The 72,089-nt window shown below is 35.7% G+C and overlaps 2 protein-coding genes and 2 long non-coding RNA genes across 6 annotated transcripts; 3 read left to right on the forward strand and 1 right to left on the reverse strand.

Moving 5' to 3' along the window:
• The first annotated feature begins 23,914 nt into the window (after positions 1–23,914).
• Positions 23,915–27,308, forward strand: LOC113338089 (MKI67 FHA domain-interacting nucleolar phosphoprotein-like). Of its 3 annotated transcripts, none has more exons than XR_003354589.1 (9): positions 23,915–24,095; positions 24,191–24,308; positions 24,408–24,463; positions 24,549–24,596; positions 24,688–24,785; positions 25,544–25,613; positions 25,739–25,849; positions 26,431–26,587; positions 27,010–27,308. XR_003354589.1 is itself a non-coding variant. In XM_026583610.1 (8 exons), exons 1-8 carry the CDS (start codon positions 23,964–23,966, stop codon positions 26,479–26,481), a joined length of 684 nt encoding a protein of 227 aa, XP_026439395.1. In that variant the 5' UTR covers positions 23,915–23,963; the 3' UTR covers positions 26,482–26,805. The 3 variants fall into 3 exon arrangements, 1 of the variants encoding a protein (XP_026439395.1); XR_003354590.1 differs by having other exon boundaries at positions 26,431–26,546; positions 27,010–27,278; XM_026583610.1 differs by lacking the exon at positions 27,010–27,308 and having other exon boundaries at positions 26,431–26,805.
• A 4,387-nt stretch (positions 27,309–31,695) lies between these two features.
• Positions 31,696–33,364, forward strand: LOC113337890. The gene is made up of 5 exons (XR_003354486.1): positions 31,696–31,862; positions 31,983–32,019; positions 32,344–32,484; positions 32,626–32,737; positions 33,278–33,364. It is a non-coding gene; the product is annotated as an uncharacterized LOC113337890 (long non-coding RNA).
• A 4,500-nt stretch (positions 33,365–37,864) lies between these two features.
• Positions 37,865–39,560, reverse strand: LOC113337874. Its single transcript, XR_003354469.1, has 3 exons — positions 39,332–39,560; positions 38,510–38,694; positions 37,865–38,285 (listed from the first exon to the last, which is right to left on the reverse strand). It is a non-coding gene; the product is annotated as an uncharacterized LOC113337874 (long non-coding RNA).
• An 839-nt stretch (positions 39,561–40,399) lies between these two features.
• Positions 40,400–44,111, forward strand: LOC113337885 (F-box protein At3g07870-like). Its single transcript, XM_026583439.1, has 2 exons — positions 40,400–41,838; positions 43,467–44,111. The coding sequence occupies exon 1, from the start codon at positions 40,618–40,620 to the stop codon at positions 41,779–41,781; it is 1,164 nt and encodes a 387-aa protein (XP_026439224.1). The 5' UTR covers positions 40,400–40,617; the 3' UTR covers positions 41,782–41,838; positions 43,467–44,111.
• The last annotated feature ends 27,978 nt before the right edge of the window (positions 44,112–72,089 follow it).

Genomic DNA, 72,089 nt, shown 5'->3' on the forward strand with positions numbered 1-72,089 from the left:
TGGGGACCAAACTATTTGGTAAGTCCTTGTGATTCTCCACATCATCCTTTTCAGATTGATTTGAGAATGGTATAGAATCAGGGGAAATTTGCTGATAATGCTTAACGGAGTCAATCGAAGGAGTCCGATGTTCGTATTAGTATCACAAATATGAGTGATAATAATTTCATGTCTTAAGTTAAACAGTTAACATTCCAGATCTTCAATCTTTCCAATCAAGTTTTTCCCTTTCATTTGAAACACTTCTGGAGCGGTAAGATTGTGCTTCATGGAATAATCCGGACTGTTAGGTGGATAGATGTGGTTATCAGCAAAGAGGTTAAGGGAACTATCACATATATCGTCTTCAGGACAATAGTCGAGATTAGCCATCTATGCTTTAGTTAACTCACTTAACTTCTCATCAGAACCTTTGGAAGTATCATGAATACTTCTGTAACACTTAGAACAAGATTCATGATCATAGTTTTTTCTGAACTTTTCTATCCTTTTTCTTGACTAACAGGGCTTTCTTTTGAGACTTTCTTTTATTCTGTCTAAGAGTTTTCTTAAGCTGTTGTATAAACCGTGATAGAGTTGAATTAAAGCAATTCTCATCCTTTATATCAATCAATTTAGGATGTCGAGACTTTTCATCAGCTGTAGCAACATGATTGCTTAACAAGTGACGTTTTTCTCTTTGACAAAGTTCAAGATCGAAAATCTTAAGCTTTCCAACAAGAGTGTTTCTGGAAAGAGTATTAAGGTTATTTCCCTCAATGATGGCATGCTTCTTATAATCGTATCTAGATGACAACGATCTGAGAATTTTCATCACAATGTCCTTTTCAGGAATAGTCTTACCCAATGCAAAAGATGCATTAACAATTTTAGACACTTTGTGATTAAACTCATAAACTGAATCTTCATCTGCCATACAAAGGTTTTCCCAATCGGAATTAAGGTATTGAAGCCTAGCTTCCTTTTCACTGGTATAACCTTCGAATACGGTTTCTAAGATATCCCAAGCATCTTTAGACCTAGTGCACGTAGTCACATGGTGCTGAAGATCTGGGGTAATGACATGTATGATGGCATTCAAACCGTCGGAGTTTTGCTTTGCAGCAAGTATCTCGGCAACACTGTATTCACCAATGTTCTTTGGAACGTTTACATTCCCTACTGCCACAACGGGAGCATCATAGCCATTAACTACATAAACCCATGATTGAAAATCACGCGCTTGAACAAAGGCACGCATATCAATTTTCCACCATAAGTAATTAGAGCCATTGAAGACTGGTGGTACGTTTATAGAGATATCACCTTTGTCCATATCATATCGCTACAAACACATACTTATGAGGTCTTTAATGTGTTTGCCTCTCTGATACCAATTGAAAATGCGGGGGTCTAACAACCACACCTAACAATTCGTTTGGAAATCTGAGAGGACTTACTCCAATAAACTTTCTAGAGAATCAACTAGACAGTCAGACTCAATCTAGATTAAAGTATATCAAAGAGTTTAATATCTCTAACTCTTAATTCAATCTGCAATCAACAAATAGAAATCTGTGAGCCCGATTGAATAAGAGGAGTAACTTGAACGGTACCAAATGCCAATGTTCAAGTGTCAATCAATGTAAATCAACAACCAAAGGTTGGATATTCTAATTGATTGATCTTAACGCACAACCTGTGATATTTCAATTATATAACAAAACATAATGCGGAAAAGAAATAACACAGACACCAGAATTTTGTTAACGAGGAAACCGCAAATGCATAAAAACCTCGGGACCTAGTCCAGATTGAACACCACACTGTATTAAGCCGCTACAGACACTAGCCTACTACCAATTAACTTCAGACTGGACTGTAGTTGAACCCTAATCAATCTTACACTGATTCAAGGTACAGTTGCGCTCCTTACGTCTCTGATCCGAGCAGTATACTACTCACTTGATTCCCTTAATTAGTTGATCTCACCCACAACTAATAGTTCTTACGACCCAAAGTCGAAGTCTTGATAGACAAATCCGTCTCACACAGAAAAGTCTATAGGATTGAATAGATCTGTCCCCACAGAAATACCCAAGAGTTTTTGTTCCGTCTTTTGATAAATCAAGGTGAACAGGAACCAATTGATAAACCAGACTTATATTCCCGAAGAACAACTAGTATTATCAATCACCTCACAATAAACTTAATCGAATAGCGAAACTAGTTATTGTGGAATCACAAACGATGAGACGAAGTTTGTTTGTGATTACTTTTCTATCTTGCCTATCGGAGATATAAAATCTCGAGCCAATTATTTCAATTGCACTCAACACGATAGAAACAGCAAGATCAGATCACGCAACTACAAAGAGAATAGTTGGGTCTGGCTTCACAATCCCAATGAAGTCTTCAAGTCGTTAACCTACAGGGTCTCGAGAAGAAACCTAAGGTTAAAGGAGAATCGACTCTAGTTATGCAACTAGTAACACACAGGAGGTGTGGGGATTAGTTTTCCCAGTTGCTAGAGTTCTCCTTTTTATAGTTTTCAAATCAGGGTTTGCAAGTTACCTTGGTAACAAAGCATTCAATAATCATCGTTAGATGAAAAACCTGATTCAACCAAGCTAATATCTTTCAACCGTTAGATCGAACTTAGATTGTTACACACAAATGAAATGTACCCTCATTTAGGTTTATGTAACCGTACCTAAACGTGTACACCAGGTTGGTTCACAATTAGTTAACCGAGGTTACCCGTATGATTACTCTCATATCAACATTGTTCATCTTAACCATAACTAGTTCAAATGACTCAAATGAAACTAGTTAAGAGTTTTTCAATTGTTTAGAAAACACAATTGGAATCAAATCGGTTTGATTCACTTGAATCAATCATAAACATTATAGCCACGGTTTGCAAAGATTGCATTAATGTTTAAGTCCATGAACTAACCGACTTGACAAAGTGACCAGCTTAATTATGCGTACGGGTATGCGTACTTAAGCAACCGGTTTTTAAGTTTGTTAAGTTTCCAAACTCAGCAGAAATTTTCGGTTCAAAAACTTCCGCCAGTATACGTGCGGGTACGCATACTTTAGGTATCTAGTTCAGAGTTTTTCCAAAACCAAACTCATCAGAAATTCTCGGTTCGAGAACTTCCGCCAGTATGCGTTTGGGTACGCATACTTAACCTGTCTCCTTCACCAATTTTGTATACACACATATGCATACTCTTGGCTCCCGGTTTATGGACTTATACACTAATGTGCGAACACACTATATATGCTTATATCCAAAGATGGTTACATCATCAACTCTTTATTTCAATCATTGAAACATTCTTTTATAATGACAATAGCCGTTTTCACACACTATTAACATCAAAGCAATTTTCAAGATATTGAAATAATCATTGTCGAAACATTCCAAGCCTACATCAAATGATTGTATCACACAAACCATGTAAGATGTTACTCGGTAATTTTCTCATGATATAAGATGAACATGGTCGACGAAAGCTTACCAACACATATTTCGAGAAATATGTAAGCGAGATATACTCAGATCGAATATCAAATGTGTATAGAGAAAACTATATCGTAACACGACTTATGTCTCAATATAGGAGATAGTAGAAATAGACTTTCCAAGTGATATATAAGTTCAAGTCTCCACATACCTTTTGTCGAAGAAGTTCCACAAGCTCCCCTTATTAGTTCTTCGTCTTCAAGAGATGAACGTCGAGAGATTTAATCTCAACTACACTATCTATGTCCTAGTCTGAGATGTCTACAAATAGGCTAGAAATCAAGACTTATAGTTTTGATCACTAACATTGACAAACATGCTTGAGATAGCAACGTATGCGAGTTTGACCGAGAAATGCTCTAACAGTATTGGTTGTTTCGCACTTTTCCAGGAAATAACACCATTAGCGAACATGCAAACATAACCTAAAGTAGATTTCAAAATGTATGATCTCATAAAGTCAGAATCTGAAAAACATTAAATTTCTAACTCTCTCGATCTTCTGTAAACAAGCTTAAAATGCTTTGTTCGCTGTAAGTATCGAAACATTTTCTTCACTGCCTTCCAATAGGATTCACCTGCCTTCCAACAACAAAACTTATATCCGGATGAGTACATATCATGGCATATATTAACATACTTACTGCTGATGCATACCTTTTCGAGTCAATTCGGCTCCTTTCTAGTTCTGATTTTGGAAACTGTAGTTTATTAATAGTGTCACCTTTAACGATAGGTGCTTCCCCCGCTGCGCTATTATGCATTTCAAACCTTTTCAGAATCTTCTTTATATAAGCTTCTTGAGATAGACCCACCAAACCCATGTTTCTGTCACGATGAATCTTAATACCTAAGACATAAGAAGCTTCTCCCATGTCTTTCATCTCAAAATTAGTTGAGAGAAAATTCCGAGTTTCATATAACATATGATGATTATTAGTAGCCAACATGATATCATCAACATATATGATCAGAAAAATGAACTTGCTCCCACTAGTTTTCAGATAAATGCACCTGTCAATCACATTTTCAACAAAAAAAAAAAGGTAATCACTTGATCAAACTTCAGATACCATTGTCTAGAGGCATGTTTCAAACCATACCGAGATTTCTTCAAACAACAGACCTTTCCTTCTTGATCCTTATATGTTAAGCCTTTCGGTTGAACCATATAGATCTTCTTATCTAGTTCACCATTCAAGAATGTTGTTTTCACATCCATTTGAAACAGTTCCAGATCAAAATGATCTACAAGAGCCATGATAATTCTAAAAGAATCCTTCTTAGAGACTGTAGAAAAGGTTTCTTCGTAGTCGACACCTTCTTCTTGAGTATAACCCTTCGCTACAAGTTTGGCCTTGTATCTTTCTATACTCCCATCAACATTCCTTGTAATTTTAAAAATCCATTTACAACCAACAGTAGTTGCACCTTCAGGAAGATCAACGATATCCCAAACTTCATTCAAATCCATTGATTTCAGCTCTTCATGAATGGCAGGAATCCAACAGTGAGCATTCTTCCCATTCACTGCTTGTGAATATGTCATGGTTCATCTTCATCATCAACTGTACAATCTGATTTGATCATCAACGTACTAAAACCTGGTTTGATAACAGTCTTTCTTGATCTAGATGATCTTCGCGGAACTGATTCACCTTCTTCAGCACCTTTAGAAAATTCTGGAATACCGACTTTATATTGTTCTAGAGCTGGATTCTCAATATGTATTGAAGGAGTATCTTCTTCTTCTTCAAACACAATCTATTTTGGATCTGAACTCCCACTGGTTTCATCATATTTTAAAAACTTAGCATTGTTAGTTTCAACAATTTCGAAAGGCTTAGATGGACAATAAAACCTATACCCCTTTGATATATATGGATAACTAACAAAGAAACAACTTGCAGTGTGATAGACACATTTTTGTGTCTAATTTGATCTCAATACTATATATTGTTGGCACTCGATTTTGTACTAATTTCGTTATTTTATGTCTTTGTAGGAATTTTTAGAGAAATAATCCCTTGCGGCGAAATGGGCTCGAAAAGTAGCGTTTTACACCCCGGAGAAAATTACTAAGGGCACACCAGAAATGCACCGGAAGCGTCCCAGAAATGTCCCGGAGGAACCCAGAAAATTACTATTTCTACCCCAATTGCTATTCGCACCCAAGATCTGGTTAAGGGGCATCCGTCTTCTCTTTAAATTCAAAAGCAGCTTTTTGGCGGGAAAAATATATTCAAAACTGGCAGATTTGTGATCGAGAAAATGAAGGTGTTCTAGTGCGATTCAATCGCTGAAATTTGGTGGGAAGTTGTGATATGACATAAGTAAGCTAGTGTGAGTGTTCGTTTATCCCAGAATTGGATACAATTTTCTATACAATTCACGATCTCAAAACAGACACACACACACACATGGATAAGATAATCACGCATTATGGAGAGTTCTGGAAGTGTTCTGCTCATGTTTGATGGCTCGAGCAACACTTTGGGTCGTGATAAATCGATTTGGAGCGTGCTGAGAGGAAGTTTACGTGTGAAATTCCAAATCTGGTAAGAAAATATTCAAAAATAATGTTATTCACTGCCGAGTAAAGACGAATTATTTGGAGTTATGGCGAGGGATTTCAGCGTGTCTTTGAGTATAAATATGATCTTTGGGTCTACTAGAATGAGTGTCGAGAGTTGGGAGAAGAGAGGAGAGCCACAGAAGCAGAAATCAAGAGTTGATCAAACTCTGTTTCTGCTGCTGATGAAGATGAAGAACACGAAGAACAGACTAGCAAGAACCGTCGTTTATGAACAGTCGTAGTTACAACGGCTGTGGGTCTTAAAACGCGACTACAACACTTCAGTTTTATCGTTCTTTGTAACGGTGTTTGCAACAATTATAAACGCTGCAAACACCCGATTTTCATTATTTTCTCCATTTCATCATTTGTACACCTTTTTTGAGCCATAATTAAATACTTTGAGAGTATTTTTACTATGATGAGCTAAAACCCAACACTGGGACGACGAAGGAGGCCAAACTTCATACTTGGGGTAATTTCATTTAATTTTTTTTACGACTTTTGCATTAATTTAAAATTGAAATATGATTTGAATTAATTGGTTGTTATTTAATTTGATGATGTATGCTTGGCTTAGGTGTTTTGATACATCATGCTTAGGACTTACAATCAATGTTTTGAAAATCTACTTTGGCAAAATAAGAGTCCATATAATTTATGTTTTGAGCGATTATTGTTGAGAATAAATCATTGAGCCCTATGTTATGAAAATTAGCCGAATCATTAGTCCCAGTACCTCTCTCACCATTGTTAATATTTTTTGTGTATAATTATTTATTAAATCTAAAAAAAAAAAGTCTATCTTCACAAGTATGAAAAGAACCCATTTTATAACCACTATTTACAACAACTTTTGAGAAACATCAAATTTTTGGCGCCGCCGACGCGGACCTGTGCTTAGGTAGAATTTTTTTTTTTAGGTTTATTATTTTTTTTCCCTTTTTACGTTTCTTTTTGTTTTTGATTTGCAGGTTCGAAGTGGAGTACTAAGGACCTTGGAAGGAAAAGCTTAAAGCGGAAGGAGCGAAAGAAGAATTTTTTTTGTTTTATATATAGAAAAGAGAGAAAAAAATAAGAGAGAGATTTTTTATATATTTTTTTTTAGGTTATTTTTTTTCTTTTTCTTTTGCACTTTTCTTTTTGAACTTTAAATTGGACTTTTGGACTTTCTATTTTTTTTTAACCCTACGGAAGGGTATTATTAATAAAATAAAAAAAAAATATATCAAACTGTGTCTAGGGAAGGACGACAATTACAATATCGTCTCTGCCCCTCGGGTTCGCACACGGCATAGGAGTCGTGGCCCGAGTCGACGACAACGGTTCATCCCCCGTCTGGTACGGGAGGTAAGTCCAATCGAAACACCCGCGAATCTCCTGCAAGCGGGTTTACTGTCTGCCTTAAGGTAAAAATTGATTGAGGACTAAACCAGTTGTTTTTAAATTCCTAGTAAAGGGAAAGGCCTGGACAATACAAGATAAGGGTTTCATCACCGTTCTCTTCTTGCCCGCCTTAGGAAAACGAAACCGAACGCGAACCTAAGCTTTAAAATTTGGAATAGAACGAGACTGATAGGGTAACGAGCTTAATAGGAAACTCGTTCGAAGGATATTGGTCACCTTTTAAGTAACTTCAAAGTTCATGATGACTTCTGGGAGTTGAAACAAGCCGCCTAGTAACGCCGGTGAGGCCTTGGGTATCAAAGCTCCATTGAGCTTCCCTCGCCTCAGTTTCATCTCACATTAGTTCGGATTGATCCAGAGGGGTTGCTCAAACTGTAACGAATTCCCCTTCGAGAGATAGAAGCTGGTCTAGAAACAATCTAAGTGGATCCATCATGCTTTTTGTTTGCTAGAAATATTTAGGTTTGCTTTGGTCGAGTCAGCCTTGTTTGTGATTGTGTAGAATTCCCTTGCAATTAAGAATGTCGAACTGGTATAGTAGAAGCCAATACAATGAATATCGACCTGAATTTGAATATGGACATCATCAGTTTTATGACCATGGTGGGAATAGTAGTTGGGAACGCCAACCTTTTCAAGGTTATGGTTCATACCATGGTGAGCCCAATCACTATCCTCACAACCATCAGTCATACGAGAAAAATTCTGCAAATTCCTATTTACTTGAGTCGACACGTAAGTTAGCTGAGACATCACGTAAGTTCGCTGAAATGAATAACTTAGTTATGGATGAAAATAATACAATGAGTGAACTTTCTTTACCTGATTTCCTAGATTACGTCAGGAATTCATGTGAGTCGGCCCAAAATCTTTTGTTAGAGACCCAGAATAGAACTTCTCTAAAAGATCTAAATTTCCAAAATAGTGTTTTCAATTTTACCCTTGATGTAAATAGTGAATATTTACCTAATTTAGAGGACGAGGTTAGAATAAAAGACACTACTTATTCAGATAAGGTTCAATCATCTTTGTACTATTATGATGATGAGGATAGTAGTAATGAAGAATCTGAAATATGTAGGCATAGTGATCAGGAATCTAGTAATCCAATTGAGCTTTATAGTGATTATATTATTTCTAGTTCAAATCCAAATAATTTTAATGATTATTCACCTATTCAAAAGGACGAGGATTTGATTAGGGATACCACCGTTTTAGACGATGTAGATTTTCCTTTTGATTACGAAGCTGATAGTGGTTTAGAGGAATGGGTTTATTACGAAAATGCTATTTTAGAGTCTAGCGACTTAGAAACAATAGTCTTATACGAAGAAGATATACCCGTAGAGATGAGTAAAAATGCACTACCTGATAACAACTTAGAGGAATCTCTTGAATATTTTAAGGACTCTGAAGATACGGAAATTCAAGAAATAATTAGAGGTCTACTTAGAGACACTGAAAACTCTAAGTTTGGGGGTGATTATCACCTTCCTAGTACCTTACCTTTAACTCTCAGAAAGTCCCTTCACTTAGGACTTGATATCTCTGCCTCGACCATTTTACAAGATTACCTTCATACTCGTTTTCCAGAACCTCATGATGTCCAGGAAGAAGTTCAGTCGTTAGAAACCCATCCTCTGGTTGATGTGGTTTGCCCGGGATATGATACCCAGATTGACTTTGTTTTCCCACCAAATAGTTTTCTTCCAATTGTGGGAACGTATAGATTTCAAATGTGTCACTTATTAAGTTCTGAGACTAAGCCTAAGTACTTTAGGAAATTAGAATCTACACATTTGCTTAAGAATGGCCACTACTCTGACTGTGGTCAACTATGTAAGTCATACCTAATTGACTTAGAGGATCCTAAGTTATTTAGTTTATTTTGTGATTCCAGGTTCTTATCTGAGTTTTTCCAGAATCTAGGACCTAATAATTTGGATCCTACCTATGAGGAAATGCATCCGAGGAAAATAGTCTATTTAGACCCCTTCATAGAACCTGCACCTGAACCACAGTTAGCGATAGTTATCAGGAAACTAGGTAAGGGCACGCTAGTCTTGATCATTTTATTGGTTTACTGCAATTTCCTTTGGTCATCTCTATTTGGTTTTGAAGACCCACAGTTATTCCGACTACTGTTATACGGTTCGAGTTGACTAAACCTTTTCTATGTCTGGCTGAAGACTTTAAACTTAGCACTTCTTGGGAGGTAACCCAATCTCATACAACACGGTAATGTCCTTCCTTAACTCTTTTGCTTCAAATAGTAACCGTTCTCCTATTTTGTTCATGCGTTTAATTTCATCTTTAGAACATTGAGGACAATGTTAGATTTAAGTTTGGGGGTATGGGAGAAACTTTTTAGTTGCAATAAATAAACTCCAGAGCATAGAAATTTATACTTATTGAGGTAGGCACTAACCAATCTAAGTGGATGGGAACATCTTGGTTATAGGAGTTGAGGAACCAATCTGATTAGATGGAAACATCTAAAGATTCTATTCATAAAAGCACAGAGCTCAGGTGTTAGAATTAAAAAAAAACATGATAGTTTCGCCATATCCTCGTGATGGAAACATCGAAAGAATCCTGATCACTTCTTTTTGTTTTTCTTTTACCATTGCTAGGGTGAAATAGAGTGACTGAGATACCCAAAAAAAAAAAAGACCAGACCATTAGACCAAACGGAATAAAATTCAATAAAGTCGACCACTGGTACCCTTGTATATGCCAGTTGTGTTGACCTAGAGTTAGGATTATCGACCACTGGTTCCCTTGTATATGCCAGTGTGTTGATATTAGTCCGGACCAGTATCTCAGTCCATTAGGATAGGTTCACCTTAGTCAAACATCATCCACATTTTTCTCTGCGTCCATCTTCTTAATCTATCCATGTGATTGGTTGACTCCGGTTTATGATGTCCAGAAACTATCTGAGTAGAGCTCTGTCACTTTATATGAATTTTAGTATGCTTGAGTGCAAACTCGTGTACAACAATTGGAATTTCCCATCAGGGTACTTCCTCCTATAGTCAATGATTGTATGCCAACCAAGGAGATTCTTTAGTGCATTCCTAGGTTCTGCGTAAATAGCTAGGGTCTGGAGTAAAGGTTTTGTGGGTACACCCCTGGTAAACCCTCCGGAGACAACACTCCGCCACTAGGGCCACCTAGGGGTTCAAATGATTTTCCTCTCTAGAATAAATTTGCTCGAGGACTAGCAAATAATAAGTTTGGGGGTATTTGATAGACACATTTTTGTGTCTAATTTGATCTCAATACTATATATTGTTGGCACTCGATTTTGTACTAATTTCGTTATTTTATGTCTTTGTAGGAATTTTTAGAGAAATAATCCCTTGCGGCGAAATGGGCTCGAAAAGTAGCGTTTTACACCCCAGAGAAAATTACTAAGGGCACACCAGAAATGCACCGGAAGCGTCCCAGAAATGTCCCGGAGGAACCCAGAAAATTACTATTTCCACCCAAAAATTACTATTTCCACCCCAATTGCTATTCGCACCCAAGATCTGGTTAAGGGGCATCTGTCTTCTCTTTAAATTCAAAAGCAGCTTTTTGGCGGGAAAAATATATTCAAAACTGGCAGATTTGTGATCCAGAAAATGAAGGTGTTCTAGTGTGATTCAATCGCTGAAATTTGGTGGGAAGTTGTGATATGACATAAGTAAGCTAGTGTGAGTGTTTGTTTATCCCAGAATTGGCTACAATTTTCTAGACAATTCACGAGCTCAAAACAGACACACACACACACACACATGGATAAGATAATCACGCATTATTGAGAGTTCTGGAAGTGTTCTTCTCATGTTTGATGGCTCGAGCAACACTTTGGGTCGTGATAAATCGATTTGGAGCGTGCTGGGAGGAAGTTTACGTGTGAAATTCCAAATCTGGTAAGAAAATATTCAAAAATAATGTTATTCACTGCCGAGTAAAGACGAATTATTTGGAGTTATGGCGAGGGATTTCAGCGTGTCTTTGAGTATAAATATGATCTTTGGGTCTACTAGAATGAGTGTCGAGAGTTGGGAGAAGAGAGGAGAGCCACAGAAGCAGAAATCAAGAGTTGATCAAACTCTGTTTCTGCTGCTGATGAAGATGAAGAACACGAAGAACAGACTAGCAAGAACCGTCCTTTATGAACAGTCGTAGTTACAACGGCTGTGGGTCTTAAAACGCGACTACAACACTTCAGTTTTATCGTTATTTGTTACGGTGTTTGCAACAATTATAAACGTTGCAAACACCCGATTTTCATTATTTTCTCCATTTCATCATTTGTACACCTTTTTTGAGCCATAATTAAATACTTTGAGAGCATTTTTACTATGATGAGCTAAAACCCAACACTGGGACGACGGAGGAGGCCAAACTTCATACTTGGGGTAATTTCATTTAATTCTTTTTTACGACTTTTGCATTAATTTAAAATTGAAATATGATTTGAATTAATTGGTTGTTATTTAATTTGATGATGTATGCTTGGCTTAGGTGTTTTGATACATCATGCTTAGGACTTACAATCAATGTTTTGAAAATCTACTTTGGCAAAATAAGAGTCCATATAATTTATGTTTTGAGCGATTATTGTTGAGAATAAATCATTGAGCCCTATGTTATGAAAATTGGCCGAATCATTAGTCCCAGTACCTCTCTCACCATTGTTAATATTTTTTGTGTATAATTACTAAAAAAAAAGTCTATCTTCACAAGTATGAAAAGAACCCATTTTATAACCACTATTTACAACAACTTTTGAGAAACATCAAATTTTTGGCGCCGCCGACGCGGACCTGTGCTTAGGTAGAATTTTTTTTTTAGGTTTATTATTTTTTTTTTCCTTTTTACGTTTCTTTTTGTTTTTGATTTGCAGGTTCGAAGTGGAGAACTAAGGACCTTGGAAGGAAAAGCTTAAAGCGGAAGGAGCGAAAGAAGAATTGTTTTTGTTTTATATATAGAAAAGAGAGAGAAAATAAGAGAGAGATTTTTTATATATTTTTTTTAGGTTATTTTTTTTCTTTTTCTTTTGCACTTTTCTTTTTGAACTTTAAATTGGACTTTTGGACTTTCTATTTTTTAACCCTATGGAAGGGTATTATTAATAAAATAAAATAAATCAAACTGTGTGTATGGAAGGACGACAATTACAATATCGTCTCGGCCCCTCGGGTTCGCACACGGCATAGGTGTCGTGGCCCGAGTCGACGACAACGGTTCATGCCCCGTCTGGTACGGGAGGTAAGTCCAATCGAAACACCCGCGAATCTCCTGCAAGCGGGTTTACTGTCTGCCTTAAGGTGAAAATCGATTGAGGACTAAACCGGTTGTTTTTAAATTCCTAGTAAAGGGCAAGGCCTGGACAATACAAGATAAGGGTTTCATCACCGTTCTCTTCTTGCCCGCCTTAGGAAAACGAAACCGAACGCGAACCTAAGCTTTAAAATTTGGAATAGAACGAGACTGATAGGGTAACGAGCTTAATAGGAAACTCGTTCGAAGGATATTGGTCACCTTTTAAGTAACTTCAAAGTTCATGATGACTTCTGGGAGTTGAAACAAGCCGCCTAGTAACGCCGGTGAGGCCTTGGGTATCAAAGCTCCATTGAGCTTCCCTCGCCTCAGTTTCATCTCACATTAGCTCGGATTGATCCAGAGGGGTTGCTCAAACTGTAACGAATTCCCCTTCGAGAGATAGAAGCTGGTCTAGAAACAATCTAAGTGGATCCATCATGCTTTTTGTTTGCTAGAAATATTTAGGTTTGCTTTGGTCGAGTCAGCCTTGTTTGTGATTGTGTAGAATTCCCTTGCAATTAAGAATGTCGAACTGGTATAGTAGAAGCCAATACAATGAATATCGACCTCAATTTGAATATGGACATCATCAGTTTTATGACCATGGTGGGAATAATAGTTGGGAACGCCAACCTTTTCAAGGTTATGGTTCATACCATGGTGAGCCCAATCACTATCCTCACAACCATCAGTCATACGAGAAAAATTCTGCAAATTCCTCTTTACTTGAGTCGACACGTAAGTTAGCTGAGACAGCACGTAAGTTCGCTGAAATGAATAACTTAGTTATGGACGAAAATAATACAATGAGTGAACTTTCTTTACCTGATTTCCTAGATTACGTCTGGAATTCATGTGAGTCGGCCCAAAATCTTTTGTTAGAGACCCAGAATAGAACTTCTCTAAAAGATCTAAATTTCCAAAATAGTGTTTTCAATTTTACCCTTGATGTAAATAGTGAATATTTACCTAATTTAGAGGACGAGGTTGGAATAAAAGACACTACTTATTCAGATAAGGTTCAATCATCTTGTACATGATGATGAGGATAGTAGTAATGAAGAATCTGAAATATGTAGCATAGTGATCAGGAATCTAGTAATCCAATTGAGCTTTAGTGATATATTCTAGTTCAAATCCAAATAATTTTAATGATTATTCACCTATTCAAAAGGACGAGGATTTGATTAGGGATACCACCGTTTTAGACGATGTAGATTTTCCTTTTGATTACGAAGCTGATAGTGGTTTAGAGGAACGGGTTTATTCCGAAAATGCTATTTTAGAGTCTAGCGACTTAGAAACAATAGTCTTATACGAAGAAGATATACCCGTAGAGATGAGTAAAGATGCACTACCTGATAACAACTTAGAGGAATCTCTTGAATATTTTAAGGACTCTGAAGATACGGAAATTCAAGAAATAATTAGAGGTCTACTTAGAGACACTGAAAACTCTAAGTTTGGGGGTGATTATCACCTTCCTAGTGCCTTACCTTTAACTCTCAGAAAGTCCCTTCACTTAGGACTTGATATCTCTGCCTCGACCATTTTACAAGATTACCTTGATACTCGTTTTCCAGAACCTCATGATGTCCAGGAAGAAGTTCAGTCGTTAGAAACCCATCCTCTGGTTGATGTGGTTTGCCCGGGCTATGATACCCAGATTGACTTTGTTTTCCCACAAATAGTTTTCTTCCAATTGTGGGAACGTATAGATTTCAAATGTGTCACTTATTAAGTTCTGAGACTAAGCCTAAGTACTTTAGGAAATTAGAATCTACACATTTGCTTAAGAATGGTCACTACTCTGACTGTGGTCAACTATGTAAGTCATACCTAATTGACTTAGAGGATCCTAAGTTATTTAGATTATTTTGTGATTCCAGGTTCTTATCTGAGTTTTTCCAGAATCTAGGACCTAATAATTTGGATCCTACCTATGAGGAAATGCATCCGAGGAAAATAATCTATTTAGACCCCTTCATAGAACCTGAACCTGAACCACAGTTAGCGATAGTTATCAGGAAACTAGGTAAGGGCACGCTAGTCTTGATCATTTTATTGGTTTACTGCAATTTCCTTTGGTGAGCTCTATTTGGTTTTGAAGACCCACAGTTATTCCGACTACTGTTATACGGTTCGAGTTGACTAAACCTTTTCTAAGTCTGACTGAAGACTTTAAACTTAGCACTTCTTGGGAGGTAACCCAATCTCATACAACACGGTAATATCCTTCCTTAACTCTTTTGCTTCAAATAGTAACCGTTCTCCTTTGTTCATGCTTTTAATTTCATCTTTAGAACATTGAGGACAATGTTAGATTTAAGTTTGGGGGTATGGGAGAAACTTTTTAGTTGCAATAAATAAACTCCAGAGCCTAGAAATTTATACTTATTGAGGTAGGCACTACCAATCTAAGTGGATGGGAACATCTTGGTTATAGGAGTTGAGGAACCAATCTGATTAGATGGAAACATCTAAAGAGTCTATTCATAAAAGCACAGAGCTCAGGTGTTAGAATTAAAAAAAAACATGATAGTTTCGCCATATCCTCGTGATGGAAACATCGAAAGAATCCTGATCACTTCTTTTTGTTTTTCTTTTACCATTGCTAGGGTGAAATAGAGTGACTGAGATACCAAAAAAAAAAGACCAGACCAAGACCAACGGAATAAATTCAATAAAGTCGACCACTGGTACCCTTGTATATGCCAGTGTGTTGACCTAGAGTTAGGATTATCGACCACTGGTTCCCTTGTATATGCCAGTGTGTTGATATTAGTCCGACCAGTATCTCAGTCATTAGGATAGGTTCACCTTAGTCAACATCATCCATTTTTCTCTGCGTCCATCTTCTTAATCTATCCATGTGATTGGTTGACTCCGGTTTATGATGTCCAGAAACTATCTGAGTAGAGCTCTGTCACTTTATATGAATTTTAGTATGCTTGAGTGCAAACTCGTGTACAACAATTGGAATTTCGCATCAGGGTACTTCCTCCTATATCAATGATTGTATGCCAACCAAGGAGATTCTTTAGTGCCTTCCAGGTTCTGCGTAAATAGCTAGGGTCTGGAGTGAAGGTTTTGTGGGTACACCCTGGTAAACCCTCCGAGACAACTCGCCACTAGGGCACCTAGGGTTAATGATTTTTTTTAGAATATTTGCTCGGGACTAGCAAATAATAAGTTTGGGGGTATTTGATAGACGCATTTTGTGTCTAATTGATCTCAATATATATTGTTGGCACTCGATTTGTACTATTTTCGTTATTTTATGTCTTTGTAGGAATTTTTAGAGAAATAATCCCTTGCGGCGAAATGGGCCCGAAAAGTAGCGTTTTACACCCCAGAGAAAATTACTAAGGGCACACCAGAAATGCACCGGAAGCGTCCCAGAAATGTCCCGGAGGAACCCAGAAAATTACTATTTCCACCCAAAAATTACTATTTCCACCCAAAAATTACTATTTCCACCCCAATTGCTATTCGCACCCAAGATCTGGTTAAGGGGCATCCGTCTTCTCTTTAAATTCAAAAGCAGCTTTTTGGCGGGAAAAATATATTCAAAACTGGCAGATTTGTGATCGAGAAAATGAAGATGTTCTAGTGCGATTCAATCGCTGAAATTTGGTGGGAAGTTGTGATATGACATAAGTAAGCTAGTGTGAGTGTTCGTTTATCCCAGAATTGGCTACAATTTTCTATACAATTCACGAGCTCAAAACAGACACACACACACAGGGATAAGATAATCACGCATTATGGAGAGTTCTGGAAGTGTTCTGCTCATGTTTGATGGCTCGAGCAACACTTTGGGTCGTGATAAATCGATTTGGAGCGTGCTGGGAGGAAGTTTACGTGTGAAATTCCAAATCTGGTAAGAAAATATTCAAAAATAATATTATTCACTGCCGAGTAAATACGAATTATTTGGAGTTATGGCGAGGGATTTCAGCGTGTCTTTGAGTATAAATATGATCTTTGGGTCTACTAGAATGAGTGTCGAGAGTTGGGAGAAGAGAGGAGAGCCACAGAAGCAGAAATCAAGAGTTCATCAAACTCTGTTTCTGCTGATGATGAAGATGAAGAACACGAAGAACAGACTAGCAAGAACCGTCGTTTAAGAACAGTCGTAGTTACAATGGCTGTGGGTCTTAAAACGCGACTACAACACTTCAGTTTTATCGTTCTTTGTAATGGTGTTTGCAACAATTATAAACGTTGCAAACACCCGATTTTCATTATTTTCTCCATTTCATCATTTGTACACCTTTTTTGAGCCACAATTAAATACTTTGAGAGCATTTTTACTATGATGAGCTAAAACCCAACACTGGGACGACGGAGGAGGCCAAACTTCATACTTGGGGTAATTTCATTTAATTCTTTTTTACGATTTTTGCATTAATTTAAAATTGAAATATGATTTGAATTAATTGGTTGTTATTTAATTTGATGATGTATGCTTGGCTTAGGTATTTTGATACATCATGCTTAGGACTTAAAATCAATGTTTTGAAAATCTACTTTGGCAAAATAAGAGTCCATATAATTTATGTTTTGAGCGATTATTGTTGAGAATAAATCATTGAGCCCTATGTTATGAAAATTGGCCGAATCATTAGTCCCAGTACCTCTCTCACCATTGTTAATATTTTTTGTGTATAATTATTTATTAAATCTAAAAAAAAAGTCTATCTTCACAAGTCTGAAAAGAACCCATTTTATAACCACTATTTACAACAACTTTTGAGAAACATCACAGTGCGAGAATCAAGTGCCTTTTCAGACGGATTATAAACTCTTGCTTCAGCTGGACAACCCCACACATGAAAATGATTAAGGCTAGGTTTTCTACTTTTGTACAATTCAAAAGGAGTCGTGGGCACTGCATTACTAGGAACCCGATTCAGTATATATGTTGTCGTCTTCAAGGCTTCTCCCCAAAAAGACTCGGAAAGGGTAGCATTGCATAACATAGTACGAACCATGTCCTTGTAAGTTATGTTTCGCCTTTCTGCTAATCCATTTTTCTCCGGTGAACCATGGGTAGTGAATTGAGGTACAATACCTTGCTCTCGCAGAAAATCCAGCAATTTTCCATGATTGTACCCAAAAGAATCTGACTTTCCATAGTATTCACCTCTCATATCACATCTCAGCACTTTAATCTTCTTGTCAAGTTGATTTTCCACTTCTGCCTTGTAGGTTTTGAACACCTCAAGAGCATCTGATCTTTGATGAATAAGATACACAAACCCATAACGTGAAAAGTCATCTATGAAAGTAATAAAGTATTTATGTCCGCCCCTGGAAGCAATAGTAAAAGGAAAAGGACCACATATATCTGTACGCACGATTTCAAGAAATTTTTTACTACGCGTTGCTGTCTTCTTTATAGTCTTAACAAGTTTTCCTTTAATACAAGAAACACAAGTACCGCAATCTGAAAAATTCAGTTGTTGCAGAATTCCTTCTCCTATTAGTCTCTCCATACGTTCTCTAGATATGTGCCCCAAACGCTGATGCCATAACATAGAAGAGTTTTCAAAATTTAAACTTCTTTTAGTACCCTTAATAGTAGCATTTACATTCATACACAACGCTGAATTTGTAGCACAAAGATCAACATTCAACTTTTATAGATTATCAACGAGCGGTGAAAAACCAACAAGTTGAGAATTACGGTACATACTTATGGATCCACCACCAACAGAAAAGCAAAAACCTTTGGTATCAAGTATACCAACTGATATCAAACTCCTTCTTACACTAGGTACATAATATACATCTAAAAATTCCAAAATGTATCCAGATTCCAGAATCAGTTGTACGTTTCCAACAACTTCAACTTTCACTCCTTGAGCATTGGGCATGTATAGACACCGCTCTCCCTCATTTAGATTTCTCTTTCTTTTGAGTGCCTGCAGGAATTAGTGATATGAATTGTTGCACCGGTGTTCAAAGGAGTATCCAACAAATTAATCTCAAAACATATTGTATCAGTACCTTGTTTCTTTTTCTCTTGCTTTTTCATCCAGTTCTGATATGTGAGGCAAAACTTCTTAAAGTGTCCAGGATTCTTACAAAAGAAACACACCCTATTATCTTTCTTAGCCGCTGGATTATTGTCCTTATCAGTTGTTGGATTATTTTCCTTAATAGCTAACTCACTGTGTGAAGTTTTCTTTGCTTGCCCAGTAGGTTTCTTGTTGTCATATGATATTTTGGATTTCTTATTGCTAGGACGATCAATAGAGATATGTGCATACTCTGCAGTTTCACGGCGTTTCCTTTCTTCTTTTTGCACAGAAAAAGCAATCAACTCATTTACATCCCACTTTCTGTCAGCCATATTGTAAGCAATCTTGAAACCTTCAAACTGTTTTGGAAGCAAATTAACTGCATTTTGAACTAGATAATCATCTGTAAGATTCATGTCCAAACCCCTTAACTTGTAGATCAGATCAGCCATGCGAACATTATTTTCCCCATTGTACCGCATAGAAGACAACTGACCCATGTATCTGCCAACCATAGATTTTTCGAAACTTGTGAACTGTGACTTTATAACTTCCATAAGTTCTTTAGATGTCTCTGTATCAGGAGTACAACCTCGTATAACATCAGGAATAACACCACGCATGATCAGAAGACTCATCATGTTTGCCTTTTCCCATTTAAGGTAATCCCTCTTCTCACTTTTCTTGGCAATATCAGAAAGTGTTTCTGGTTTAGGTTATCTCAAAGCAATATCATAATCTAGATAACCCAAAGCTATTTGAACCTGCGATTTCCACCTTGAGTAATTTGTGCCATTCAATGGCTCAATACCAGCTATAAACCTTTGGACTTGAACATGATTCATAATCGTAACTGTCATACCATTTAAAACTTCATGATATGATTATGCATACAACATTAGCATATGAAAAGGAATATAGGTATAACAAATCAGAACATACGATTTCTATATAATAACTATTATGATTTCAGATTCGATATCCCATAGCTTCACCTTTGGGTGAAAACTACGATATATCAAGTATCTAACCATAAAACAAAGATAATCGACTTATATTTAGCATATAATAATCCCTTTTCACCTTTGGGTTCGAAGAATTATCACCTACCGCATATAAGCAAATTATTTTGTTTCGTTCAAGATGTAGTAAGTATGATTCACCTTTGGGTATAATCATATCAGTGATCTCTAGAACGCTACTTCACACAGTTCCTTAACTGAAAAACATGTACTTTGTTTCTTCTTCTTGTATCACTTTGGCGATACATATCATATAACAAAGACACATAGGAACTACTGAAGCAAAACAACATATAATTCCAATTGATGCTAAGGATATGAAACTTAACATGTTAATTACTACAAGAAAAAACTTATCACAAAGCTTATAATCGGAAGAGAAACAAAAAATATAAAAATATCCTTTAGACCAGTGAAATTGTTATCAGCTAATTCCGCGTCAACAACCTAAGAATGATCTTCCTTCGCGTTTTGTCTAATTTTAAGGTTTAATTTATATGGTATATATGAGGAAGAATCCAAATAATGAAATATTAATTCTCTTTGATAATATTTGCATACAATTCTTTTAGCAAAAAAGTTCAATGGTAATATATTAAACTCTTCAAGCTGACATCTTTTGTGCGAGTTCCTTGCTTGTAGGAAAAATCGGAGCTTCATAAGGAGACTTCATGTTATGGTGATAATCCATACATACAAAAATGGTAATAATACACATATTCTTTTAAAAAAGTCGAAATTTGCCAGACTTGTAGTAACTTGCAGCTAAAGAATGTCAACAGTGTCTGCCTCTTGGATCTTGAGTATGACCTATCAATTCAGGTTTGGGATAATGCCTTATTCATCAAATCCAAAGATTGACGTGAATTGAGGGTATTTCGTAGTACATGATCGAATGGTATGACTTATAGTTTCACGTAACTTTCAACGCCTTTTAATTTATCTGTTAGTTGCACTAGTTCAGAATGCTTGAAGGTGCCTCAGTTTCTTTGCAATATTCAGCGTTCTCAATCTATCTATTCAAAATTCTCTGATTGTTATGCATTCAAAGTGCGGAGATGTCAACACCGTGTACAAAATCTTCTCAAGTATTAGAACACATGATCTTCTTTCTTTCAACTCAATGATCACATCATTTGCGCAACATGGTCTTGGAAAAGAAGCTTTAGAACTATTTAGGAAGATGTAGATGGAAGGCTATGAACCAAATGAAATTACCTTTCTCGATGTTCTTTTTGCTAGTGTTCATGTCGGGTTTGTAGACAAAGGTTGGATTTACTTTCGATCAATGAGTTCCGTGCATCATTTAGAACCAGGAACAGATCATTATTCTTGCATGGTTGACTTGCTTGCACGGTCAGGACTCTTTACTGAGGCACTTGATTTGATCTAGTTTATGCAGATGAAGCCACATTCTGGTATATGGGGATATTTACTAAGTGCAAGCAAAACCCACATGAATGTTGATGTTGCAGAGCTTTCTGCCAGACATCTTATTGAACTGGAACCTGATAATGCAACTTTATATGTGGTTTTATCCAAAATTTATTTCGTTGCAGGGCTTCAGGAGGATGAGAAGGAATTAAGATTGATAAAGAACCAAAAAGGAGTGAAGAAAAGTCCTGGTTGTAGTTGGATTACTTGAAAAAATAAGGTCAATTTGCTCACGACGAACAGTAGAATCCACATTTGGTTTTGCTGGGTATTATATGTCGAAATCACTGTGATGGCAACTATGGGTAGTTTATTTTTGTAAATCAGTTTATTTGGTTTTTAATGAGAAAATATTATTGATTGAGATTATTTATAAAAAAAAAGAAAGATCCTTTTCTCCAACAAATTGAATCGGTTTTTTTTTTCTTTTTTTTTGAAAAAAAGAAGTTTCATTAAAAGACTAAGACTCAGAAAGAGCCATGGTTACAAAAGTAGTAGAGCCATCTAATATGGGATTGTGAGAGTCCCCAATATTAGATTTATCTACTAAAAGTTGTCTTAGACTACAAATATGTGGGGAGTGTTCCAATTCTCCAGTTGAATTTAAAGGCCTAACAAACTTTGCCAAAATGTCCGCAACTTGATTTCCTAGTCTAGAAACAAAGAAGAAACCCAAAAAAAATCGAAAATGATTTATGGCGCCCAGAGTTCTGCACCCAGTGCACCCAGTATGAGCTGGCACATCAGAAGTAAAAAAGCTCTAAACATCACGTCACCCGACAAGCAGTTGAGAGTAAAAATTCTTTTTGACTTTCACTGTGTATTATCATCCGTACATCTGAATCTACGACATATATTTGATATATGAAATTTCTCAAATCCAGTAATATACCGCCCAAATCTCAAAATCTAGTAAATATACCGCCTAAACACAGAGACCTAAAGGTCGCTCCATTTCCCATCTTCTCTCTCAAGGAAAACGATCAGTTTTACAAGATTCGTGAGGTTAACCACTCGATTTGGATAGTACAGAGAGGTAAGAATTTTGATCATATATATTTACGTCTTTGAGTTTTTTCTTTTTATCATCTTGGATACCGATTTTCTTGTCAATAATGTTTATATGATCTAGGATTGAGTTGTTGAGACTGCCATGTGATTATCCATACAAACGGGATGCTCTAATAATATATTGACTGTATTATAAACCTATAAGCTAGAGTACATGCATACTCATGTATATTGACAATTGATTACAGTAGTTGAAAAATCAATGATTACTATGCTTTATGTACATCTTATTTAGTATTTTGTGCTCTTACCATGGATGTTTTCTGGTTAATTTGTTGTAGATGGTAGTGGGAAGTGAAAATGGAGGGTATCATAATATGACATGTACAGTTAATGCTTTATGTATATCAAGATGCACAAAAGTTACATTTCGGTGGTAAACGAAAATGGAGGGTATCATAATATGACATGTACAGAAAAAGATTGTAGAAATATTATAAAAGACTTGAGGGCATTAAGACTTGGAAAGGGAGATGCAGAAGCTATAATAAGATATTTTATGAACAAGGTTGGCCACAAATCAAATGAACATGAAGACTTTTATTATGCTATCGATGTAGACGAAGAAAAACATTTGAGGAATGTGTTCTGGGAAGGTGGTGGGTGTAGAGAAGCTTATAAAGAATTTGGAGAGGTTGTTATTTTTGATACTATTTACTTGACTAATCAGTATCCCATGCCTTTCGCTCCTTTTGTAGGGGTGAATCATCACGGACAATCTATATTGCTTGGTTGTGGGTTGTTCTCAGATGAACGAAAAGAAACATTTCAATGGCTATTTAGTGAATGGTTGAAATGCATGTCTGGATGTCCTCCAAAAGAAATTATAACAGACCAATGTGAAGTAATGAAACTTAATCTGTTTCTAACAGCATAAGTATATCCAAAGAAATAAACCTAAAACATTTGTATTTAATCTAATCCGTAGATTCAAATGTACGGCTGAGAAAACTCAGTGAAAGTCAAAAAGAAATTTCACTCTTAACTTCTTGTCGGATGGCGTGGTGTTTAACATGTTTTTTGCTTTTGTTGTGCCAGCTCATACTGGGTGCATATTTCTGGGCGCATAAACATGTATTTGCCACCTAAGATTGGGCGCATTGGGTGCACCAGAGTCGGGCGCCATAAATCATTGTCGCAAAAAAATTGTGCAAAGATGAATTATTTTGTTTGCTTCATTAAGACATGCTTTAGCTCGCCACAAGATATCTACATTTTTTCCATGGATGTAGTTGAAAATAGTTTCATAATCTCTCTCAATACTATAGTTTTGAATCTTCTTTTTCTTAGCCCAAATAGCTGCCTGTAGCACTTCTACAGATTCTGCCTCTTGTGGATCTGACCGTGTTAATCGCCTTGCTCTTCCTCCTTCACAGTCTCCCGGGTCGCCTACATCGGTGACACTTGAAATGTTAATTCAAGTGGTTGCCCTTATCGAAAGTTGGCACGGACCCACACACGTTTCACACGCTTTTGCTGCACCTGCCAAATGGGGTTTTAGATTTTTCTTTCTTCCTCGTATAAACCCTAGAAAAACAGCTGAAGTTCTTCTTTTTCGTTCTGTCTCTCTGCTCCGTAACTAAAAAAAAATAATGGGTGCCAAAGCAAAGACAGCTACCAACAAGAAAACCCTTAAAAGGGTTACTGCGTCTGCCTCTAAATCTAAGTCAAAATCATCAGATTTGGTGGTTGCTGCTCAGAAACCTGAATCGGCTGATTTCTTGGTATGTATCTCAAAACCCTAATCAAAATCAGATATTTTAAGTTAATTTATGAAGATTATGAAGAACCCTAAGTTTGGTTTTGTTGTTTGATACAGCCATTAGAAGGCGGACCAGCTAGAAAACTGCCAAAGAGTGGAAAACCATTGGATACTTCATCTGCTGTTTTGTATATTGGTAGAATTCCTCATGGTTTCTATGAAAAGGAAATGGAAGGTATATAATTTGTCATCTCTTTATTTTTTCAGCATTAAGGTTGTTATTTTCAGAATGAAATTTGTGATTTTGATTTTTGGGTTTTTTTATTTTTTGTAGAATTTTTTAAGCAATTTGGTTCTATTAAGCGGTTAAGGATTGCGAGGAATAAGAAGGTTTGGTCGGTTTATAAGTTTAGAATTTAGTTAGTTGGTTTGTTTTGTAATTTTTACTGATTGTTGAGTTTTGTGTGTTTTATAGACAGGAAAGTCTAAGCATTTTGGGTTTATCGAATTTGAATCTCCTGAGGTTTGTACTTGTACTTGATGTGTTTTGCTTGTATGTATAACTTGTTCAAGTTTGTGTTGTTGGAACTGAATGTAATTGTTGGCAAATGTAGGTGGCAAAGATTGTTGCAGACTGTATGCATAATTATCTGCTCTTTGAGCACTTGTTGCAAGTTCATATTATTCCAACAGAGAAAGTTCATCCTAAACTGTAAGTAATTCTTTCGATTTATTTGGTACTGGCTATAAAGCAAGAGGTTGTGCTGGGTATGAAGCTTTTACCTTGTGCATTAAGAGTATTGGATACTGAGTTATCTAAGATTCTATGTAACAAGCCCATGAATAGACATTAACCTATCAGGCCTAGATCCTTACTTTGTTTTGTGATGTTTGTACTTGATATTATTATTTGCGCACGACAAATATTGTATGAATCTGTACATTTTCATTATCTGCATACCAAGTGTCGAATACTGACTGCTTGTAAGATACTTGGATTGGACCATTAGTATGCTAGACAAATGACAACTACCATTGTTTGTCATATACTTGGATTATTGCCCTCTGTATTGAAAGTGAGAAATAAGGAAAACTGGTTCTACTTAGATGAAGTGTTTACAACTTCGAGACCTCAACCCATGACTTGGGTCCTGTGTCGTTAGACTTCTTAGTACCATCAATCTTAGAGAGAAAAGTTGGAATTTAGTTGTTGTTGTTGTTGTTGCCATAAAACTTTTCTAATGCGGCTAAACTTTCACACATAACTCTGTTTGCCTGTCTTCCATGACCATCACGAATGTCACATCTGGTTACGCCAGAAGTGTTACTCCAAAGCAAGAGTCTGAGGTTGAGTTTCAGCATTATCATGATTCGTTGAGTCTTATTTTAACAAGGCCCTTATTTGAGTTGCACCAATAATGTTCTTGATTTGCTGGAAAGCCTGCTAATCTTTCTGGCGTTCTTTTGTAGATGGTATGGTGTAACCCACCGATACAAACTGTTGAACTGGACTCAAATTGAACGCAACCACCATAACAAGGTATTGTAATTTTGACTTACACATTGTTGACTGCAAGTACTAGTATCCAACCAAGCTTTACACAACCAAATCTGACTTCACTGTTTTCATGTCACTCTAAACTCTCCACGCTGATTTGCATACAGGAAAGAACATTGGAAGAACATAGAAAATTGGTGGAGGGAATCATGAAGCGAGACAAGAAGCGAAGGTTGAAGATAGAGGCTGCTGGTATTGATTACGAGTGCCCAGAAATTGTAAGAATCACATTATTCTCTCTGCTAGTTTCTTCTTTCTCCTTTTGCTTTTCATTAGGATAATAGATTGATAGGTTACTTCAGTGATCTAGTACTCTATTTTCCCTTGCATGGTGAATTGAGGTAAATTAGACTTGCCTCAAATGACATTTTTTATCTCGTTTTATTTACTTGACTCCACTTGACTTCTTTTTATGCCTCAAAATCTTGACACCCAATCTCAGAAACTTATTTACAAATCATAATAAAAACATTGATTTGGTATTGCTAGTTTGTGATAACATTAAGTCATGCAACCTACCATGCCTAACTACTGCATACAGCAAGCATTGTTTGCTGAGTTGGATTACTCTCAATTGTTTTGTGTTTTAGTCTTTCTTGGATTACTTTTACTTTAATGTATATCAAGTCTGTTAAGTTAGCCATGAGCTGATTATCTGGGACCAAAAACATATATGCTAGTTTGGATATCCAAATACAATTCTTTGCTAAGATGCAATTCAAAACCTGGCTTTAAGTTTTGAGTTTATCCAGTATATTTAGCTGTATTTTTTCTTATGTGCGTTACCTTGTTTTTACAGGTGGGTAGTGTCCAAGCTGTTCCAAAGAAGATCAAGTTTACCGAAGATTAGGACTTTTACTAATATACCAATCAAACCATTCACAGTGTTGGTGGCTTGTGGCGGACATATACCCTGTCAGTCTCTTTCTTCCTATCCTTGGCTCTGTTTTGCGTTGGTATGTGTCGGTCCTAGTTTCTGAACACCCAATAGTTATGTGACTGTGATAGGATTAGCATGAAACCCTTGGCAAATTTATATCATATATGGATTTTCTTTTATTCCGTCTTTATATCCTTGATCCAAATTTATGGGAGTGTTTTCTATTTTGTCTTCAACTATATTGCTTTGTGAATTGTACCTTTTGTTATTGATTCTACCTTATTTCTATGGGTATGTGTACACTGTCGTGGCTTATTTCATTTATACTTGGGTGTCGAATAAGCATATGCAGGAAAATTACAAATTTGAATAGGAAACTGCACTGAAGTTTGTTCTTATCTGTCAATAAGTGTCACTAGAACAGTTAGTCAACTAGGTACACTTCTTTGCGATAAGTGATAACTAACATGATTTACGTTTCCATTGTGTCATTAGCAGCAACCAGCCTAATTGCTTATCGTCAACAAGTTATTTCTCCATCTCCATGTGAGCAAATTTCCTTTCAGTCTACAACCAGGATTCAAAACAATGATTCTGTTGGCAACGAGAACATTGGTATTATACTTTAAAACTGGTAATCTTCATCAAGTTTTAGCAGTTATATTCATATCATTCTGTAGACTTGTGAGTTTCATTAACAAGCAACCTTTGTGTGAACCTCAATTATATGGGAGTGATTTACACTGTAGTGGCTTCTTTAGTTTATACATGGGGGTCGAATAAGCATTGCAACAAAACTTATAAATTTCACATGGGAGTCGAATAAGCATTGGAAGAAAATTTATAAATTTGATGAATAGGAAACTGACCGAAGTTTGTCTTCATCCGTCATTAAATTTCACAGGAAACAGTTAGTCAGTCAGGCACAGTTCTCTGTGATAACTAACATGGTTTACTTTTCCATTCTGCCATTACCTACAACCAACCTAATTGTTTACCTTCTACAAGCTACTTTTCCACCTCTGTGGGAAGGATCAACGAGCCAGTTACCTTGCAGGGATACAACCAGGATTCAGATAAATGATTCTGATGGTAGATGGTAGATAGATGAGTTTGCACTTTAACTGGTTATTCACACACTTACTGCCTACTTCCACATCTGTATCAACCTTCCGTTTTGGCTAACTCTGGTTATTGTCCTGCATATAAATCTCTGATACATCTGGTAAAACATCCTTAACTCAGTGTCATCAGCTGGCCATGCTTTGCTTGTTTTTGTCGACGGCCAGCTTCCAGGTGAAAAAGCTGTTGAAGCTGTCAGAGGAGATACCTTTCCCTGTTATAAAACCATAGGTCGCTGTGGCCTGCATATATAACCTTTGGAACTTCTGGTTGCTGTAGTAACGCTGTCTATATGCCACCTCCATCATAGCATCTTCACACTGCAGTTCCTTCTTAGTTTTGTGCACTGCATCTCAGCCCCATTACAAAGTTGGGTCATCATCATAATTTTATTCTTGACAAGAGGTATGTCAGATTTACCATGAAAAAATCTAGCTCATAGAAGAGCACACTCAGAGATTCTAAGTTCACCAGATATAAGTTTTGGTAATGAATTGGGTGTTGGAGGTTCCGGTAATGATGGCTGTCCTTCTGAGATTATAGGTGATTTTTTTTTCAATGTATGTTGGTATGAAACCTACATTAAACCTGATCTGTTAATGGGTTGTGGTTTTGAAAGTGGTGACCCTCTTTCAAATGAAGCTAATAAAGCTCCTTTGCTGCTAAGCTTTTTGAGCTTCTTGCACTTTTTGATCAAAAACGCACCAAGAGGTATAAATTCTGTAAATTTTAAATGCGTTCCAGTGCTGGGAGAGCTAAACAGCAGTATTTTATTTTTTGTTTCAAAGACACGAATGACACTTTTACACTCAAGTGTTTTGAATTATTACGTATTAGTATATTACTGATTTTAGGGGAATTATTTTTTGTTTATTTTTTGATAAGAGACAATTCACGTTTCTTTAGAGTGTTTACGTTTGTGTGGTGGTAAAATCTGAGAATTATAAAAGAGGGAGGAATACTCACTTTTATTCGCACACTATTTCACACATTAGACGTCGCTTTTGTAAATAAAAACCAAACGGTTAGGAATTTGTAGCTAATATTTTGAGAATACGTTCCCCTTACAAATCGCAAAGAAGTGTACCTAGTTGACTAATGGTTTTTGCGTTTCTTGTTTGATGGATGTGCGACATATGAACCATGTGGGGCCTAAATCCGTTTAAGCCGAGTAAACGCCGGCCGGCTCTTAATTTAATAGAACCATATTCGCGTTACCCAAGAGATATGTGTACGACATATACGTGCGACTGTTTTTAATGGCCAGATTAAGAAAAATTAATATCTAATGGATATTGTTTCTAGTTCGCATTAAGGATTCTACTGTTTGAAGAAGAAGTAAAACTAATTGAAACAACATTCTATTGAAGTCTCAAGATTAGAGATTTGAAACCAGTTACACAATATACTGTTTTTTAGGTTCAGACCAATCATCATAACTAATCAATTTTTAACTTTCTTATACCATACAGTTAATCGTCTGCAACACAAACTTGCTTCTGCTCAACCACCATGAATGGAAATCCTAAGTAGTCATTTAACAAATGAACCCCACAGAAACGATGTATATTCTAATCAGAACCTTAATGGACCATCCAAGATTTTCCATCACGAATCTAATTAAAACTCTTTAAACTGTAAACCCTGAATCAAAAATTTACCGACCAAGTCAATACTCTTTCATTACAACAACCATCTATTTCATCGATTAAAAAAAAAAAAATCAACCGTCTTTGTGCCAGCTCTTAATTTTGTTGAATGAAGTGATGCATGAAAATTGGAAAACTCTGATCTCCTATAACCCAAATCAATCATACTAGTAGATCTAAAAATCTAATTACGTATGCGACCCCAAGTCCGAGGGTACAATTAGATATTATTTGGTGAAAAATACTAGAACCACCCTACTATATGGGTTCAATATGTACAACCCCACAAAATGGATCATTCTCTCCCAACTCCATACTTTCACATTTTCATATTGCTAGGCCCAAAACTTTTAATATTAAGGCTTACCAATAAAACTACACTTTTAAAATACCTAAAATACCCCATCTACATTTGATGAACTGTATCGTCGGCTTATGTTCAGTTTCATTTTTTATTTCATTTTCTCTCTCCATCTAAAACCATAGCGAAAACCAGAGATTAGATTCATTTTCTAGGGTTTTCTTGATTCGATGTACTGCGAAGAGGAAGAAATGATAAGATTCTTTGATCTCTACTTATGTATCTACTGACGATGTTTCTGGATCTTCATTGGTTTCTGAGTAAGTCGAAATCGAGATGCAGAGACGATGAAGATTGTCATCAACAATTAGATCCGAAGATTCAACAACAAAAAGTTGAGAAATATAAGTTTCTCCCTTCTAATCCTATTTAGATCAATTGAAATTTCTTATTATGTGATTCAGAAATTGATTCGGAAATAAAACTCAGAAGAAACTAATTCTTACGTCTCTTGAAAATCTAATTAACTTTGATTTCAACTGAAATTTATTGATTAATTCATGATCATAGTATAGATCGATTATCATCTTATCCCAATCTTCGTGTTTGAGTTAAAAATTTTGAAAAATATTTGTCGACAAATTTTCTAGAGCTTACTGTTAGAAATCGATCTGTCTCTTAATTTGTAATCTCGATCGACAATTGAACTTTTGATTCTTGATTAGAGCATCTTAATCCTTATTACCCTCTGAATAAATTTGAATATTTACTTACTTTTGATTTTCGATCTGATCTGAACTTATATATGTCCATGATCAATTGATTTACTAATTTTTATCGTCTCTATATCTCTGTCTAAGCTCTTTGATGGTGTTTCCCAGAGGAGAATAGTCGAAGAGCTCCGTATAATTCCTCTCCTGAGATAGAAAAAGGCAAGATTTCAGTTCATGTTCAAAGGTTGAAGAAGCGGAGGCAAAGGAAAAGATAGAAATGCTAGATGTAATTAAAAGGCAAGGAAGTTGAAGAAGTAGTAAGATGAGGATGGTTTATAATTACTAAAATAAATCTGGTATCATAATAAATCCTCTTAATTTTGTCTTTCAATCCTGTTGATGCCTTTGTGTATAGTTTTGAGTATTTTGAAGATTTTTGTGTTTTTATTTCTGAGAAATCTGGTATATCATAATAAGGGTGATGGATATTTCTAGTATGTACCTATATCTGCTGATTTCTAGGGCTGGCCTGTTAAGTACTCTATTGAGCATGTATCTACTTTGTTTGATATAGGTGCATGAATTATATAAATTCTGGTTTCTTTTTCATGTGTTGTCTTTATCTAGTTTTATAATTTGATTTCCCTGTAATTGTTACAAGTGCATAAGGTCCTGTTTTTTGAATCATTGGTTACTAGTAGCTATTATAATTGCCGGAAGCTTGATTACTTAGCTTCCATGTACTGCGTCTAACCTGAATTTGCGACTTGTATATTTCCCCTTCAGTAGTCCCTGATTTTGTTATTCTGGGTTATATCATTTTGCAACTGAATTCGTTGAGTTTCTTTCTTCTTTTCAACTTGACACATTGAATTGCCTCAGTTTGTTATTTACTAGTAGTTTTTTTCTAGCTTACTGATTTTTGCAGGTTAGTTAATGTTTACTTGCTACTGCGCATACAAGCTATAGGCATGTGTTGGAGTACTAAGGGTGACATTAATCAGACCAATAAGGATGTTGCATCGCCCGGATGGAATGTGAGTATCTTAACTTTCTAATGATTGCTCCTCCAAATAATTATTGGATGTGTAACTTCTAGCTACACATGCTAATATGCATGTGTAACTAATGGTTACACATGCCATATGCATATGTAACTATTTATTACACATGCATTTTGTATGTGTAATAACAGTTTCCATTTATATGTTATTCGATACGGTTGGGGGAAATAGGAAAGATAAATGAATTAAACAACATGAGGTAACAAATAAGGAGTTGCAAGAAAGGTACTCACAAAACCACAAGATTTGGAATCAGCGTAATTGAATCTGGGATATTCCCAATTTTTTGGTTTCCGTCTAATAATCTGCAGGCAACGAAGCACTAGCTACTCAGCATAAGTGAGGATGAGAAGCTTATAATTATAATGTTATAACATGAGCATTGCTTACATGTGTTTTAGAACCATACTTGTATTTGTGCAGTGGTGGTATAAAGTGTTGGATCTCCGATTTGGTTAATGCATTTTACTGATTATGTTTTCTGAATCTGCAAATTCGACTGGTAAGATTTTCTGATTTTAATTTTAGGGTATTATTCTTCATACTTCATTTTATTGAAGTAGTGTTAAGACCTAGATAGTTCTACATTTTATTATAACTAGTTTCATGTTGTTGGTTTCAGGTAAGTTTACTGTGACGACGTATGAAAGTGGCAAAATGTAAGTGTAATAGAGTTTCAATCGATTCCGTTGTAGTGTTTGACTTCGTACAAGATATTATTTGTTTTGTTTGAACCGATGGTGTTTCCTTGTAGAGAGTCCTTACTTGATTAGGGCATGGTTACTTGTGTAAACAAATTAAAATTTAGGAATAATATTCTGTAAGTGAGAGCTAGCTTGTCTAATGTTTTGAAGTTTCTATTGTTATAATGAAGAATTTTTATTATAACTAGTAAAATTGTAGGCATTTTATCTAGTTTCATATTCTGGTTAAGTTTTGTCAGTTATCATGCGTTCATCTAATGGCCTTGGTGTTTTGTACAGGATGATGGTATTCAAGTGAAAGTCGACAAGCTTTCTTCCACATGAGCCCAACTTAACTATGAGTATTATTTTCTCAAATAATGTGAGCGCACAAAAATTATGAACACTGCTGAGAATTTAGGAGAGGTTCTTATTTACACAGTGAGCCTCCACTTCCTGTATCATTTTTATTTTTATATTTTATCCTTTCTTAAATGCTTTTTCTTAGAAGGTTGATGTTCGTCACCAATCGTTTGATATTGTATTCTGTTTTGAAACTGAAATCCCTCACTTGTATTCCAGTTTCAAATGAGGGGAGAAGTTACTTACAAAGTTTCATGATGTATGAAGCTTGATGCCGAAGCTGCAAATAATTTGAAAGAGAAAAAATTGATGATGAGTACCGACTAAACATGTAAGTAGGATTCTTTTTTCCTTCGTATATTACTGTTGGGACAAGAAACAAGATAGCATATGCTGATATTTGTCGTCTTAAGATGAGTTTTCACATTGTCACTCATGGAATCATGTTTGGAACCTTAGATTTTAATGATAGGAATTTCTCAATTGATGCGTAATTTCTAGTTACACAAGCTAAATAGATGTGTAATTTCTAGTTACGCATGCTAATTAGATGCGTAATTTCTAGTTACACAAGCTAAATAGATGTGTAACTTCTAGTTACACATGCTAATTAGATGTGTAACTTTTACTTACACACACTGATTGAATATGTAACTTCTGGTTTTAGTGATTGAATTACTGTTACACTAGTCGGATGCATGTGAAACTTACTGTTATAAAGTTATATGCATGTGTAATTTCTGATTACACATCTCTCTTCATAGTTTTTTTTTTCTGATTACTTTAAGTTGGTTACATGGCATATGCTCTACAAATTCAGTTTTTTTTTCTTCATCCCAACCTAATCCCATGGGTGTTTAATTTCTTTCAGATATCCAAGCATTTTGGAATCGAGGAAGACAAGAAGGGAAGAGAACATTTTTATTGTAGGATATCGTGGCTTATTTCTAAGATATAGCTGCTTATTTCGATGATTTCGTTTTACATATCTAGTTTTTTGACTCGTTTGTTGTGAATAACAAGCAATTACTATTATTGATAAACAAACGAATTATTGTAAATGAAAATTAAAGTAATACATGTATTTTCTATGTGTAGTTTTGTTGTATCACTAATAAGTACACATATACGCCTGTGTAACTTCTGCGTATACATGTGTAACTACTGAGCGCACATCTATATACAAGTGTAACTTTGCGTCACACATGTCATATGCATGTGTAACTTCTGGATACACATGCCATATGTTGATGGTGGTTGGCGGTGGTGGCGGGAGGTGGTTGTCAGTGGAGGTGGCGGGTGGTGGTTGTCGGAGGTGGTTTGACGGTGGTGGTTGGTGGCAGTGGTGGTTGGTGGCGACGGTGGTCAAAGGTGGTTAACGGTGGTGGTCAGAGGTGGTTGGCGGTGGCTGGCGGCGGTGGTGGTGGTCGGAGGTGGTTGGTGACGGTGGTGGTCGGAGGTGGTGTGACGGTGGTGGTCGGAGGTGGTGTGACTGTGGTGGTCGGAGGTGGTTGGAACATCATCACATAATATTTTAATAATTTTGGGCCTAAATTTAAATTTTATTTAATTATCGGCTTGACAATATGCATAAGGATATCAACGACTTTTAATAATTTGGGGCCTAGAATTAAATTTCTTTTAATTAAGGGCCTCATATTATGGGTTATCCATGGGTTGGGCCTTAGCCTAATTTTCCCTTTTATTTGTTTTGTTAGGGACGAATTAGTAAAACAGAAAAATAGAATGCTATTATGTTAAGTTGTGGTACTTTGTGTTTCGCGAACTTCTATGGTGGTACCAAAGAACATTGGCCCTTTCCAAGTATGACATACAAATCAAATGGTGTTATTCGCATCTTCGTATTGATTGCATTAAAACTATAAATCAAAATATTCAACATACCTATTTCGAAGTTTGTAAAATGAAATGTATGTGTAGTGTACCACCAATGCTGCACCGATACAAACACCAATTTTGGATGATGTTTCTTCGCTTCAATACGGTACCAAGTAATCCAAGGAAATTTATAGAAAATTAGCTTAGACGTTGGAGGTAGATCCACATAAACTTTGCCAACTTCGTACCAAGCACTTCTTACTTTTTGAGCATCACTATGTCGCTCAACTTTTTTAGACAAGTAACCTTGAGATTCGGCTAATTCTCGACTGGAAAGTAGAGTAGGATCATTCTCTTCGTCAGAGTTCGCTTGTGTTGCCGGCATATATTGACTGAGTTTATTCATATGTGATTTTCTATTTATTTTGCGCCTAATATATTGATACATTTCTGTTGACAAATTTAGAGAGGTTGAATAAAAATTTGGAGAGAGTTTATAGAGAAAAATTCAAGAGAAGAGTGAATTTTGGCGTGAGTTGAGAAGTAAATGAGTTTTTTGTATTTATAGGTAAATAAATTATGTTTGTATTTTGGCTGTTAAAATTCGACCTTTGTAGTAGGAGATTGAGACAACCGTCTCAAAAAATAATTGTTATAAAAAGAGGATGACCTCAATATATTGATAAAAAAGGTACCATAAGTTAATTGGAACCATGATACACCATTACATTTTCATTCCAAGTCTGAATATTTAGATAAGTTAAAATTTCCCATAAGTTATGGTCTACCCGGTTATGTTTAATTGCATACTTAATACAAAAAACAGAGAGCTTTGTTGCCCAAATTATATTTGTTCTCATAACTAAGCCGAAGTCATGTGCTAATAAGTTCATATCAAATTTTGTAGTGTTTCTAAGTCTGCAGTAATCTAGTCACTTTGTCTACGTGCCTTTGCACTCATTCCTATCTGCAACACCAGAGTTGTTTCTGAATCGCTCCTGAACGATATTTTATGTCCACTCCAACATGTTACCCACTGGAAAGCTGTTTCAGCGCCAATCCTCTCTAACTCCTGTCTGGTTGTACAGTCGGCATAAAGACCTCTTGTTTCTCTAATTGTACATGTATGGTCACATAAGGTTAGTCCGATTCTAGCTTTTGCACTAGAGTCCATCTTTGTCAAAGTAATATTTACTTTAAGAGCCATGCTTTTTTTCTCTCTCTCCTCTGGATAAGTAATAACCTGAAGAACATCATCGATCTGAGGACTGTAATTAAGATCCTCCGTTATATTGTGTCCTGGTTTCTTTACAATATTATAACTATTTATGAACTTAATTATAATGTTTGCTGTCACAACACGATTTTGCTTTTCATTTTAAAAACCACGTTATACCTTGCTTTCTATATAAACCAAGTTATTATGCTACATAATACATGCGAATCTATGTCATATCCCTCTCTTTAAGGATTTGAAAAAATAGTCGGTTAACCAATCATGGAAATTTACGATTCCATTTCTAATGAAATTCATCCCAAAATTAAAGTACATCTGTACATGTGCAGCGTAGTTATATTGCTGAAACAAGTGAGTTGGAGTTTGTTTACTCTCATTACAAAGTTTACAGGTGGTATTTATGTTAGGAATAATGGCTGCCACTCTCATTCTATTATGGAACACAAAGTGCGGTGCCTTCCAGATGAAGTTCTTAACAGCCGGAGTGGTCTCCATTTTCCATATTCTACTCCATTTTGTATCAGCATTTCTGTTTCCATTTGAATTTATATATGTATAAAGCGATTTCACAGAAAACATATCATTTTTGTTTAAGGTCGATCTTAGCGTGTCCATCTTGTCTTCTACTGGGATTCTAACTTTCTTAATTTTCTCTATTGTTTGAGCATCAAAGCACTTCACCAGTTTGTCTAGATTCCATGTATTGTGTGCAGTTATCAGGTCACTGACTTTTTTAAACTCCTCTTTCAAACTCTTGCCAGTGGTATTTAAGTATTCGTGATCCCCCCCATAATCCTATGTAGTTTTATCACATATTTTCACTAGAATTTTAAAAAAATTCATTTGGTAAACATACACTGAAGAAAGAACATTTTTTGGGTTTTCCCCGCATTATTTAAATGAATGCCTTTCCTTCCTGAAAGTCCATTTCTCAATTTTTCAATTAAAGGTTCAAAACATTCTATCTTTGGTCTATTTGTGAAGAAGGGAGAACCTAGGTATTTATCGGTTAGAGGGATGGTAGTGATACTGTATATCTCTTAAACCTGCTTCGAACGCTAGTTTTTGTTTTGAGACTAAAGAACACTCCTAATTTACTTAAGTTAATTAGTTGCTCCGAAGCAGATCCAAATTCGTTAAACAGATTGACTAGGTTTTGACAAGTTTTTTTTCGTTTAACTAAACAACCATACACAAAAAGTAAGTGGATTAAAGAAGGAGCCTGGTGAAATAGTTTTATACCTTTTATTTTACATGAAGAGTTTTCAGCATACAATCGAGAAAGCTCTTCCATACAAAACCGGAAGAGATAAGGGAGATTGGGTTTCCCTGTCTCAAATCCCTTATAGGTTTATAAAATTCCGTGGGAGATACATTTAACAAGACAGATAAAGTTGTTTTTGAGATACATTGGTGAACCAGGTTACATCAATTGTTGTTGAAACCCATTTTAGTCATTACTTGAATTAAAAAATCCCATTCGACTCAGTCGAATGCTTTAGACATGTCTATTTTAGACCCATGAAGCTCTTCTTAGATTTAGAGTTTTTCATCTGCTGAATGGTTTCGTGAGCTAAAGTGATGCTTTCAGCTATCTACCTTCCAGGAAAGAAGGCAGATTGCTAAGGTGAAATTATTTTCCCAAGGTGAACTTTTATTCTACTTGCCATCAATTTTGAAATAAAAATGTTTGTTAGGGATGTAGGTCTAAATTCCACAAAGGTACTGTGGTTTAGGGTCTTGGGGATTAAAGAGATGAAAGAGGCATTCATCTCTTTAGATAATTAATCAGTTGTGAAAAGCGTTTGAACTATATTTATTAGATCAGTTCCAGTGATCTCCCAATTTTGCTGAAAGAAATTGGGAGGAAATCCACCCGAACATGGACTTTTATCTGGTTCCGTAGAAAACAGAGTGTTCTTTATTTCACTTTCTAAGGGTGTGGCACAAAGCATGTCGTTATCAGATTGGTCAACACTAGTTAGGAAATTTATCAAGTTCTGGTCAACTTCAGGAGTAATAGTACTAGATATTTTATGAAATGTTGAGTAATGCACTCATCAATTTTATCTTTAGTATTCAGCCAAACATTTTCATCATATTTTAGCGCATCTATTCTATTTCTTTTAAATCTCTGTTTAGATTTGCTATGGAACCGAGCTTCATATCAACTAAAGACGGTCGTCTCAATCTCCAACGGTCGACTCATACTATAACAGTATAGTTTTCCCCACTGCCCAGCCTTGGTTTGCCTATCCATCTAGCTTATCAAATTAACATATTTGTCCGCATCTACTGTACTTGACAAAATAACTGATAACTTGAATAAGCTAGATTGACTAACCATAGTGTTATATTCCGACTAAACAAACAAGTGGAGTGCACGTGCGTTGCACGTCGGCAAACAATAAACTCTCACATACGTTATTCCATGTTCGAAAAAATATGAGGCGACAATAAAATGTTTCTCGGAAACATACCAACAATAAAAAGATTCATTTGAAATTAAATCAATAAGAAACACATTACCCCGCACTATCACATTTCTGGTCTGTTATGGTTCCTGAGACTCCCCTGGACAAAGCAATATACGACTGTCCATGACTAAACACATGATCTTGTAGGTAAACACCAACATGTGGTATGGTTTGCCCTTAAGACTTGTTTATGGTTAAAGAAAACCTGCACGAATTGGGAACTGCTTTCGTGTAAGCTCAAAAGGTAGTTTTAACTCTTTTTGGGTGCTCCATGGGTAACCTCGGAATCAACATTCTCATCCATGAGCAACTACCTGTATCTATTTCTGCATTGATGAACTTTGTGATTAGTATATTTGTTGGTGACAAAAAAGTAAAAATATGGAATAAAAATGGTTATGCATTCTAATTCTGTATATTCGTTCGTAACAACAAAGTATCGAGACTAACATTAGACTGGACTCCAACGATGGCTCGTACAATCATTGTAGCATTAATATATCACAACTGCATTTCAGAAATGAATGGACTTTTAAGGAATTAATATTACCATCTCGTGGAAAATTGTGTTTTCTCACTAAGCAAAGCACGATATACCTCGCGAACTTCTCATCTGATTTCCAAGTTCCAAATTAACTCAGAACCTCACTACTAAAAAGGAAGGAGAGCTTCTTCTTCTTGTTGTTGCTACTTCAAAATCCGGTCAGCTTCCCAAGCACTACAAACATGGTGGAACTGCATAGCCAGGTAAGAAACATCAAAGACTTCAAATGGATTATTTCTGCAGCGTTACACTTCCATGGTCGGATAGCAATATAAATATATCAAAATGAGCAGAACGTCGGAAAATCAAAATCGAGAATACAATCAATTCTTCGCAGATTCTCCTTTTTGTCTCATAAAAAATACACCTACTCTGCCATGTAACTTCCATAATTTCTATAACAAAATTCCAATTACTAATGTCTAACAGAAATCAAAGAGGAAATCATAACAAAAGGTGATCATCCCACGTGAACCATATACCCAAATATCTACCCAAAATTAAAATTCTAAATTCTAAATTACATTCTAATTCTTATAATTATCAGAGAACGCCCTAGACTTATCCTTTCTAAATTGATCAATAAAGTGGGAATCATCCATATTTTTGATGATAATGTTCCAACTCGAATCAATATTTTCCAAGCATAATATTCATAAAAGAGTTGAAATTAACGCCAATAATAATTTTATTGCCCTAATTAAGAAAAACACCTAATTTATGATTAACAAAAACCAACAGACTGTTTAAAGAGAGATTGAAACACTCTAAAGCAATGGTTTAAACATAAATAAATGAATATAGTAATCGAATTAGTTTCATACAAACCTGAAAAAGAAAATTAAAACCCCAATTTGTAAATTCAAGATCAATCCGACCATAAAATCACCCGTGTAGTTGAAGCAGTTCAGTTCTGCAATTCAATGGAGAAGAAAACTTCGATTGAAATTGGGGACTTAATCTCATGGTTATGAAGTTTTCTAATCCGATCTCAATCCGATCACCATCTTCATCTGTAACAACGATAAGTTTTCTCCTCCTCTAAACCTAGCTCGAAGAAACGATGAAGTAGAGAACAAAGTTTTGGTAGTAGATTTGATTCATATATATTTTTTACGTTTAGAACCTTACAAATTTAGTGATCGTAAGATAAACCCCCACAATATTATACATATTAATCAGAACAGCTTATCAGATGGACGACCTCCAACGCACTCCGAGATTTAAAGTCATCTGATCCAACGAATCATATTAAAAGTGCACACAGGAATTATTGTCGAGATTCCTTGAGATCTAACGGTCAGCTATTAAAATAGGGAAATCAAACGGATAAGAAGAGTGGAGTTTTAGCATCCTTGCGCTCATTAAGGGGGTCGGGGGGGGGGGGGGGGGGGGGGGGATTTTGTGGTTGAAAATGTTCATTCACTAAAGCACAAACAAAGTCACCCTAGCGAAGTATGTCAGGTCTAATCTTTTGTATCTCGACTGGCGAGAGTGTATCTGCAGTATTTCATTAATCGGGTATCTTGTTATTCTTGCCAAAAAAAAAATTTTTACCTCAAAAGTCAGAACGCATATTTAACCTAAAAACTATGGTATGACTCATATCTTTTCTTTTTCTATAGGGTAGTATAATTGTCCTTTGACTACATTCAAACTCCTTCAAATGGAAGTAGATTTGGCGGTTAGACACAGTTAGATTTCGCAGTTACGTTATAGGGTTTGACCCCTGTCCCCGCCATGGGAGGCAGTATAAGACCATCAGACCACTTGGGTTGGCATGATTCGGATCCCGGGGTCGAAATTTTGGTTAAGAAATTAACGAGTGGTAAAGGGTTCAAAATGTACCGCTATATATCAACGCGTGCCAAGATGACAAACAAGGCGCATCTTTCCCCAGAAGCATAACAAATCACACAAATTTCTCTTTCCACTTCCCAGACAGAACCCCCATTTTCCAATTGGTCAAGAAATCACACAAAAATTTCAATTTTCATGGATTATTTCTAAAAGTTCTTTTTCTTGAACCCTAACTCTTTCTTTCCACAGACAAAATCCCCCCATTTTGTTTCCATCACCATTTCTTGGACCCTAACAAGTTGCTGTTTCTCAATATGAAGGTTACTAAGAATTTCGACATGAATCATTTCAACAAACTACCGGAAGAGATTTTAAGTCGTGTACCAAGTGAATGGGTTCTTCATTGCAAATTAGTCTGCAGAAATTGGAGAAACATTGTTTCCAATGATCCATCGTTCCCTCTGAAGCATTTGTATCATCTTAATCATCCTTCTTCTTGTAAGTTGGGTTTTCTTGCTTTAATTGATAACAATAGATTTTACTTTTTTGAATATAAAGATGATCAGAATCATGAGTTAAGAAAACCCATTGAGAGAATTAGAAGGATGATTACAACACCAATCAAGGGTGCTTGCTTTGTTGGATCTTGTAATGGTTTAATCTGTCTTGCTGGAGAGAAACATGATATACCTGTTTGTATAAGTAACCCTTTCACCAAAGAGTATGCCAACCTTCCAGAAATCAGGATAGATGGTGATGATTTTATTTATCAGTCGATTGGATTTGGTTATCTTACTTCAACAAATGAGTACAATGTGATAGCAGTACATGTGTTCAAGACCGATATGATAGAAGTCCACATATACACTCTAGGCAGTGGCAATGGATGGAGAAACCTTGGAAAGTTCAATTCTGAATTCTGCCCTATGTGTAGTCTAGATCACGAACTTGGTAGCTTTGCCGATGGGTCTATTTATTGGGTTAACACTAATCTAGCTACGATCTTGATCTTCGACTTAATTGAGGAAAAATTCTGCGAACATCTTGAACCGCCTCCTTTCCCACTAGACACTGATTTGCGAAATCATAGAATAGGGGTTTTGGATGGATTTCTGTATATTTCTATACTTGATGAAGGAGAAGATGGTTTTGACATATGGCTATTAAAAAAGAAGAATGATAATCAAGTCAAGAAAGAGGGAGAGGAACATCCCTCGTTGGAATGGAGTAAAGAATTCAGGGTTGATGAAAAGCATTCATTAGCTGTTACGAAGAGGGGGGATGTTTTAACTTACCTCAGTTGTGATAACTATCTCAACATTTATGACACAAAAGCTTCTACCTCGAAAGGCCTTGTTGATTTTAAGGAATGGGTTCGTCGAGTATTCCCTCACAAGAACACCTTCGTATCGTTGAAGAGATTAGGGGAAAAGGATACGGAAATAATGAAGTCAGTTAAAGGAGGCAGAAAGCCGTGATTCACCTTTCAAGCAGCTACAGGAGGATGCGAACCCCGACTACATAGTTATAAACTGGTAATCTTCATTGAATTTTCGCAGTAGTATTCATATCATTCTGTAGACTTAGGAGTTTCATTAACAAGTAACCTTTTTGTGAGCCTCAATGTTATTGACATTGTGTTGGTGAGTAATATACATAGGTTCTCTTTTATTCTGTCTTTATATCATCGATCCAACTTTGTAAATTGTGCATTTTGTTAGCGACTCTACCTTATTTTGATGGGTATGGTGTACACTGTAGTGGCTTAGTTCATTTATACATGGGGGTCGAATAAGCATTTGCAGGAAAAATCATAAATCTGAATAGGAAACTGTGCTGAAGTTTATCCTCATATGTCAATAAATTTCACTAGAACAGTTAGTCAATAGGTACAGGTGTCTGTGATAACTGCAACCGACCTAATTGTTTATTGTCGTCAAGCTATTTTTACATCTCCATGTGAAGGATCAATGAGCAAATGTCCTTTCAGGCTAGAACCGGATTCAGAGTAAAGATTCTCTTGGCAATGAGAATTATGACATCTTGAGTTTGCACTTAAATTGTGGTTATTCACACACTTTATGCCTACTTCCACAACTGTATCAGTTTTCCATTTGTTTAAGTCTGATTTAGTTAGATCTCAAGTTGCATCATTTCGGTCTGATGATAACAGTGGCATCGGTATATATCTAAACTTTATTAAGTAGCTAAAACTAGCTCAGTTGTATTAGCTCTGCAAACAGTCACCACGACTGAAACTATATTGATGTTTCATTCCCATGAGTTCCATTTTATCCCCATCGTTGGCATCTTGAGAGATCCGAGTGAAGAAGGCTTAGTGTTATTAGATGGCCATGCTTTGCTCGTATTTTGTCAACGGTCAGCTCTCCGGGGATGCAGAATCCCAGAATTCACTATTTTAAAACATTTAGTCTTTGTTGGCCTGCATAGAAGTTTCTGGTGCATCTGGTAAAGTGTCCTTAACTCATAGTGTCATCATCACGTCCATCATTGCATAGTGCATTTCCTTCTCCTTCTTGTGCATCACAGAACCATCATCAGTTTCATCCCCCATTTAAAATTGGGTCATCGTCATACTTGCAGTAATGATAAAATGTTATGTGAGTTTACCAAGAAAAAATCTAGGGCATAGAATTGCACATTCAGAGATTCTAAGTTTACTAGATGATACAGGTTTTGATAGTGAATTAGGTGTTATTGGTCGTTCTGGTATTGATGGTTGTCCCTCTGTGACTGAAAATGATCTTTTTTTTCTTCAATGTATGTCTATATTGATAAATTTTCTTCAGCAGCATCAAATGAAACTACTAGTACTAGTAGAAATGTGGAACAGAAGTCGATGAGTTTGTTGAATTATGAGAATTTAGTAATAGGTGGTGGGTGTTCATAGTTTTATTAAATCTGATTTGTTAATGGGTAGTGGTGGTCCTCTTTCAAATGAAGCTAATTATGAAAGCTTTTTCTGCTGCTAAGCTTTCTGAGTTAGTTTTCTAAGTAAAATCTTATAATGACTACTCTGCATAGTGATAATTTAGTATAGGATTCACTGCTAAGTAAACAATGCATGTTAATCTTACCATGATAAGATAGAATTGCTTATATATTCATCCCCTCATACCTCTTGCTTTTTTGTTCCAATCAGCATCATTCCTTATAATACAAATTCGTGAAATTCAAGTGTTTGGCCCTCCTCCACTTGGTTCTTGCTCTCTTGGCCTTGGGCTTAAAGAAAGCTCAAGGTTTTTTAGTCCACTAGAGAAAGAGGGTCAAGAGAGAAAATATGAGGGCAATGAGAATAAAACAGTGTGATGTTAGTTCCTTAACAAAAAATCGAAAATGCTAGCTGAACAGCTGACTGACAGCTGAATAACAACGATGCTCATCAGTGGTTCAGTGGTTCAAGGGTTCCTCGTGGCCATCCTCATCAGTGGTTCAAGGGTCAGGCCTCCTCGTCAACTCAAGTGCAACATGGCAACTCCGTACAGGAAAATGGTGATTTCTCCAATCATCCTGAGCCATGAAATGTCCCCACAAGTCGGAGTTTGAATTTTCTCTGGAGAACTTAATGTGAGAATGATGCTGTCAGAGCCTATGTGCTCTCTTTTTTGGATGGATCATCTGCATCTACTGTTAATTCTCTTTTTTCGGGTTTAGTCTCCCTTATCATGTATTCCAGGCTTTCTGTTTTAGTGTAATGTTTCTTTCCTTACCTGTAATCTGGATTTAGACTGTTTCGGTGCAGTTGTTCTTACCCTGTTGTTGCTTTGTTTAGATCATTGTAATATATTCTGGCTTTAATATACCTCTTGTTCATTCTTACCATTACCGGTCTGCATTTCTTAGTTCATTCTTAGACTATCTTGTTTCTGTATCTGAGTTCTCTATTCCTGGTATTCCTGTGGATGTCTTGTAAAGCTCATTTTAGCTATTTCTACTTGTGCACTGTGCATAGTATTTCTGAATTGGCTGCCTTCCATCCTGTTACTCTCCTTGTATCTGCCATTAAGAAAACTTAATATTCTTGAACCTGTTTGTGTTCTCTCTGAAATTTCAGTATATCTGTCAGGTTTATCCTCTTCTTATACTGGTGTGTTGTGTTTATCAATAGTACTTGGAGATTTGTTTTGTTCTCTGCTTATCAAAAATCATTATTCATCGCTTTTCATTTTGTTTTTCTTGTTTTGTTGATCACACCTGGTCTGTGACTACTGGATTATTTCCCATATTGCAAGTATTGCTAGCCCACTAATTATATCTGTTACTGGGCTTTGCCTTTTCTTTCAGAATTTTATTATCTGAATTTGATACTCCGTGACTCCGTCGGAGATTTGTTATCTTTGTTTTTGAACGCTGATTTTAGGCATACTGAAATCTTTTTAGGCATACTGAATAAAGACAAAAAAGGTTGTGAAATAACAAAATCAGATATCCCCTTAACCCAAATTTTTTTAATAGCAAATCTACCCTTTACGTATTAGTGTTAGTAATCTGGATTACTGATTAAATATTCTGTTTAGTGATTAAGATAATTTTCAGAATTATAAAGGTTGTTTAGATGAAAAAATTTGGGGGAAAAAAAATCAAAGTTTTGGTTAAGAAGGAGAGAAAGAAGGAGAAAGTGCGAAAATTTTAATTCTTGATTCAATGGAGGATGAGGAGGGTCATAATTCATATAAAAAACCTAGGAAAATACATATCAACTACAACAATGATTCCCAAATGGCTGATTTCTTAGATTATGAGAATGATTTTACACAAACTCAAGCTCAAACTCAAACACAAACTCAAGATGATGATTTTCATGAGCCAAATCCAAATGATGAGTACATATATGAGGAACCCAATGCTTCTAATACACATGTACACTTCTATCTTATGCTCAATCTCACTTATATAGCTCGAAATTATCAAAAGTTTAGATTTTTGCTTCATGGTTCGGCGAACAAGATTGAGGTTCGGCTCACATCTATGAGCCGAATCAACCAAATGATGAACGGTTCGGCTCACTGAATCTGTTTACAGCATGCGCCGAACCTATATTTTTCAATTCCAACCCTTTTGCTAGACACTAGTTCGGCTTATATGAAAGTTTCTTAGTAACCCGAACAACATCCTGAATAGCCCGGAATAAAAATAACTACTTGTTCGGCTTATATATTCAAAATCGTATGAGCCGAACATGAATTTTTTAATTTTTGGGTTAAAATATTGTTATTGGTTCGGCATATATTGAGAATACTGTATAAGACGAATCCTCTAAATGTTCAAGGTTCGGCACATAATATGATTATACTATGAGCCGAACATGAATTTGTTAATTTTTGGGTTAAAATTTTGTTCGTGGTTCGGCACATATTGAGAATATCGTATAAGCCGAAACATGTAAATTTTCATGGTTCGACACATAATATGATTATCGAATGAGCCAAACATTTCTATTATATTCCTTTTGTAGTATTTAACCTTGTGATATTCTTTGTAGCTCGTGCTTGGCGGACCTGTACCCATGGAAAATCAACCTGATCCAGTAGACATAATTCACGAGGATACCAAGGATCACTTCCGAAATGATTTGGTATGTAAGAACTTTTTGTTTACCTTAATGTTGTCGGAATATTCCAAAGTTTTTTTCTTATAAATTATTTGTTTTGGAATGAATGTAGAGATGGAAAACTAAACCCGAAGTTCTTGATTGGGTTGAGGAACACGCGATGAAGGTAAATTGTGTACTAGTTAAAGGACAACAAAGCCGAGGGGATCGGTTTGAAATGATTTGTGAGCGTAGTGGAACCGGCGCTAGCAACGTTAAAAAGGGTACCGTATATGTTGGGAAGACCGGGAGAAAGAATAGGACGAAGACGAAGAAAACAAATTGCCCTTTCAAGATCGTTTTCAATCTCAAGAATAAGTCCTTGAACAAAGAAGATCAATATTGGATAATGAATAAAGATATGTATTGTCGTCATAACCACCCACGACCCAAAGACCTTCATGGACATGCGAAAGTAGCGCGACTCAAACCCGACGAGATGCTAGAAGTGGATAAAATGACACGAGCACGTTTGCCACCGTCTAGGATTCTTAGCAAATTGAAAGCGGACAACAAGAATAACAAGTCGACTATGCAAACTATCTACAATGCAATACAAAAGATTAGAAGACTCAATTTGCAAGGTAGGATGGTGATGCAACAAGTAATGTGGTTAGGGGTGAAGAATAACTACGCTTGCCAAAAGAAGTTGGATGACTTCGGTCAAGTCACACACCTTTTCCTTGCCCACCCGGAATGCGTCCAATTGGCTCTATGCTTCCCACAAGTTATTATATTGGATTGCACGTACAAGACTAATAAATATGAGATTCCGCTGATGAACATTGTGGGGCATACTTCGAAAAAGGCGCAGTTCACCGTGGCTTTTTGTTTCTTGAAAAATGAGAAGAAAGAGAGTTATGTTTGGGGGTTAGAACAATTGAAGTTAATCTTCCGGGAGGGTGCTCTTCCTAAAGTGTTCGTTTCCGATCAAGATTCATCGTTGATGTATGCTATTAAGAAGGTATTTCCGAATGCTTTCAACTTTCTTTGCACATTTCATATATGGTGCAATGTGAGGACAAAATGCCATCCGATAATTCAACCACGTAAGTTGAAAGAATTAGAGAATATTGCTAAACTACCATTGGAGACACGAGTAAAGAAAAAGAAGGAATTCTTGAAAGCATATGAACATAATGAGATGTTGTGGGCTTCTTTCCAAGGAAAATGGGAAGCTTTGGTATGGTCAATCACCGAGGATGTCTATGAAGAAAATTTTAAAATGCTTATTGAGCATTGGAAGACCGACTACCCCGATGTTATTACTTACTTGGTAAAAGATGTGTTGGAACCTAATAAAGAAAGGTTCATGTGTTGTTTCACAAATCGGCACAAACACTTCGACAACCAAGCCACAAGTATGGTAGAGTCGGCTCATTATCGGTTGAAGAAGAACCTTTTTGGATGTGTTGAAACTTTTGTCACGGTTTTTGATGCAATTGATGAATATTTCAAAAGTGATGTTGTGAGAATTAAAGCCGCGTTCGAGCATAACCTTATGTTTAGACATAATAATTATGGTAGTAATTGGCTACGGGAATTAACTTATAGAGTCTCCCATCTATGCATCGACTTATTGATGCAAGAAGTGGATTTCATTAAGCCATTAGGAGCCAACTTGGAGGAAGAGTGTGTTTGTAAAATGAAGACATCTATGGTACTTCCATGCCGCCACGACCTACTTCGGTACAAGGATGGTATCATACCATTTGAGGATATTGATCATTTTTGGAAACAATTAAGCTTCGATCCTCTCCCAACCGAAGATGACGAGGATGATCTAGAGATATGGGACACGACAAATGGGAAAAAGTTGGCGGAGATGTATAAGAATATGTTCCGAGCTCAAAAGAAAATCCTATGGGACAACATGATGCCGGTCATGTATCCTTTCACCCAAGAAAATATTTTGGAACCAGAGAAGAGTGATCTGAAAGGTAGGAAGAGTAAGAAAATGAATAATTTTCAAACTAGACAAGCCAACAAGGAACTATTGGCTACTAAAAGGGATCCATCCGGGGTTGATTACCATGATGCAAGGTATGAAAAGGCAAAGAAGGAAATTCAGATGTTGATGAAGGAGGAAGAAGTTAAAGTACTAAAAAAACGAGGTCGTCCGAGTATTCAAAAATCCGAAACAAGTAACAAAGGGTTGAATGATAATGATTGTCCGTCACAAGCAAAGGATAGTAAAGAGGATGTGAAGGGGAAGGCTAAGATGTATCCTTCACAAACTAAGATAAAGGAGAAAAGGACCATACATGAAATTGGTAGGATGAGAGGACCCAAAAGAGATAAGTCTGATAGTAATTGAGGCCTATCAATTTTATATGCGATAACTACTTGGAAGATCTATCGCCATTAATTCATGAGCATATTATAGCAATGGACGACGTGCAAGGTGATGGAAATTGTGATGGTGGAACAACTTGGTCTTTTTAAGGAAGGGAATAATCCGGTGCCCCCTGAAAATGAAGTGAACTATATTCGGCAACGATTGTTACAAACCCTACGTAAAAACAAAGAATTCTATAAGAAAATGATGATAACATGTCCAAGAAGAGATGCAGGGGTGGCAACGGAGTACGTTGCATTAGAACGTCGTTTGCATGGGGATTTTATCATTACCTAAGAACATTGGATGGCAATGCCCATTTGTGGGTTTTTAATAGCGGAGACATTCAATTGTGTCGTACATTGTTTCGCATGGACGGGTAGTAGCTTTACTTACGCGCCTCCAACAAAACCTTGCCATGATGGTGTAAAGGATAGAAGACTTGTTATTGGATTTGTTCAAAATTGTCCTTTTATCGGCCTCAAACTTAAGATCGGTTTCCCGTTACCACCCTTGATGAGTGCAGCATTTTGGCCTAGATTTGAAAATAATTATTCGATGGATTGATGTGCAAATTATGCGACAGAAATGGATCTTTGTAATTCTTTGAATGTACAGCCCCCAAGTGGACAAGTAATTGAGTTTTCAAGTGATGAAGATGAATATGATAAGCAAGAGGACAGTGAAGAGGATGAGAAAGAGGTCAGTGAAGAGGATGAGATTCGTGTAGGATCTCCATAAAATATTTCATGGATTTATCCGCGTATTTTGTGTCTTTTGATTTTCGGGTATAATGAGGATGATATTTTGACTAGAATTGCAGTTACATGTACCCATCAAAACGAAATACTTGAATGATTTACTTTTTGGTTATGGAATGTGTCGTTTTCTGGAAACTGGAACCATGAACACAGGAGAAGGTTCGGCTTGTACCATTAATTACAGGAAAACCGAACCCGACAGAATGATAAAAATCCAGAGTTTTTCTGTCAGGTTCGGCTTGTAGTATTATTTTGATGAAATCCGAACCTGACAGAAAAAAAACCAGAGTTTTTATGTCAGGTTCAGCTTGTAGTATATTTTTAAAGAAAGCCGAACCTGGAAAAATAAAAAAAAACCCAGTGTTTCTTTGTTAGGTTCGGCTTGTAACAGTATTTCAATGAAAGACGAATCTGGCATGATTCATGAACACAAGAATTATTATATCATTCCAAATAGACTTTTCAAATTCATAGAAAATGTGGATTACATCCCCGCTACATAGTAGCCTTGCAATAAATTTCTAATATCCTAAACGGGTAATGAGAAGCCTTCTAAGAATGTGGTAGTGATCTTCATATTTCAAATTCTTTCCCTTCCATCGTCGCCATTCCTCTAGAGCTCGAACTTCAATCTCATAGTTTGTTTCACCCTTGAGTCGATATCGACTCACAATCCGAACTAAAGCTATGAAGTCTGTGACTTTTTTCTTAATACTTTCAATTCGGCAAAACAAGGATGCACTATCCCGGTTGTGAGGATTACCTATTTCCGTGCAGAAGGCTTCATGAATTCTAACCAAGTAGTACATACTCATCAGACCTTTCACTCGTCGTTCTTCACCCTTCTTTGGATAGTATGCTATATAATTAGTGCAAAGAGATAAATCTTCTTCTAGAGTATACTTAGGAGTTTGGGGTGCCATTTTTTGAGCATATGTGCTTAAGAATATGAAAAAACATGTAGGTATATATAGAATATAGTTTTACAACGACTATTTTTTTGAAATTTTTCACAGGTTCGAATCACCATATCGGTGAGATTTAAGCCGAACTATATACTGGATTACACGCGAATAATGATTTTTAAGGCTCGGCTTATAACTCAAATTATAAAGCAAGCCGAACCTTAGACATACACAATTCGGCTTACAACTACAATTACAGGACAAAGCCGAACCTAACAAAGAATATTAGAATTTCCAGGAAACCAACTTAAATAATTAACTATTACGCTATCGATTAAAACATGAAATTCAAGGTGTCCATAACACGAATCCAGTGCACTTACGCAAACATTAAAAAGATAGTTCAGCACCTAAAAGTCAAAGAACTTGCAAAGTGTACTTAATACTTAAGAAAACACTAAAAAGAACTTGAAAAACTTAAATGTGCACTTAACGACGACCCTTCTTGTTAGTTCCACGACCACCTCCTCTTCCTCCTTGGCATTCATCTTCCGACGCATCATCTTTAGTATCACCACCACTTGTACCTTCACCAACTTGTCGAGACCTCTTAATGGTAGGCCTTTGTGCGGGTACCTCGGATTCCTCGGGTCCTTGTCCTTTGTTTATAATTGCATACCACTTGTTGTAGAGGTATTTCTGTTCTTCAATAATCATAGGTGTTTTGCGACCAAGTTTCTTCTTCATTTTTTTCAACATCTCCCTACCCGCAACAACCTATTTTCATTTGAAAACAACTTCCAACCGTGAGTACGAAGACATTTTTACCATGAACTTATATATGCAAGAGTATAAAGTGAAATCATTCTTACCATTATCTTGAAAGCCATCACTACTTCTTCGGAAGTAGACTTGGCAGAGATCTTGATTGCCTTCGCCTTATCAGCTTTCTTTTGACTTTTCTTATTGATAATGAAGGGATGAGAAATATGGTTATACCAATCCATGTAGCCGGGATCCTCTTCACATGGATCATCACCTAAAGGTACTAACTTGGTAACATCTAATTTGTTAGTATCTAAATTATTCCAATACTCAAGGGTAGGGTCGGGATCATACTTTGATTCCCATGATGAAGTGGTGCTTTTAGTTCCATTACCATCCTTTGGAAACAATATGAATTTATCGTCAAACAAAGGAACCTTTTGGATGCATCCTAATTGACGAAGTATTCTCCGAGGATCGTATATTACATAACCACCGGGATAAAACAATGGACCATGGTACATATCCACCGGCATATCCTCATCTTCAATAATTTCATCTTCTTCATCTTCCTTCACATATGGTTGAAAAACGACGTCATCAACACCCATTGTATATAACTTCTCCCTCAAACTTGCCAGCAACTGTTTTTCGTTCCTTTTCTTCGAGTCCTCATACTCGTACCTTGTTGCTGTTGGCTCTGTATCAACCCACTCGACATCCTTTTCAAACGTTTTGGCCAATTCCAAAATTGGGAAATGGTCATATACCCACACCTACATCCAAATAACCACATAACTAACTTAAAATGATTGAATTAATAGAAACAGAACAATAGACATTTTTTGGTTTGACACAACAAAGTAATAAAGAAATTTGAAAACTCAGTGCATTGTTCGGCTTAAAACATTGGATGGCTTATAAGCCGAACCTGAGAAAACTTATGGTTCGGCTTATGTGTGATCACAGTAACAAGCCAAACCATACACTGATGACCCAGAAAATTTCATGTTTGATCATCGAGAGTTACCTGAAGCATAGTGAAATTTCCTCCAATGTTTGTGCTTGTCAACCTAGAGGCGGCTGCAAGTTGGTCCAGCAGGTAAGCCAGCGAAGCCGTTCCCCAAGCATACTTGTTAATGGTTTCAATATTCTTTACTAATTGGAGATAATTAGCATTTACCTTGTTTCCGGTAAGGTCGGGAAAGATATCTCTGCCAAGAGTATAAAGCAAGTATGCGGTTCCGGTTTGCTTCACTTTGATCTCGTCCATTACCAACAACCCCTTATTTACTTTCTCCTTTGTGTACCTTTTTCAGGTTAGTTAGCTTGATCTTCTTATTCTTCTTATTCCTTCCACCAGGTATGCAAACAGAATCGACATCTCTAACGGATCGACAAAACTCCAACTCAGTTTTGAATGAACTCCAACCAAGAGTTTCCTCGAACAACTTGTACAGCTCTTCCCAACTCATGTCATAATAATCAGCATCCACGCTTCTACCCCTTGCTTTAAGGACTGTAATCTTACTCGCTTCATCAGGAGAGATTGACATCTCGCCAAATGTAATTGAAATGTGTAAGTCTCTGGACAAAATCTCTCGGCAAAACAGGAGGCTGTCATACTATCATGTTCTTGATGTCCATATTGAATGGCAGGCCATAAAGCAGAGGATTGTACGTAAGTAACCACCTCATCAACATCTTCAGAAAGTTTCCATTCTGCTGCCCTCTGGTGTCTCAATACTCGGACTGCATGGTTGTGATCAGGAGTCTCATAAATCCTTTTTGCCCAAGATTCGGCGTAACCAATCAACATATTTCCTCCATCTTTCGGAAGACCATGAGGCTCACCATCCGATCTAGGTGAAATTACATCATCTTCATCAGGAATGTGAAAACCTGTAGCCCGTTGTTCTGCAACTTTGTTCACTGACTTTGGTTGTGCAACCTTCTTACATTTCTCGGGTTTTCTTTGGGGTTGTGTTTCTTGAATATCATCAACTTCTTCATCATCATAAATTCCTTCTTCTTGTATTCCAACTCTTCCTTGTTCATCAACTTCTTCATCATCATAAATTCCTTCTTCTTTTATTCCAACTCTTCCTTGTTCATCTACTTCTTCTATATCAGTTCCTCTACGGTTCGCTCCCAATTTTTTCTTACCTCCTCCTCGAGGATCGGGAGTTTTAGAAGTAGAAGGTGTTACCTCCATCTTCTTCTTCTTTTTAGCTGCATTGTTCCTGACATAAGCATAAAACTTATAAGCCTAATACTTCGAACAACAAAGGAATACAAACTATATGAAATATGTATTTGATTATCATTTACAGAGAGTAGTTCGTCTTATATGCACAAAATACTTCCAAGCCGAACATATATATTCGGCACAAAACTACTATTATCGAATAAGCCAAATCCATATTTACGAATTAAAACTACTATTCGTCGCATAATTATTTCATAAAATGAGCCGAACTTCTACACTTGCAAAAATAATGAATTTTAACAACACATAGTCGGATCAAAACAAATAGTATCGAATAAGCCGAATATACACTTAGGAATCGTAAAATATGTTCGGCGCATAATAATATCATAGGATACGCCGAGCCTATACTCTTGAACAATCTATGAAATTCTACAAATACATGTTCGGCTCAAATCTAATTGTATCGAATAAGACGATCTTAAATACAAGGCTTCTATTTAACAAAGCTCGGCTCAAATCTCATCTAAACTTTTAAGCCGAACTGTTCATATGCATTTTCAGAGTTCAGTTTCAAGAACAGTTCGGCGCAAATCTGGGAATACTTTTAAGCCGAGCCTTATCCTGTAACCGCCGCAAGACCCTAATTTTTGACTATTAAACCTATTATACCAATCAAAAACATCAAATACGAGATGAGTTTGTAGAAACTTACTTTCTTATTCTTATTTCAGGTGTTGGTTCTTCACTTTGTTCTTCCGGTTCGAATTTTGGTTGGATTTCACTTTGTTCTACATCTTCATCTTCAGTTGGTGCTTCAATTGATCTATTAGAACGCGTTACAGTTTTACAACGACCCATTATATAGTAAAGTTTAATCGACGATCAATTTTTCATGAATCGACGATTATCAGTGTCACGGCGATGTGATGCGATATGAAGTGAGGGAGGCAGAGGAGGGAAGGAAGAAGAAGACTATAAGAAGACTAGAAAACTGATTTAGTGTTTTTTGTATTAGGTTTTATGTATTAGGGTTAGGGATAGATTAGTAATTTAGAATATTTAAGGGCATATAGGTAATTGAACTACCCCATACGGTACCCCTTATAAGGTCAGCCAAGTTAGGACTATTGCTTTGTATGCCTAGAAAGATTTAGGTATGCCCAAAATCAGGGTTCTTGTTTTTTAAAATGAGAATAGAACGTGTAGGGCATTGGCCCCCCATCGCTAGAGACCATTAAATCTATCAGGTATAAAGGCTCACAACCGTGACATGATTTTTCTTCCAGGTATAAAGGCTCCTTACTCTCATATGGAGCTTTTATTTTAAGTTGTATTTTCTCTCTTCTTGAAACTCCATCTCCTATTATCCGATCTTCCTCATTGGAATTCCGAAGTGTTTGGAAATATCCATAACAATTTTACTAGGAAAATAATAAACGATATTCACTCTCTTCGAGAACCTCTGGTCCTTCGGCTTTCAGATAGAGATCAAAATAAGCACTTCTCGATTCTTGGAGTATGGTTTTTCCTTTTCTAATTTCATAGAGCTTTGAAGTAGAAAAATTTATCCCTTATTGAGATTCCTTCCAAACATGAGGAAATTTGGAATACTCTATCAAATATAAATATTTGGGGAGCCACCAATCAGGTCGGTTTCTTGCCAGGTTTTTTCAAAGCTAACTGGAATACTCTAGGTCCTAATATTATATTGACCATTCAGGATTTTTTCTAACGGGGATCTTTACATACTAATCAACATCACTTTCTTTTCATGTATCCCAAAACATTTACTCCTCAAACACCCTGGGATTTCCACCTCATTAGCTTGAGAAACACAGTTTACAAATAAATCTCAAAAATTCTTTCATATTTGCTTAAGCCTCTGTTAAATAGATTAATAACCTCTGTTAGAGCATTGCTCAATTAAACCTACAATTTTTTCTATTCCAAGATTGTTGTCAATGTTACGTGATCAAAACTATATCTTGATTTCTAGTCTACTACGTCAAGTTTCGAATAGGTTAGAATTATAGTTGAGTATCAGAGATCATCCTTGAAGACTGAAGATCGACAAAGGCATTTTGAAGAACATCTGTCAGGTATGTGAAGACTGAACCATTCTATTTTACTCACTATACCATTATTCTATCTATTGAGACTATGTCGTATGATTTATAGTAGATTAACAAAGAAGATGTGTCGGATCAAGCTTGTCTTGTGAAAAATCTCGAAATATGATTTAGCGATTGGATGTTCCAAGGTCCTTAACAATGTTAGTTCTATCAATTAATTTGTGGATCAATTGAAAGTTTCCCATGCAAATGATTATATCACTTGGGAATGTTTCAATCATCAAAATAGAGATATATATGAACTTACTGAATTTCTACTCAGGGTAGGTTGGCGAACTCAGTTTGCAAACCATAAGTATCTGAGATTCAGAAATACAGGAAGGTTAGCGAACTCGGTTCACGAACCTTTGCACCCTGACTCGTGAACAATCCTTGCGGTTCACGAACCGTTGTACCAACTGTCCTGACAATGTTTAGTAGATGCTCAAAGACTTATTATTTTAATATGTTTAGCATTGCTAGAACTCTCTTAAACACTTCTAAGACTTCATTAATTTATTAAAACACTTAGGTGTTTGAATCATGATTAATTTCTTAGGTGTTTAAATGAACATCAAGTAGTTTTTAGCTATTTGGCTAACTTGCCGAACCGAACAGTCATTATACACGGTTACCGAACTCGGTCTAACCGGACCTATATGTATAGTCTTCTATTGTAGTTTGAAGACCTATTTTGTTTGCTTGATTCTCAAGTTATCTTAGTTTAAATTCTAAGCTAACCTTGATCTTTGAAAACTATAAATAGAGCATCCCTGACACTGTGTCCTAGTTGATTCTAGAGTCGCCTACGACTAAAAAGACTCCGCTTGGGGATTCGTTAAGCCAAGTCTGATTATCTTTACCTTGATAGTTCGTGAATCCTGATCTTGTTTTTTTGTTATCGAGGTTTTTGTAATCTCTTTCAGGCAAGATAGATAATAGTCACAAAGTTTCTTCGTCTCAGACTTTGTGATTCCTCAAGATAGATATCTAAAGACTGATTTTATTTGATCTTTAGACAATTGTTCTTGAGAGGTGGTTAAGAATCTAAGATGCTCTTCGGGAGTCGTAAGTTCCGGATTTGTGAGGTTTTCTAACTTGCTATTACAAACATATTTCCACACCTTGATCTTTGATCTAAACGAAAATCAAATATGCTTATCTGTTAGAGGCAGGTTGGTATCAAAAGTTTTCACTTCAGCTGAAGTAACTCTTAGACTGTAAAGGACGTCAGCTAAGGGAATCAAGTGCGTAGAAACTTGCGAGGTTCAATAGACGTAAGAAGCGCGACTGTAACTGAATCACTTGGAGGGTGGATTTCGGTCTTATCTACATTCCAGTTCGAAGTCTGATAGTAGGCTAGTGTGTGTGTAGAAGCTTAATACAGTGTGGTGTTCAACCTGGACGAGGTCCCGGGGTTTTTCTGCTATTGTGATTTCCTCGTTAACAAAATTTCTCGTGTCTTGTTTTTTTCCTTTTTCGCATTATATTGTTTATCTTTAATTATAATTATATTTACACAGGTTTGTATGTATTCAATCCACGTAGATAAGTCCTCTTAATTGTAATCGATTACGAGATTAATTTCTTGTAGAATTCGTATCTTAAAAGATAAATAACAAGTTTAACAACTTCGAAGAATTCCGATTGAATTATTTGGATACGACTAGATTGATCTTGGATATTGATTTTTGAGATCGTCCAAGTATTGTGCTTAAAAATCAGGTTCACAGACCTTGTGTCTATATACATACTAATAGAGTAGAGGTTGAGATATTAGCTCTACAATATTGTCAAGGATCATTAATTATTCTTCTTGCAATTTTGTGTTAAGTTTTGTCTATACAGATTGTCGAAAGAAAAAGTTGGGTATATTTGGTATCCCCTGCGTTTTCAATTGGAATCAGAGCAGGCGAACACTGTTGACCTAATAAGTTTGTGTTTGTTTTTGATCAAACCTGTATCTACGTACTATATAAATGACACCAACTGGTTTTGATTATGCCAAGTGCATATGGCTTACCTCGAAGGATAACTCCTTAGTTGATTTTTCTGAATCCAGAGGTGAGAATATGTCTTTAGTTACTAAGGATATGTCTCCTGAGCTAATTGAAATAAACTCAAAATTAGATGAGGATCTCACTAAGTGTTGTCATGAATCTCAGATTATTTAAGATCAAGCCTCATAGATAAAATCCCTCCTGGAGAAGCTTTCTATGTATGCTTATGAACTTAGTCAATCTCTAAATAAAGAGCACGAGTTGTTTGAAACTATTGATACTTTTACTGATGGTAGTAACAAACTCACCCAAGAACTAAAACTCAGAAAAGATAGAGTTGATATTCTTGGAGATACTGTCAGGAAAAAAACTGTTCAAGAAAAACTCATATCAAGACTCACAATGTTGAAATTGATAAGCTTCGTATTCTAAAGGATAAATCTGAATTTGATCTTTGCATATCCCAGAAACAGTGTAATTCTTTAAAGAAGGAAATTACCACTTTAAAGGAGATATCTTGTGTTAATGAATTTTTTCCTATGTATTCCAAGAAAAATGTGAGAACCTCATCTAGAAAACAGCTTATAAGAAAAAGTTTGTCCCAGATCATGTAAAAGTTACTTCTGAATCTTTTCGTTATCCTATTCATAGGAAGGGACATCTTCCCAATCAGTGCAATAGGCAATCCAATATTCTAAGGTTGATTCTTCAACTAAACAGAGTTCAAATGATTGTGTTTCAAGATTTGAAGATTCAAAATTGTCCTCTTTACAAAGGACTCTGCAACATATTGCTTGTTGTATTACTTATCTCAAGTATGGTGAGAATAAAAAAGATAACTTCAAGTCATATCGATCGAAGACATCCTTATCTTCTCACAAAGTCACTGATTTTTCAGATATAAGTCATGTCAATATTAATGAAAGAATCCATGTTATTAGATCTTCGATTAACAGACTAAGACGTGGTATAAAAAGAGCAAAACGTGATATTTTTTCAGGTAATTCTCTTTCATCTTTCTCTACTAACGTCAAAAATTTAAGTATTGAACTTAAGAATGAATCCAAATATTTAGTTGAGGATAAGAAACTTGCTTATTCCTTGATAACTTAATTCCTTTGTCTAGTGCTTTCTCTAGTTTTAGAGAATGCATGGTAAATGGAAGTTTTTTTTATGTATACGAGAATGTAAACAGTTTAAATCCTATTGGACTAAGAAACTGAGTGAAATCTTCTGTGCATCTGTTTAATATTCGTTTTATTTTAATGATAGATGGTATTTCTTAGGTCTTTTCACCCGGTCACGTTTTGTGGCTTGTGGGTTCGGGTATGTTAGATTATCTTACTCTACAAGTTTTCGGTTATGGAACCTATAACTTTGTTTCCTTGTTAACTAAAAAAACGTGTATAGAAACGGACAGTCCTTATATAAATATGAGTTGAGACTTCTCTCAATATTATACATTTTTTGTACGATTTTTATCTCTTTATTTCAAAAGACATGGATACTTCTGGTGTTATTAATTGTATGATTAAAGGAGAAAAAGAGAGTCAAAAAGATGTTGTTGATGAAGTTATTGGATTCTAGGATTATCCTTTTACCATATCTTGCTTCTTTTCTCACGAACTTAGAGATCCTAAACTTGTTCAGATGTCCTCTGACCTAGTGGGAAACTTGATGAGAGATTTCGAAGTAGTGTTTGATCAGCTTGATGTAACTAAGAAGAATATGATCTTCTAAAATCAGACCTAGTGAAGACTTAAGAAGATCTTTCTTTACTGAAATATCTTGTGAAAGATTATATCTATGTGTTTTTCTCATCTGTTTTTGTTTTTACTATAGTTAACTCCTTGTAGGATTTTTTTTCTATTGTTTAAGGAGGAACACTAGTTTTTGGAGTAGATTTTATGTTACATTAGCTATTCCAAAACTTTATCATCTTGCATAGTTAAAGTTTATTAATTAAATTTTATTTTGGTAGATGACTTGCAATACCTAATCTTCATGGTTATATATATGTATTGCTTAATTTTGTGAGATTTGTTCTATGCTATCATTATTGGTGATTAAAACATATATCCCATATTTTCTCATAGGTTAAGCTCTTTCACTCTTGCAAAAGAAGAGTAAATTATTTTGAGAATGGCAGTTTTGATCTTCATGGTTACACTTTTTGTGAATAAACTGCTACAGTATTTCGTAAAATTTTTTTTAGGGATCGACTTATCTCTTTGATTGTGTCACCACCAGGGAATAAGTGGTAAACTTTAATCTTTACGTTCGTACATGGATAGAGAAGTTAATAATTCTTATGTTGAGTCATATCGCACCAATTGTTCTCTTGTTCGTAATTGGCGTAGAGAATAGTTTATGTTGATGATTTTTCTCATGAAAATATTTTATCTTATCATCTTTAATATTAAGATCGCTATTTTTAACTTCTTTGTTCGTAACTAGCGAGAAGAGAGAAAAATATTGGATACAAATTAAAGTTGTTCGTAACTGGCATATTATATTTAAAGTCCAAGGAAATCCTTCTCTTGTGACTAGAGTAAGGTCACTCATGTCGTTATTTCGGGAATGACATAAATGGGGAAGATTTATTTTTGAAATTGTGCTTAATGGTAATATCTTTTTGGGGAGTGTGGATGTGGAATTATAGGAGATGCTTGTGCCTTATGTCTCCCTGACGCAAACCGAGATTTCTTGGTTGAAATCGTCTAAACTAAAGGTTGGTATGTGTTCTCTAGTCATGAAACTCTTTTGACTAATTCATGATTATCCCTATTTTTCACCTTTGCCAATTTTGTTGACAAAAAGGGGGAGAATTATTAAGTAGTATCTTACTACATACATATGACTTTTTACGAAGTATCATGTAAGGGGGAATGAATTATTATCTATAGGTTTACCTATTTTGCAAAAGTAGTATGTATTGACTAAGGGGGAGAACACATCACCATAGTATTGCTTCAAAATTGTGGTGCAATTAAATTTTGAGGAAGGTAACAATACTATGTTTCTGTATAACAACTAATGAGTAGAGTGTATTTACCTCATTCTATAAAAGTTCTAACGAGTAATCTCATAAGTTGTTATCGCTATGGATCTTCAACAACAAAGTGCTGAACGAACACATGAAGAACATTAGAAGAACTTGAAGTACGAAGAATTCAAGACGTGTGTTGAAGAACCAAGGAAAGCAAGCACAGTGGATTGAGCTGAAAAGTTTATTTTATTGTATCCATATGTATTGAATAGTTTTTTCACTAAAATTTACAAAGGGGGAGATTATTAGGGCATTGCTTGGTTGAAAGTTTTGTTATCTCAATCTTGTTGTCAATGTTAGGTGATCAAACTATATCTTAATTTCTAGTCTACTAAGTCAAGTTTTGAATAAGTTAAAATTGTAGTTGAGTATCAATAATCACCCTTGAAGTCTGAAGATCGACGAATATATTTTGGAGAATTTCTATATCAGGTATGTGAAGACTGAACTATTCTATTTGACTCACTATATATACCATCATTCTATCTATTGAGACTATGTTGTATGATTTATAGTAGATTAACAAAGAAGATGTTTTGAGTCAAGCTTTTCTTGAGAAAAATCTTGTAATATGATTTAGCGATTGGATGCTCAAAGGTCCTTAACAATATTAGTTCTATGAATTTGGTGATCAATTGAAAATTTCCCATGCAAATGATTATATCACTTGGAAATGTTTCAATCTTTAAAAGAGAGATATATGAACTTACTGAATTTCTATTCAGGGTAGGTTGACGGACCCAGTTTGCAAACCATAGATATATGAGATTCAGAAATACAGAAAGGTTCGCGAACTCAGTTCGCAAACCATAAGTTCAGTCAGGGAAAGTTCACGAACCTGGTTGGTGAACCTTGGTAAACTGAATTATAGGTTGGACTGATTGGCTAGCAGTTAGTGAACCAGATCACGAACTGTGGTAATATGAGTTCATGAGTCTGGTAGGTGAGAAGACGAAGGTACCCAAATGCACCGAAATCTTTTAATTTTACTTATAAGACTGGTATCTTAAGTGATCGTCGATGGACAAAGTCGAGACAATAATGTTGGAATTTCAGCTCCTTAACCTTTAAGCTTTACCACTAAACATCATATAATCTAACTACATGCTGAAATTAAACTTTAAACTAGTATTGCATACTCAACAATTCACTGAAATCAGCACCATACAAAGCTAGAACACTAGATATGATTCATACAAAGTTAGGTTGTAGTACAAAAAAATAGAAACATTCAAGACACTTAAACCTTCATGCCTTATCATCAACTTCTATTTCCTCACATTCAACCTAACTTTGTTTGAATCATATCTAGTGTTATAGCTTTGTATGGTGCTGATTTCAGTGAATTGTTGAGTATGCAATACTAGTTTAAAGTCTAATTTCAGCATGTAGTTAGCTTATATGATGTTTAGTGGTAAAGCATAAAGGTTAAGGAGCTGAAATTCCAACATTCAACTTATACATACTCTAAAAGCATCACTTTGGCAACACTTAGTCGAGTAATGAAAGCTACAAACTATTACAAGTTACAATTTTTCAAAACAGAAAAATTCAGACTTATACTTACAACAAAACCGCCATCTTGAGAAGTCGAAATCCATGGCAGATGTGAACAAACCTTGAGTGTGATACACGAATCTTCTACAACTGCTCCAATACTTTCTATACCGATTTTACAACCCCACAACATCAAGTATGAAGTACTGAATCACCGCATATGAGAAGAACTACAACCTTAGAAGGAAAACAATCGAAAACCTCAACCATACAATCATCCTAGATGCTGAATATGTAATAGCTAGGTGAAACAGAAGTTGAATGTTGGAATTTCAAGAGATTAGGAATAACGTACAAGAGATTAACTATATGATCAATATCAAGAGATTAGTATTAACATACAAGTGTAATTAATTTATTATAATAAGAGAATTATAATACGGAAGTAAAGTGAATGACACAAAAAGATTTTGTTAACGAGGAAACTGCAAATGTAGAAAAACCCCGGGACCTAGTATAATTTTGAATACTCTCAGAATTAAGCCGCTATATAAAGAACAAAAGCCAACTTCGTATAGTTGATACCAAGTAAACTACCCATAGTTAGTTTCCTCAATATCTGCTAGAGCACTGCTCTGTCGAACTCACAAGCGTTGCTATCTCAAGCTTGTTTGTCAAGTTTAGTTGATCAAAACTATATACTTGATTTGTAGTCTACTTATAGATATATCTCGAATTAGTATAGAATTTGTAGTTGAGATTTAGACTTCACGACGTTCACCAATTGAAAACGAAGATATACCTAAGAGCTTGGAGGAACTTCATCAACAAAAGGTATGTGGAGACTAAAACTTATCTATCACTCAGAAGTCTATTCTATTCTATCTTCTAATGAGACAAAGTCATATAGCTATATAGACTTTTACATTATACACATTTGATGTTTCGAGCCGAGTTTATCTCGCTTATCTATTTCTCGAAATATGTGTTGGAAGCTGTTTTCTTTAGCTATGTTCATCATATTGTAGACGAGTTTAGTTGGAAACAACTATTTGTTGGAAACTAAATACTAAGTCAAAAGATGATCATGTGAAAATTACCTGAACATCTTATATGATTTATGTGAGACAGTCATTTGATGTTAGCTTGGGAAGTTTCGTATTGATCATTCGATCACTTGAAAATTACTTGAAACTAATGGTTTGTGTGAGACAACCATTATCGTCTTCCAAGGATGTTTCAATGATTGAAATGATATTTTAGAACGATTACCCATGCTTGGATACAACATGGTGTGCATACCTAGTGTGTGAAATGTATTGTGATGATTCAGGTCCGGAACTCTTGTTTGCGTAAGTCTAACAACCACACCCAATATTTCGCTTAGCAATCTGTATGGACAAACTCCAATATACTTTCAAGAGAATCAACTAGACAGTCAGACTCAATCTTAAGAAAAGTATATCCAAGAGTTATATCTCTATTTCTCAATTCAATCTGCAATCAAACAAATAGGAATTTGCGAGCCCGATTGAAGATAAGAAATAACTTGGACGGTATCAAAAACCAATATCCAAGTGTCAATCAATTTAATCAACAACCAAAGGTTGGATTCACAATTGATTGAACTTACGCACAACCTGTGATATTTCAATTATATAAACAAATATAATGCGGAAAACAAATAACACAAACGCCAGAAATTTTGTTAACGAGGAACCGCAAATGGAGAAAAACCCCGGGCCTACTCCAGGTTTGAACACCACACTATATTAATCCTCTACAGACACTATTCTACTCCAATTTAACTTCAGACTGGAATGTAGTTGATCCCTAACCAATCTCACACTAATCAAGGTACAGTCACGTTCCTTACGCCTCTAGAACCACACCGGATTCTTCAACTTGATTCCCTTAGATGATCTCACCCACAACTAAGAGTTGCTGTGACCCAAAGTCGAAGACTTGATAAACCAATCTGTCTCACACATAAAAGTCTATTGAATATATAAATCTGCCTCCCACAGATATACCTATGAGTTTTGTTCCATCTTTTGATAAATCAAGGTGAACAGGAACTAATTGATATACCGGGCTTATATTCCCGAAGAACATCCTTGTAATATCAATCACCTCACAATAATCTTAATCGTATGGTAGCGAAACAAGATATTGTGGAATCACAAACGACGAGACGAAGATGTTTGTGACTACTTTTTATCTTGCCTATTGGAGATTAAATCTCGAGCAAATCTTAGAGAAGATAGTACTCAATCACGATAGAAAAAAACAAGATCACAACACGCAACTACAAAGAAAATAGTTGGGTCTGGCTTCACAATCCCAATGAAGTCTTCAAGTTGTTAACCTATAAGATTGGAAAAACCTAAGGTTAAAGGAGAATCGACTCTAGTCGCAACTAATATCACACAGGAGGTGTGGGGATTAGGTTTCCTAATTGCTAGAGTTCTCCCTTATATATTCTTCAAATCAAGGTTAGAAATCAATGCTACCTTGGTAACAAAGCATTCAATATTCACCGTTAGATGAAAACCTGATTTGACTCAAGCTAATATCTTTCAACCGTTAGATCGAACTTAGCTTGTTACACACAAATAAAAAGCGACTTCTTTTAGATATGAGTAACCGTACCTAAACGTGTATACCTTGTTGGCTCAACAATAGTTAACCGAAGTTGGCCATATGAACACTTTCATATCAACCATATTCATCTTAACCATAACTAGTTCTATAGTTGTTCAATTGTTTATATTCGCATAGAAGTATACAAGACACAATTGAAGAAAAATCGATTTTGATTCACTCGAATCAATTCATGAACATTGTAGCCACGGTTTGCAAAAGATTGCATTCCTTAATATATAAATGTATTAATTCATGAACAAACCGATTTTAGAACATAACCTACTCAAGTATGCAAACGGGTACGCATACCTAAGTGGACGAACTAAGTTTGGGTTCGCCAGAATGCGAACGGGTACGCATACCTTCCAAACTCAGTTGAATTTTTGGAACTTGAAACTCACGCCAGTACGCATACCAGTATCCTTACTAAGTTCCCAGACTTTCATTAACCAACCAGTATGAATACGGATATGCATACTATGGTTCCCGGACTTGGAATAACTTGCAACAGTTAGCAGACAAGTACGCATACTGTGCTATATCCAATCATGGTTAATTGTTCTAAATAGGGGTGCACAACGGTCGCTTCGGATCGGTGTTCAACACTACCGAACAGATCACCGTACAAATCGGTTATTTTCTCAGTAACACCAACTAGGAGTAATGTTTTAGTTCGGGTCGGTTATAAACCGTCCGATTCAATGTCGGATCGGTTTGAATCGATTCCCGGTTTACCGACGATGGTCCATAACCAATGTAGTTAATGTCGGATATCGGTTCATCTTGGCCGCGACCGATACATTGGTACGATTTTATATCGGGGATATTATCGTTGAAATATCGGTATAATATCGGTTCTAAATTTAGAGACTATACTTTTATATTAAACATTTTCTCCACACATTTACGGATAAAATATAATAGATACCATCAATCAACCAAAATAAAAAAAAACCAATAATAAATAAGGTCTATTACCATATTTGACCATTAACTGTCAATTTCCATTGTCTATTAGGAAGGTCTATTACCTCAAATTCTTTAATTGATGAAGAAAAAACTGGGTTTTTTTTTTCTTTCTGATATAGGTTTTGAAGATGAAATTTGTGGGTACAAGTTATTAATAAGAATGAACCCTCAAAAATAAGTGGGTTTTGAAGATGTTGACGAATTTAATTAATCAAAGCAAAGAAAAAAGACTAATTATCAAAAGGTTCAAAACCCTAACCTTCAATTAATCAATAGTCTCTGAGATTTTTAGATGAAGAACATCAGCTAATCAAAAGTTCCTTCCTTAGATTGGATTCTCAATGATGATATTTGAAGAACACAACTTGCTGAATCAGGTATTTGAAGAACACGATCTGTTTTTCACTTCATCTCCTTTTCTTTTCTCTTCCACAGTTCGACTGAAAGCAATCGAATGAAATTTTAGGGATTTAACGTATACCGGAACTGAAAAACCAAGATTACCCTTATACTTTACACAAAATGACCGGTACCGGCTAATTTTGGAAAATCTCGTTTCGTCCGTATCGGCCGATTTTATCGGATAAATATCGTATCCTCGATATCCTTCATATCGTATCGTTCTAGACCGATATCCGAAATATCAGCGATATACCGGCCATATCGGCCGATATTGACTACACTGTCCATAACTAGAATCATTAGAATCAGAGTTAGTTTGGGAACAAAGGAATTTCATCCTTCATCTCTCAAATTTAATAAAAGCTTCCAAAACTTTTATAATAAGCACTTTATTCAAGATCGGTATTTCTGTATAAACTTATAATTGCTTTATTTAAATCATGACAATAGCTCAACCTATAAAAACAAAGAAAGAATAAACAGAGATCATCATCCCTACAAGCAAAATCATCACACCATTTGAATTTCACAGTGACATGCATGTATCCCACCAAATAATCAAATCTCTTCTCTGTATATCACCACCAACAGTAAGTAAGCTACCATACGGAGTAAAATTAACATCTTTACATTGATGTTTCTCCTTCTTCAAAAGAAATTAAACAAAGCAGTGTGAAAGAAAAATCTACCCATCAGAGATAACAATTAATCAACTCATAGGATCAAACAAAAAAACCAAAATCAAACTAAACCCTATTAATAAGAGAGTAGCTCAGTTAATCAAAATCAATCAAAAAATCCAAATCAAACTAAAACCCATTAATAAGAATACCTCAATTAATTAAAAAATCAATCAGAACATCCAAATCAAATTAAATCCCATTAATAGCAGTACCTTGATTAAAAAAAATCAATCACGAAAATCAATCAACAAAAAATTTCCTTTCCCTATTGAATCCATTTGATTATCAACCAAATCATCAAACACTAAGATTTCAGTTAGTAAATTAGATTGATGGAGGTTGAAGATGAGACGATAATAAGTTAGTAAATTAGATGGATGAAGGTAGAAGATGAGATGATGATAGAGTCGCCTCTCTGCGACTTCTAGGTAAAACACTAGAAGATAGAAGGCTGCTGAGTATTTAGGTAAAGTATTTATAATATTAAAGTTTTTTAAGTCATTGGATATCTGATCGGTCGACGGTTAATAAAGTCGGTCGGTATTTTCTTACAACCGAGAAGCACCGTAAACTGGTCGGGTTTTTATTAACAATAACCGTAGACGGCTGTTAGCTTTATCGGGTTCGGGTTGTTTCAGTGATTTTTTGGGCGGTTCGGGCTGTTTGAGCGTTTTGGACGGGTCCATGTGCATCCCTAGTTCCAAACTCCCATTTCAATCATTGAAACATTCTTGGAAGACGACAATAGCTGTCTCACACAAACTATTAGCTTCAAAGCAATTTTCAAGTGATCGAATGATCAATACGAAATATTCCGAGTCTACATCAAATGGTTGTCTCACACAAATCATGTAAGATGTTGCAAGGCGATTTTCACATGATCATCTTTTTACTTTCATCAAGAATATAAGATGAACTTGGTTAAAGCAAAAGCTTACAAACACATATTTTGAAAAATATGTAAGCGAGTTAAAGTCAGCTCGAAATATCAAATGTGTACAATCGAAGTTTATATAGCTATACGACTTTTGTCTCAGATAGGAGATAGAGTAGATAAACTTTTGAGTGATAGATGAGTTCAAGTCTCCACATACCTTTTGTTGATGAAGTTCCACAAGCTCCCCTTAGTAGTTTTTCGTCTTTAATCGATGAACGCCTTGAAGTATAATGCTCAACTACACTTACTATCCTAATCCGAGACTTAGCTATAAGTAGACTAGAAATCAAGACTTATAGTTTTGGAAACTAAACTTGACAAACAAGCTTGAGATAGAAACGCTTGCGAGTTTGACCGAGCAGTGCTCTAACAATCTCCCCCTTTGTCAATTTTGGTGACAAAACTACCAGTACAGATGGATTACAAAATAAATAAACTTTGTAGCTTCTCATCCAAATGCTTGATTTCCTTGGTTTTTCAACTTTAATCGAAATCTTCGTCACTTCCAAGTATTCCAGTGATTTTGAACGTGTTCAACTCAGCATCATAGTTGTTGAAGTTTCATAGCTATAACAATGAGAAAACAATAGCTCTCAATCATTGTAATACAGTGTCATAGTATTATTACACAACATCAAAGTCCAATTGTATCACAACTTTGACAACAATACTATGGTGATATGTATCACTTCCCCTTAGACAATACTTCATCTAATATGAAAACCACTCCCCCTTACATAATGATCCGTAAACCATATGTATTTGTAGTGTGAACTACACATTAATTATCCCCTTTTTGTCAATATAAATTGACAATGGTACGAAAACTAGTGGGATCATAATGAAAATCTCATAGTGATTGACTAAAAGAAAACATATCAACTTTGTTTAGATGCAATCATATAGTCGAAACTAAATGCATTCATCAAGGAGTTAATAGAGATACAAGAAAACTCCTACAATATTCCACAACCGCACTCCCCACAAAGATTTGGCAATTAAGCACAAGTTCAATTAAGAACTCCCCCCCATAAAATGTCATTACCGAAAGAACAACAAGAGAGAGCTTACTTTTGCAAGAAAATAAGGATTTCTTTGGACATTAACAAATCACATGAAACATGAGAGAACCCATGATTAATTTAATCGGAAATTCTCAATATAAGAGAACTTACGGAGCCACACAGTACTTTCACATAGAAGTAGATCAGGGAAGGATCAATATTGCGCGCGGAATATACAAAGATTCATTATATTTTTCATAAATATTTGCATAAACACATATAATAGACTTAATTTTTGTGATCAAAAGTTCATCATATCTTCCATCAATATTTGCATAATGACATAATAGGCTTAACTTTTGACATATATGGGATAATCATAGTTCACGGACGTAAACACACATACCCCATAACAATTTTTGCAATATGTGAAACCAATAAAGATTAATACTGCAAAATTATCTTCCAAATAAACTTTAGAATTTAAACAAATAAATCTAAAAACATTGCAAGATGAAAATCGTTGGCAATAGCTATGTGTACTCATAATAATTTCTATTCCAAACCCTCATAAGAAGTTTCCTAGACAAAATAAATTTAAGCAAGAACCGAAAATCATTTCACTTACTTTGAAGACTCTTCTCATATTCCCTATAATCATCAAGTTCATCTTCGATTAAGTCAATCCTGGATTCAAGATTATCAATCTTGTCTTCAATACTTTTGATGGAGGATTCTAGTTCACTCTTTAAAATGAGAATCAATAGGATTTTCATAAGAGGATGAATCACGTTTACTTTGACAGATCTCATTATCAGAAAAACTAAAACGAACTTTCTTAGAGGGAAAGAGAACAGTTCGTACATCATCCTCTTTACTGGAAAGACTTGAAGAGGACATGATAGAGAAAGTAAATGAAATGCTTGCTTAAGGGAAATAAATCTCTTTAAAAGGAAGAATATATGAGATAAATTTCCGAAAAAGACCTTTGATAAAAACCCTAACAGAAACTTAAAAGAGATAGGAAAAACCTCCAAGTGTTCAGAAACGGTTCTTAGCTTAACCAAAGCTAGAGCAATTTAGGGAGATACACGAACAAGTCAGCAGAAATCTTTTCACATCCCTCTTGGAGATTATTGTTCTTGTCCAAGGTAAAATAGACAAGAACAATCTTCAAAACTTACAAAGAGTAATTTCTCCCACCTAAAGAAGGATCGGGAGGTTTCACAAGAGAGGAGAACGATTTTGTTAAACCTTGTTTCATATTCCTCTTTGTTGAGTGAGAATATGAAGAGGACATTTTTCTTCACTTTATTTTTCTGAACAGACTATTCATCGATTTTTGCATACTATGAATGGTTCTGAAAATCTCTTTAGAAAATGACATAAATTTCTTATGAGATTTCTTTTTCTTCTTCTGAAAACATGATTTAGAAGAAGTTTTTTTAAGAACCTTGGTGCAATCTATTTCTGGGCAATTCTGATTTTTATTCATGGTAGACTCACGATTTTATGTGAAGTTAACCATGTATTTCTTATCATGAGAGAGATTAGAACACGACAAGATCACAGGAGTAATATGCTGATTTAGTTTGTTAGAACTTATCAAAGAGTATCGATCTTTCTTTTTAACATCACAATTGCGAAAAGTCGCATTTTCTTTTCTTAATGTTTTCAGTTGACATTCCAGATTTTCAATCTTTTTAATCCAGACAGTTGAAATTTTCTCTTAATCAAGTAGAGATGTTTGGTAAAGAGACCGAATTTTTCTTCTGGAAAAGTTTGATTGTTTATCATAGAATAATCAGAGTTGTTGGAAGAACAAGAGTGATTATCAGCAAAATAAGTGAGAGAACTTTCACAGACTTCTCCCTCCGGAAAGTAGTCAAGAGTTTACATCCATGCTTTGTTTATCTCATTCACTTCCTTATCAGGAACACCAGAAATGTGATGCTCACATTTGTAGCACATGGAAAAAGTTCCATTATCACAGTTTTTGTGAACCTTCTTATCCATTTCATTGATTGGAGAAGATTTTTTACGGTACCTTCTTTTTCTTATTCTAAGAGTTTTCTTTAACTGTTGTACACACAGTGAAAGAGTAGAAATAAAGCAATTCTCATCCTTTAGATCAATCAATTTTAGACACAGAGAACTTACATCATAAGTAGCAACGGAATTGCAAATCATTCGAAGTTTTCTATTTTACTAAGTTCAAGATCAAAAATCTTTAGCTTTCCTACCAGAGAATTTCTGGATAGAGTATCAAGGTTATTTCCTTCAAATATGGTATGTTTCATAGAGTCGTATTTGGATGGCAACCATCTGAGAATTTTCATCACAATGTCCTTTTCAGGAATAGTCTTACCCAATGCAAAAGATGCATTAACAATTTCAGATACTTTGTGATTAAACTTATTAAAAGAATCTTCATCATCCATAGGAAGGTTTTCCCAATCAAAATTTAGGTTTTGAAGCCTAGCTTCCTTTTCAAAAGTATTCCCTTCGAATAAAGTTTCTAAGGTATCCCACACATCTTTAGACCGAGTGCACGTAGTCACATGGTGCTAAAGATTTGGGGTACATAAGATAGTATCTAAACCGTCAGAATTTTGCTTTGTAGCGAGAATCTCGTTAGGGTCATATTTACCAATATCCTTTGCAATAGAGACACCGTCTACTGTAACCATTGGAGGATTGTAGCCATTAACACATAAACCCATGATAGAAAATCACGCGCTTGAAGAAAAGCACGCATATCAATTTTCCTCCATAAATAATTCGATCCATAGAAGACAGGAGATACGTCTATAGAGAGAGCACTTTTTTCCATCGAATCAGATCGCTCAAACACAGACTAATGAGGTCTTTAAACGTGTTTTCCTGCTCTGATACCAATTAAAAAAGTTGGGGTCTAACAATCACACCCAATATTTCGCTTAGCAATCTGTATGGACAAACTCCAATATACTTTCAAGAGAATCAACTACACAGTCAGACTAAATCTTAAGAAAAGTATATCCAAGAGTTATATCTCTATTTATCAATTCAATCTAAAATCAAAGAAATAGAAATTTGAGAGCCCGATTGAATATAAGAAATAACTTGGACGGTATCAAAAACCAATACCCAAGTGTCAATCAATTTAATCAACAACAAAAGGTTGGATTCACAATTGATTGAACTTACGCATAACCTGTGATATTTCAATTATATAAACAAATATAATGCGGAAAAGAAATAATACAAACACCAGAAATTTTGTTAACGAGAAAACCGCAAATGCAGAAAAACCCCAGGACCTAGTCCATATTTGAACACCACACTGTATTAAGCCGCTAAAGACACTAGCCTACTCCAAGTTAACTTCGGACTGGAATATAGTTGAGCCCTAACCAATCTCACACTGATCAAGGTACAGTCGCGTTCCTTACGCCTCTAGAACCACACCGGATTCTTCACACTTGATTCCCTTAGCTGATCTCATCCACAACTAAGAGTTGCTACGACCCAAAGTCGAAGATTTCATAAACCAATCCGTCTCACACATAAAAGTCTATTGAACAGATAAATCTGTCTCCCACAGATATACCTATGAGTTTTGTTCCGTCTTTTGATAAATCAAGGTGAACAGGAACCAATTGATATACCGTACTTATATTCCCGAAGAACAACATAGTAATATCAACCACCTCACAATAATCTTAATCGTATGGTAGCGAAACAAGATATTGTGGAATCACAAACGATGATACGAAGATATTTGTGACTTCTTTTTATCTTGCCTATCGGAGATTAACTCTCGAGAAAATCTTAGAGAATATAATACTCAATCACGATAGAAAACAACAAGATCAGAACACGCAACTACAGAGAAAATAGTTGGGTATGGCTTC

This window comes from Papaver somniferum, unplaced genomic scaffold (assembly GCF_003573695.1).
Source record: "Papaver somniferum cultivar HN1 unplaced genomic scaffold, ASM357369v1 unplaced-scaffold_18, whole genome shotgun sequence".
Lineage (NCBI taxonomy): Eukaryota > Viridiplantae > Streptophyta > Magnoliopsida > Ranunculales > Papaveraceae > Papaver > Papaver somniferum.

Excerpts from the sequence above, each read along its gene's own strand:
- LOC113337885 (XM_026583439.1), top strand. The coding sequence starts at position 40,618 with ATGAAGGTTACTAAGAATTTCGACATGAATCATTTCAACAAACTACCG.
- LOC113338089 (XM_026583610.1), top strand. The coding sequence starts at position 23,964 with ATGGGTGCCAAAGCAAAGACAGCTACCAACAAGAAAACCCTTAAAAGG. Across the intron at positions 24,309-24,407 it reads CTATGAAAAGGAAATGGAAG|AATTTTTTAAGCAATTTGGT; the intron begins GTATATAATTTG and ends TATTTTTTGTAG. Across the intron at positions 25,614-25,738 it reads AACGCAACCACCATAACAAG|GAAAGAACATTGGAAGAACA; the intron begins GTATTGTAATTT and ends ATTTGCATACAG.